Source organism: Diplotaxodon limnothrissa, linkage group LG8, assembly GCF_057381915.1.
Source record: "Diplotaxodon limnothrissa isolate DT_005_m linkage group LG8, D_limnothrissa_male_GT1.1, whole genome shotgun sequence".
NCBI classification, from domain to species: domain Eukaryota; kingdom Metazoa; phylum Chordata; class Actinopteri; order Cichliformes; family Cichlidae; genus Diplotaxodon; species Diplotaxodon limnothrissa.
The window spans coordinates 694917-759866 of NC_140603.1; the positions used below are offsets into that span (position 1 = coordinate 694917).

Sequence of the window (64950 nt, forward strand, 5' to 3'; positions counted from 1 at the left end):
CTCCCCCTCCCCTTCTAGCCCTAACCCTAAGGGAGCCCTAAAAACCTAAACTAAGAGAAAAAAGGACAAGAAAAGTCAGAAAAAAGACAGAGTATAAAAAGAAAGGATTTACAGGAAGGGGGTGCCATAAAAGTGAAAAATACAGAACAGGACGGGATGTCGAAAGAGAAGGGGGTGCCATTTAAAGAAATATAAGAAAGAATAAAGTAAAGGACACAAGAGAAATAAAGAGAAATAATAAAGAACAACAGAAAGGAAAAAAGAACAACAGAGATACAAAGAGAAAGATAAAGAGAAACAAAGAATAAAGAACAAGTATAAAGAAAAACAGAAATACAAAGAGAAAGATAAAGAGAAACAAAGAATAAAGAACAAGTATAAAGAAAAACAGAAATACAAAGAGAAAGATAAAGAAAAACAGAAAGAACAAAGAACAACAGAAAAAGATTGAAAAAGGGAGAGCTAAAGCAGAAAAAACTGAGAAGTAAAAACTAAGAAACAGAAAAAAGTTAAGAAAAACAGAAACGAAAAACAAGAGTATAAAAGGCCCAGAGTGGCGAAATTGAACACAAGAGCGGGTGGGCCAGCCTGAAGAAGGCTAAATTAAGCCGAAACGTCGCGAATGGCCCAACCCCAGTGCACTACACCCGCTTAAGGGTAATTTTTTGAACAGGGGGCACCAACACCAGTCCCAATGATGGCCCGTGCACTCAGGTTCCGGCATAGCCGGGCCTGCTCATTTCCTAACACCTAACCAGCCAGTGCCTCATGGGATTGGTGGTGCCCCTGCCCATTGCCTCTCTCCCTAACTATGGGGAGCCCCCCACCCACTACCTTTTCCTAACCCTAACCCCTTTGCCCCCCTCCCCCTCCCCTTCTAGCCCTAACCCTAAGGGAGCCCTAAAAACCTAAACTAAGAGAAAAAAGGACAAGAAAAGTCAGAAAAAAGACAGAGTATAAAAAGAAAGGATTTACAGGAAGGGGGTGCCATAAAAGTGAAAAATACAGAACAGGACGGGATGTCGAAAGAGAAGGGGGTGCCATTTAAAGAAATATAAGAAAGAATAAAGTAAAGGACACAAGAGAAATAAAGAGAAATAATAAAGAACAACAGAAAGGAAAAAAGAACAACAGAGATACAAAGAGAAAGATAAAGAGAAACAAAGAATAAAGAACAAGTATAAAGAAAAACAGAAATACAAAGAGAAAGATAAAGAGAAACAAAGAATAAAGAACAAGTATAAAGAAAAACAGAAATACAAAGAGAAAGATAAAGAAAAACAGAAAGAACAAAGAACAACAGAAAAAGATTGAAAAAGGGAGAGCTAAAGCAGAAAAAACTGAGAAGTAAAAACTAAGAAACAGAAAAAAGTTAAGAAAAACAGAAACGAAAAACAAGAGTATAAAAGGCCCAGAGTGGCGAAATTGAACACAAGAGCGGGTGGGCCAGCCTGAAGAAGGCTAAATTAAGCCGAAACGTCGCGAATGGCCCAACCCCAGTGCACTACACCCGCTTAAGGGTAATTTTTTGAACAGGGGGCACCAACACCAGTCCCAATGATGGCCCGTGCACTCAGGTTCCGGCATAGCCGGGCCTGCTCATTTCCTAACACCTAACCAGCCAGTGCCTCATGGGATTGGTGGTGCCCCTGCCCATTGCCTCTCTCCCTAACTATGGGGAGCCCCCCACCCACTACCTTTTCCTAACCCTAACCCCTTTGCCCCCCTCCCCCTCCCCTTCTAGCCCTAACCCTAAGGGAGCCCTAAAAACCTAAACTAAGAGAAAAAAGGACAAGAAAAGTCAGAAAAAAGACAGAGTATAAAAAGAAAGGATTTACAGGAAGGGGGTGCCATAAAAGTGAAAAATACAGAACAGGACGGGATGTCGAAAGAGAAGGGGGTGCCATTTAAAGAAATATAAGAAAGAATAAAGTAAAGGACACAAGAGAAATAAAGAGAAATAATAAAGAACAACAGAAAGGAAAAAAGAACAACAGAGATACAAAGAGAAAGATAAAGAGAAACAAAGAATAAAGAACAAGTATAAAGAAAAACAGAAATACAAAGAGAAAGATAAAGAGAAACAAAGAATAAAGAACAAGTATAAAGAAAAACAGAAATACAAAGAGAAAGATAAAGAAAAACAGAAAGAACAAAGAACAACAGAAAAAGATTGAAAAAGGGAGAGCTAAAGCAGAAAAAACTGAGAAGTAAAAACTAAGAAACAGAAAAAAGTTAAGAAAAACAGAAACGAAAAACAAGAGTATAAAAGGCCCAGAGTGGCGAAATTGAACACAAGAGCGGGTGGGCCAGCCTGAAGAAGGCTAAATTAAGCCGAAACGTCGCGAATGGCCCAACCCCAGTGCACTACACCCGCTTAAGGGTAATTTTTTGAACAGGGGGCACCAACACCAGTCCCAATGATGGCCCGTGCACTCAGGTTCCGGCATAGCCGGGCCTGCTCATTTCCTAACACCTAACCAGCCAGTGCCTCATGGGATTGGTGGTGCCCCTGCCCATTGCCTCTCTCCCTAACTATGGGGAGCCCCCCACCCACTACCTTTTCCTAACCCTAACCCCTTTGCCCCCCTCCCCCTCCCCTTCTAGCCCTAACCCTAAGGGAGCCCTAAAAACCTAAACTAAGAGAAAAAAGGACAAGAAAAGTCAGAAAAAAGACAGAGTATAAAAAGAAAGGATTTACAGGAAGGGGGTGCCATAAAAGTGAAAAATACAGAACAGGACGGGATGTCGAAAGAGAAGGGGGTGCCATTTAAAGAAATATAAGAAAGAATAAAGTAAAGGACACAAGAGAAATAAAGAGAAATAATAAAGAACAACAGAAAGGAAAAAAGAACAACAGAGATACAAAGAGAAAGATAAAGAGAAACAAAGAATAAAGAACAAGTATAAAGAAAAACAGAAATACAAAGAGAAAGATAAAGAGAAACAAAGAATAAAGAACAAGTATAAAGAAAAACAGAAATACAAAGAGAAAGATAAAGAAAAACAGAAAGAACAAAGAACAACAGAAAAAGATTGAAAAAGGGAGAGCTAAAGCAGAAAAAACTGAGAAGTAAAAACTAAGAAACAGAAAAAAGTTAAGAAAAACAGAAACGAAAAACAAGAGTATAAAAGGCCCAGAGTGGCGAAATTGAACACAAGAGCGGGTGGGCCAGCCTGAAGAAGGCTAAATTAAGCCGAAACGTCGCGAATGGCCCAACCCCAGTGCACTACACCCGCTTAAGGGTAATTTTTTGAACAGGGGGCACCAACACCAGTCCCAATGATGGCCCGTGCACTCAGGTTCCGGCATAGCCGGGCCTGCTCATTTCCTAACACCTAACCAGCCAGTGCCTCATGGGATTGGTGGTGCCCCTGCCCATTGCCTCTCTCCCTAACTATGGGGAGCCCCCCACCCACTACCTTTTCCTAACCCTAACCCCTTTGCCCCCCTCCCCCTCCCCTTCTAGCCCTAACCCTAAGGGAGCCCTAAAAACCTAAACTAAGAGAAAAAAGGACAAGAAAAGTCAGAAAAAAGACAGAGTATAAAAAGAAAGGATTTACAGGAAGGGGGTGCCATAAAAGTGAAAAATACAGAACAGGACGGGATGTCGAAAGAGAAGGGGGTGCCATTTAAAGAAATATAAGAAAGAATAAAGTAAAGGACACAAGAGAAATAAAGAGAAATAATAAAGAACAACAGAAAGGAAAAAAGAACAACAGAGATACAAAGAGAAAGATAAAGAGAAACAAAGAATAAAGAACAAGTATAAAGAAAAACAGAAATACAAAGAGAAAGATAAAGAGAAACAAAGAATAAAGAACAAGTATAAAGAAAAACAGAAATACAAAGAGAAAGATAAAGAAAAACAGAAAGAACAAAGAACAACAGAAAAAGATTGAAAAAGGGAGAGCTAAAGCAGAAAAAACTGAGAAGTAAAAACTAAGAAACAGAAAAAAGTTAAGAAAAACAGAAACGAAAAACAAGAGTATAAAAGGCCCAGAGTGGCGAAATTGAACACAAGAGCGGGTGGGCCAGCCTGAAGAAGGCTAAATTAAGCCGAAACGTCGCGAATGGCCCAACCCCAGTGCACTACACCCGCTTAAGGGTAATTTTTTGAACAGGGGGCACCAACACCAGTCCCAATGATGGCCCGTGCACTCAGGTTCCGGCATAGCCGGGCCTGCTCATTTCCTAACACCTAACCAGCCAGTGCCTCATGGGATTGGTGGTGCCCCTGCCCATTGCCTCTCTCCCTAACTATGGGGAGCCCCCCACCCACTACCTTTTCCTAACCCTAACCCCTTTGCCCCCCTCCCCCTCCCCTTCTAGCCCTAACCCTAAGGGAGCCCTAAAAACCTAAACTAAGAGAAAAAAGGACAAGAAAAGTCAGAAAAAAGACAGAGTATAAAAAGAAAGGATTTACAGGAAGGGGGTGCCATAAAAGTGAAAAATACAGAACAGGACGGGATGTCGAAAGAGAAGGGGGTGCCATTTAAAGAAATATAAGAAAGAATAAAGTAAAGGACACAAGAGAAATAAAGAGAAATAATAAAGAACAACAGAAAGGAAAAAAGAACAACAGAGATACAAAGAGAAAGATAAAGAGAAACAAAGAATAAAGAACAAGTATAAAGAAAAACAGAAATACAAAGAGAAAGATAAAGAGAAACAAAGAATAAAGAACAAGTATAAAGAAAAACAGAAATACAAAGAGAAAGATAAAGAAAAACAGAAAGAACAAAGAACAACAGAAAAAGATTGAAAAAGGGAGAGCTAAAGCAGAAAAAACTGAGAAGTAAAAACTAAGAAACAGAAAAAAGTTAAGAAAAACAGAAACGAAAAACAAGAGTATAAAAGGCCCAGAGTGGCGAAATTGAACACAAGAGCGGGTGGGCCAGCCTGAAGAAGGCTAAATTAAGCCGAAACGTCGCGAATGGCCCAACCCCAGTGCACTACACCCGCTTAAGGGTAATTTTTTGAACAGGGGGCACCAACACCAGTCCCAATGATGGCCCGTGCACTCAGGTTCCGGCATAGCCGGGCCTGCTCATTTCCTAACACCTAACCAGCCAGTGCCTCATGGGATTGGTGGTGCCCCTGCCCATTGCCTCTCTCCCTAACTATGGGGAGCCCCCCACCCACTACCTTTTCCTAACCCTAACCCCTTTGCCCCCCTCCCCCTCCCCTTCTAGCCCTAACCCTAAGGGAGCCCTAAAAACCTAAACTAAGAGAAAAAAGGACAAGAAAAGTCAGAAAAAAGACAGAGTATAAAAAGAAAGGATTTACAGGAAGGGGGTGCCATAAAAGTGAAAAATACAGAACAGGACGGGATGTCGAAAGAGAAGGGGGTGCCATTTAAAGAAATATAAGAAAGAATAAAGTAAAGGACACAAGAGAAATAAAGAGAAATAATAAAGAACAACAGAAAGGAAAAAAGAACAACAGAGATACAAAGAGAAAGATAAAGAGAAACAAAGAATAAAGAACAAGTATAAAGAAAAACAGAAATACAAAGAGAAAGATAAAGAGAAACAAAGAATAAAGAACAAGTATAAAGAAAAACAGAAATACAAAGAGAAAGATAAAGAAAAACAGAAAGAACAAAGAACAACAGAAAAAGATTGAAAAAGGGAGAGCTAAAGCAGAAAAAACTGAGAAGTAAAAACTAAGAAACAGAAAAAAGTTAAGAAAAACAGAAACGAAAAACAAGAGTATAAAAGGCCCAGAGTGGCGAAATTGAACACAAGAGCGGGTGGGCCAGCCTGAAGAAGGCTAAATTAAGCCGAAACGTCGCGAATGGCCCAACCCCAGTGCACTACACCCGCTTAAGGGTAATTTTTTGAACAGGGGGCACCAACACCAGTCCCAATGATGGCCCGTGCACTCAGGTTCCGGCATAGCCGGGCCTGCTCATTTCCTAACACCTAACCAGCCAGTGCCTCATGGGATTGGTGGTGCCCCTGCCCATTGCCTCTCTCCCTAACTATGGGGAGCCCCCCACCCACTACCTTTTCCTAACCCTAACCCCTTTGCCCCCCTCCCCCTCCCCTTCTAGCCCTAACCCTAAGGGAGCCCTAAAAACCTAAACTAAGAGAAAAAAGGACAAGAAAAGTCAGAAAAAAGACAGAGTATAAAAAGAAAGGATTTACAGGAAGGGGGTGCCATAAAAGTGAAAAATACAGAACAGGACGGGATGTCGAAAGAGAAGGGGGTGCCATTTAAAGAAATATAAGAAAGAATAAAGTAAAGGACACAAGAGAAATAAAGAGAAATAATAAAGAACAACAGAAAGGAAAAAAGAACAACAGAGATACAAAGAGAAAGATAAAGAGAAACAAAGAATAAAGAACAAGTATAAAGAAAAACAGAAATACAAAGAGAAAGATAAAGAGAAACAAAGAATAAAGAACAAGTATAAAGAAAAACAGAAATACAAAGAGAAAGATAAAGAAAAACAGAAAGAACAAAGAACAACAGAAAAAGATTGAAAAAGGGAGAGCTAAAGCAGAAAAAACTGAGAAGTAAAAACTAAGAAACAGAAAAAAGTTAAGAAAAACAGAAACGAAAAACAAGAGTATAAAAGGCCCAGAGTGGCGAAATTGAACACAAGAGCGGGTGGGCCAGCCTGAAGAAGGCTAAATTAAGCCGAAACGTCGCGAATGGCCCAACCCCAGTGCACTACACCCGCTTAAGGGTAATTTTTTGAACAGGGGGCACCAACACCAGTCCCAATGATGGCCCGTGCACTCAGGTTCCGGCATAGCCGGGCCTGCTCATTTCCTAACACCTAACCAGCCAGTGCCTCATGGGATTGGTGGTGCCCCTGCCCATTGCCTCTCTCCCTAACTATGGGGAGCCCCCCACCCACTACCTTTTCCTAACCCTAACCCCTTTGCCCCCCTCCCCCTCCCCTTCTAGCCCTAACCCTAAGGGAGCCCTAAAAACCTAAACTAAGAGAAAAAAGGACAAGAAAAGTCAGAAAAAAGACAGAGTATAAAAAGAAAGGATTTACAGGAAGGGGGTGCCATAAAAGTGAAAAATACAGAACAGGACGGGATGTCGAAAGAGAAGGGGGTGCCATTTAAAGAAATATAAGAAAGAATAAAGTAAAGGACACAAGAGAAATAAAGAGAAATAATAAAGAACAACAGAAAGGAAAAAAGAACAACAGAGATACAAAGAGAAAGATAAAGAGAAACAAAGAATAAAGAACAAGTATAAAGAAAAACAGAAATACAAAGAGAAAGATAAAGAGAAACAAAGAATAAAGAACAAGTATAAAGAAAAACAGAAATACAAAGAGAAAGATAAAGAAAAACAGAAAGAACAAAGAACAACAGAAAAAGATTGAAAAAGGGAGAGCTAAAGCAGAAAAAACTGAGAAGTAAAAACTAAGAAACAGAAAAAAGTTAAGAAAAACAGAAACGAAAAACAAGAGTATAAAAGGCCCAGAGTGGCGAAATTGAACACAAGAGCGGGTGGGCCAGCCTGAAGAAGGCTAAATTAAGCCGAAACGTCGCGAATGGCCCAACCCCAGTGCACTACACCCGCTTAAGGGTAATTTTTTGAACAGGGGGCACCAACACCAGTCCCAATGATGGCCCGTGCACTCAGGTTCCGGCATAGCCGGGCCTGCTCATTTCCTAACACCTAACCAGCCAGTGCCTCATGGGATTGGTGGTGCCCCTGCCCATTGCCTCTCTCCCTAACTATGGGGAGCCCCCCACCCACTACCTTTTCCTAACCCTAACCCCTTTGCCCCCCTCCCCCTCCCCTTCTAGCCCTAACCCTAAGGGAGCCCTAAAAACCTAAACTAAGAGAAAAAAGGACAAGAAAAGTCAGAAAAAAGACAGAGTATAAAAAGAAAGGATTTACAGGAAGGGGGTGCCATAAAAGTGAAAAATACAGAACAGGACGGGATGTCGAAAGAGAAGGGGGTGCCATTTAAAGAAATATAAGAAAGAATAAAGTAAAGGACACAAGAGAAATAAAGAGAAATAATAAAGAACAACAGAAAGGAAAAAAGAACAACAGAGATACAAAGAGAAAGATAAAGAGAAACAAAGAATAAAGAACAAGTATAAAGAAAAACAGAAATACAAAGAGAAAGATAAAGAGAAACAAAGAATAAAGAACAAGTATAAAGAAAAACAGAAATACAAAGAGAAAGATAAAGAAAAACAGAAAGAACAAAGAACAACAGAAAAAGATTGAAAAAGGGAGAGCTAAAGCAGAAAAAACTGAGAAGTAAAAACTAAGAAACAGAAAAAAGTTAAGAAAAACAGAAACGAAAAACAAGAGTATAAAAGGCCCAGAGTGGCGAAATTGAACACAAGAGCGGGTGGGCCAGCCTGAAGAAGGCTAAATTAAGCCGAAACGTCGCGAATGGCCCAACCCCAGTGCACTACACCCGCTTAAGGGTAATTTTTTGAACAGGGGGCACCAACACCAGTCCCAATGATGGCCCGTGCACTCAGGTTCCGGCATAGCCGGGCCTGCTCATTTCCTAACACCTAACCAGCCAGTGCCTCATGGGATTGGTGGTGCCCCTGCCCATTGCCTCTCTCCCTAACTATGGGGAGCCCCCCACCCACTACCTTTTCCTAACCCTAACCCCTTTGCCCCCCTCCCCCTCCCCTTCTAGCCCTAACCCTAAGGGAGCCCTAAAAACCTAAACTAAGAGAAAAAAGGACAAGAAAAGTCAGAAAAAAGACAGAGTATAAAAAGAAAGGATTTACAGGAAGGGGGTGCCATAAAAGTGAAAAATACAGAACAGGACGGGATGTCGAAAGAGAAGGGGGTGCCATTTAAAGAAATATAAGAAAGAATAAAGTAAAGGACACAAGAGAAATAAAGAGAAATAATAAAGAACAACAGAAAGGAAAAAAGAACAACAGAGATACAAAGAGAAAGATAAAGAGAAACAAAGAATAAAGAACAAGTATAAAGAAAAACAGAAATACAAAGAGAAAGATAAAGAGAAACAAAGAATAAAGAACAAGTATAAAGAAAAACAGAAATACAAAGAGAAAGATAAAGAAAAACAGAAAGAACAAAGAACAACAGAAAAAGATTGAAAAAGGGAGAGCTAAAGCAGAAAAAACTGAGAAGTAAAAACTAAGAAACAGAAAAAAGTTAAGAAAAACAGAAACGAAAAACAAGAGTATAAAAGGCCCAGAGTGGCGAAATTGAACACAAGAGCGGGTGGGCCAGCCTGAAGAAGGCTAAATTAAGCCGAAACGTCGCGAATGGCCCAACCCCAGTGCACTACACCCGCTTAAGGGTAATTTTTTGAACAGGGGGCACCAACACCAGTCCCAATGATGGCCCGTGCACTCAGGTTCCGGCATAGCCGGGCCTGCTCATTTCCTAACACCTAACCAGCCAGTGCCTCATGGGATTGGTGGTGCCCCTGCCCATTGCCTCTCTCCCTAACTATGGGGAGCCCCCCACCCACTACCTTTTCCTAACCCTAACCCCTTTGCCCCCCTCCCCCTCCCCTTCTAGCCCTAACCCTAAGGGAGCCCTAAAAACCTAAACTAAGAGAAAAAAGGACAAGAAAAGTCAGAAAAAAGACAGAGTATAAAAAGAAAGGATTTACAGGAAGGGGGTGCCATAAAAGTGAAAAATACAGAACAGGACGGGATGTCGAAAGAGAAGGGGGTGCCATTTAAAGAAATATAAGAAAGAATAAAGTAAAGGACACAAGAGAAATAAAGAGAAATAATAAAGAACAACAGAAAGGAAAAAAGAACAACAGAGATACAAAGAGAAAGATAAAGAGAAACAAAGAATAAAGAACAAGTATAAAGAAAAACAGAAATACAAAGAGAAAGATAAAGAGAAACAAAGAATAAAGAACAAGTATAAAGAAAAACAGAAATACAAAGAGAAAGATAAAGAAAAACAGAAAGAACAAAGAACAACAGAAAAAGATTGAAAAAGGGAGAGCTAAAGCAGAAAAAACTGAGAAGTAAAAACTAAGAAACAGAAAAAAGTTAAGAAAAACAGAAACGAAAAACAAGAGTATAAAAGGCCCAGAGTGGCGAAATTGAACACAAGAGCGGGTGGGCCAGCCTGAAGAAGGCTAAATTAAGCCGAAACGTCGCGAATGGCCCAACCCCAGTGCACTACACCCGCTTAAGGGTAATTTTTTGAACAGGGGGCACCAACACCAGTCCCAATGATGGCCCGTGCACTCAGGTTCCGGCATAGCCGGGCCTGCTCATTTCCTAACACCTAACCAGCCAGTGCCTCATGGGATTGGTGGTGCCCCTGCCCATTGCCTCTCTCCCTAACTATGGGGAGCCCCCCACCCACTACCTTTTCCTAACCCTAACCCCTTTGCCCCCCTCCCCCTCCCCTTCTAGCCCTAACCCTAAGGGAGCCCTAAAAACCTAAACTAAGAGAAAAAAGGACAAGAAAAGTCAGAAAAAAGACAGAGTATAAAAAGAAAGGATTTACAGGAAGGGGGTGCCATAAAAGTGAAAAATACAGAACAGGACGGGATGTCGAAAGAGAAGGGGGTGCCATTTAAAGAAATATAAGAAAGAATAAAGTAAAGGACACAAGAGAAATAAAGAGAAATAATAAAGAACAACAGAAAGGAAAAAAGAACAACAGAGATACAAAGAGAAAGATAAAGAGAAACAAAGAATAAAGAACAAGTATAAAGAAAAACAGAAATACAAAGAGAAAGATAAAGAGAAACAAAGAATAAAGAACAAGTATAAAGAAAAACAGAAATACAAAGAGAAAGATAAAGAAAAACAGAAAGAACAAAGAACAACAGAAAAAGATTGAAAAAGGGAGAGCTAAAGCAGAAAAAACTGAGAAGTAAAAACTAAGAAACAGAAAAAAGTTAAGAAAAACAGAAACGAAAAACAAGAGTATAAAAGGCCCAGAGTGGCGAAATTGAACACAAGAGCGGGTGGGCCAGCCTGAAGAAGGCTAAATTAAGCCGAAACGTCGCGAATGGCCCAACCCCAGTGCACTACACCCGCTTAAGGGTAATTTTTTGAACAGGGGGCACCAACACCAGTCCCAATGATGGCCCGTGCACTCAGGTTCCGGCATAGCCGGGCCTGCTCATTTCCTAACACCTAACCAGCCAGTGCCTCATGGGATTGGTGGTGCCCCTGCCCATTGCCTCTCTCCCTAACTATGGGGAGCCCCCCACCCACTACCTTTTCCTAACCCTAACCCCTTTGCCCCCCTCCCCCTCCCCTTCTAGCCCTAACCCTAAGGGAGCCCTAAAAACCTAAACTAAGAGAAAAAAGGACAAGAAAAGTCAGAAAAAAGACAGAGTATAAAAAGAAAGGATTTACAGGAAGGGGGTGCCATAAAAGTGAAAAATACAGAACAGGACGGGATGTCGAAAGAGAAGGGGGTGCCATTTAAAGAAATATAAGAAAGAATAAAGTAAAGGACACAAGAGAAATAAAGAGAAATAATAAAGAACAACAGAAAGGAAAAAAGAACAACAGAGATACAAAGAGAAAGATAAAGAGAAACAAAGAATAAAGAACAAGTATAAAGAAAAACAGAAATACAAAGAGAAAGATAAAGAGAAACAAAGAATAAAGAACAAGTATAAAGAAAAACAGAAATACAAAGAGAAAGATAAAGAAAAACAGAAAGAACAAAGAACAACAGAAAAAGATTGAAAAAGGGAGAGCTAAAGCAGAAAAAACTGAGAAGTAAAAACTAAGAAACAGAAAAAAGTTAAGAAAAACAGAAACGAAAAACAAGAGTATAAAAGGCCCAGAGTGGCGAAATTGAACACAAGAGCGGGTGGGCCAGCCTGAAGAAGGCTAAATTAAGCCGAAACGTCGCGAATGGCCCAACCCCAGTGCACTACACCCGCTTAAGGGTAATTTTTTGAACAGGGGGCACCAACACCAGTCCCAATGATGGCCCGTGCACTCAGGTTCCGGCATAGCCGGGCCTGCTCATTTCCTAACACCTAACCAGCCAGTGCCTCATGGGATTGGTGGTGCCCCTGCCCATTGCCTCTCTCCCTAACTATGGGGAGCCCCCCACCCACTACCTTTTCCTAACCCTAACCCCTTTGCCCCCCTCCCCCTCCCCTTCTAGCCCTAACCCTAAGGGAGCCCTAAAAACCTAAACTAAGAGAAAAAAGGACAAGAAAAGTCAGAAAAAAGACAGAGTATAAAAAGAAAGGATTTACAGGAAGGGGGTGCCATAAAAGTGAAAAATACAGAACAGGACGGGATGTCGAAAGAGAAGGGGGTGCCATTTAAAGAAATATAAGAAAGAATAAAGTAAAGGACACAAGAGAAATAAAGAGAAATAATAAAGAACAACAGAAAGGAAAAAAGAACAACAGAGATACAAAGAGAAAGATAAAGAGAAACAAAGAATAAAGAACAAGTATAAAGAAAAACAGAAATACAAAGAGAAAGATAAAGAGAAACAAAGAATAAAGAACAAGTATAAAGAAAAACAGAAATACAAAGAGAAAGATAAAGAAAAACAGAAAGAACAAAGAACAACAGAAAAAGATTGAAAAAGGGAGAGCTAAAGCAGAAAAAACTGAGAAGTAAAAACTAAGAAACAGAAAAAAGTTAAGAAAAACAGAAACGAAAAACAAGAGTATAAAAGGCCCAGAGTGGCGAAATTGAACACAAGAGCGGGTGGGCCAGCCTGAAGAAGGCTAAATTAAGCCGAAACGTCGCGAATGGCCCAACCCCAGTGCACTACACCCGCTTAAGGGTAATTTTTTGAACAGGGGGCACCAACACCAGTCCCAATGATGGCCCGTGCACTCAGGTTCCGGCATAGCCGGGCCTGCTCATTTCCTAACACCTAACCAGCCAGTGCCTCATGGGATTGGTGGTGCCCCTGCCCATTGCCTCTCTCCCTAACTATGGGGAGCCCCCCACCCACTACCTTTTCCTAACCCTAACCCCTTTGCCCCCCTCCCCCTCCCCTTCTAGCCCTAACCCTAAGGGAGCCCTAAAAACCTAAACTAAGAGAAAAAAGGACAAGAAAAGTCAGAAAAAAGACAGAGTATAAAAAGAAAGGATTTACAGGAAGGGGGTGCCATAAAAGTGAAAAATACAGAACAGGACGGGATGTCGAAAGAGAAGGGGGTGCCATTTAAAGAAATATAAGAAAGAATAAAGTAAAGGACACAAGAGAAATAAAGAGAAATAATAAAGAACAACAGAAAGGAAAAAAGAACAACAGAGATACAAAGAGAAAGATAAAGAGAAACAAAGAATAAAGAACAAGTATAAAGAAAAACAGAAATACAAAGAGAAAGATAAAGAGAAACAAAGAATAAAGAACAAGTATAAAGAAAAACAGAAATACAAAGAGAAAGATAAAGAAAAACAGAAAGAACAAAGAACAACAGAAAAAGATTGAAAAAGGGAGAGCTAAAGCAGAAAAAACTGAGAAGTAAAAACTAAGAAACAGAAAAAAGTTAAGAAAAACAGAAACGAAAAACAAGAGTATAAAAGGCCCAGAGTGGCGAAATTGAACACAAGAGCGGGTGGGCCAGCCTGAAGAAGGCTAAATTAAGCCGAAACGTCGCGAATGGCCCAACCCCAGTGCACTACACCCGCTTAAGGGTAATTTTTTGAACAGGGGGCACCAACACCAGTCCCAATGATGGCCCGTGCACTCAGGTTCCGGCATAGCCGGGCCTGCTCATTTCCTAACACCTAACCAGCCAGTGCCTCATGGGATTGGTGGTGCCCCTGCCCATTGCCTCTCTCCCTAACTATGGGGAGCCCCCCACCCACTACCTTTTCCTAACCCTAACCCCTTTGCCCCCCTCCCCCTCCCCTTCTAGCCCTAACCCTAAGGGAGCCCTAAAAACCTAAACTAAGAGAAAAAAGGACAAGAAAAGTCAGAAAAAAGACAGAGTATAAAAAGAAAGGATTTACAGGAAGGGGGTGCCATAAAAGTGAAAAATACAGAACAGGACGGGATGTCGAAAGAGAAGGGGGTGCCATTTAAAGAAATATAAGAAAGAATAAAGTAAAGGACACAAGAGAAATAAAGAGAAATAATAAAGAACAACAGAAAGGAAAAAAGAACAACAGAGATACAAAGAGAAAGATAAAGAGAAACAAAGAATAAAGAACAAGTATAAAGAAAAACAGAAATACAAAGAGAAAGATAAAGAGAAACAAAGAATAAAGAACAAGTATAAAGAAAAACAGAAATACAAAGAGAAAGATAAAGAAAAACAGAAAGAACAAAGAACAACAGAAAAAGATTGAAAAAGGGAGAGCTAAAGCAGAAAAAACTGAGAAGTAAAAACTAAGAAACAGAAAAAAGTTAAGAAAAACAGAAACGAAAAACAAGAGTATAAAAGGCCCAGAGTGGCGAAATTGAACACAAGAGCGGGTGGGCCAGCCTGAAGAAGGCTAAATTAAGCCGAAACGTCGCGAATGGCCCAACCCCAGTGCACTACACCCGCTTAAGGGTAATTTTTTGAACAGGGGGCACCAACACCAGTCCCAATGATGGCCCGTGCACTCAGGTTCCGGCATAGCCGGGCCTGCTCATTTCCTAACACCTAACCAGCCAGTGCCTCATGGGATTGGTGGTGCCCCTGCCCATTGCCTCTCTCCCTAACTATGGGGAGCCCCCCACCCACTACCTTTTCCTAACCCTAACCCCTTTGCCCCCCTCCCCCTCCCCTTCTAGCCCTAACCCTAAGGGAGCCCTAAAAACCTAAACTAAGAGAAAAAAGGACAAGAAAAGTCAGAAAAAAGACAGAGTATAAAAAGAAAGGATTTACAGGAAGGGGGTGCCATAAAAGTGAAAAATACAGAACAGGACGGGATGTCGAAAGAGAAGGGGGTGCCATTTAAAGAAATATAAGAAAGAATAAAGTAAAGGACACAAGAGAAATAAAGAGAAATAATAAAGAACAACAGAAAGGAAAAAAGAACAACAGAGATACAAAGAGAAAGATAAAGAGAAACAAAGAATAAAGAACAAGTATAAAGAAAAACAGAAATACAAAGAGAAAGATAAAGAGAAACAAAGAATAAAGAACAAGTATAAAGAAAAACAGAAATACAAAGAGAAAGATAAAGAAAAACAGAAAGAACAAAGAACAACAGAAAAAGATTGAAAAAGGGAGAGCTAAAGCAGAAAAAACTGAGAAGTAAAAACTAAGAAACAGAAAAAAGTTAAGAAAAACAGAAACGAAAAACAAGAGTATAAAAGGCCCAGAGTGGCGAAATTGAACACAAGAGCGGGTGGGCCAGCCTGAAGAAGGCTAAATTAAGCCGAAACGTCGCGAATGGCCCAACCCCAGTGCACTACACCCGCTTAAGGGTAATTTTTTGAACAGGGGGCACCAACACCAGTCCCAATGATGGCCCGTGCACTCAGGTTCCGGCATAGCCGGGCCTGCTCATTTCCTAACACCTAACCAGCCAGTGCCTCATGGGATTGGTGGTGCCCCTGCCCATTGCCTCTCTCCCTAACTATGGGGAGCCCCCCACCCACTACCTTTTCCTAACCCTAACCCCTTTGCCCCCCTCCCCCTCCCCTTCTAGCCCTAACCCTAAGGGAGCCCTAAAAACCTAAACTAAGAGAAAAAAGGACAAGAAAAGTCAGAAAAAAGACAGAGTATAAAAAGAAAGGATTTACAGGAAGGGGGTGCCATAAAAGTGAAAAATACAGAACAGGACGGGATGTCGAAAGAGAAGGGGGTGCCATTTAAAGAAATATAAGAAAGAATAAAGTAAAGGACACAAGAGAAATAAAGAGAAATAATAAAGAACAACAGAAAGGAAAAAAGAACAACAGAGATACAAAGAGAAAGATAAAGAGAAACAAAGAATAAAGAACAAGTATAAAGAAAAACAGAAATACAAAGAGAAAGATAAAGAGAAACAAAGAATAAAGAACAAGTATAAAGAAAAACAGAAATACAAAGAGAAAGATAAAGAAAAACAGAAAGAACAAAGAACAACAGAAAAAGATTGAAAAAGGGAGAGCTAAAGCAGAAAAAACTGAGAAGTAAAAACTAAGAAACAGAAAAAAGTTAAGAAAAACAGAAACGAAAAACAAGAGTATAAAAGGCCCAGAGTGGCGAAATTGAACACAAGAGCGGGTGGGCCAGCCTGAAGAAGGCTAAATTAAGCCGAAACGTCGCGAATGGCCCAACCCCAGTGCACTACACCCGCTTAAGGGTAATTTTTTGAACAGGGGGCACCAACACCAGTCCCAATGATGGCCCGTGCACTCAGGTTCCGGCATAGCCGGGCCTGCTCATTTCCTAACACCAACACCAGTCCCAATGATGGCCCGTGCACTCAGGTTCCGGCATAGCCGGGCCTGCTCATTTCCTAACACCTAACCAGCCAGTGCCTCATGGGATTGGTGGTGCCCCTGCCCATTGCCTCTCTCCCTAACTATGGGGAGCCCCCCACCCACTACCTTTTCCTAACCCTAACCCCTTTGCCCCCCTCCCCCTCCCCTTCTAGCCCTAACCCTAAGGGAGCCCTAAAAACCTAAACTAAGAGAAAAAAGGACAAGAAAAGTCAGAAAAAAGACAGAGTATAAAAAGAAAGGATTTACAGGAAGGGGGTGCCATAAAAGTGAAAAATACAGAACAGGACGGGATGTCGAAAGAGAAGGGGGTGCCATTTAAAGAAATATAAGAAAGAATAAAGTAAAGGACACAAGAGAAATAAAGAGAAATAATAAAGAACAACAGAAAGGAAAAAAGAACAACAGAGATACAAAGAGAAAGATAAAGAGAAACAAAGAATAAAGAACAAGTATAAAGAAAAACAGAAATACAAAGAGAAAGATAAAGAGAAACAAAGAATAAAGAACAAGTATAAAGAAAAACAGAAATACAAAGAGAAAGATAAAGAAAAACAGAAAGAACAAAGAACAACAGAAAAAGATTGAAAAAGGGAGAGCTAAAGCAGAAAAAACTGAGAAGTAAAAACTAAGAAACAGAAAAAAGTTAAGAAAAACAGAAACGAAAAACAAGAGTATAAAAGGCCCAGAGTGGCGAAATTGAACACAAGAGCGGGTGGGCCAGCCTGAAGAAGGCTAAATTAAGCCGAAACGTCGCGAATGGCCCAACCCCAGTGCACTACACCCGCTTAAGGGTAATTTTTTGAACAGGGGGCACCAACACCAGTCCCAATGATGGCCCGTGCACTCAGGTTCCGGCATAGCCGGGCCTGCTCATTTCCTAACACCTAACCCTAACCAGCCAGGTCCCGGTGGAGTGGGTGATGCCCCTGCCCATATCTCCTACCCTAATCCTAACCTATCCCCCCTCCCTCCCCCCCACCCCCCAGAAAAACAGAAAAAAAGCCTAAAAAATGGAAAAACTGAAAAACAGAAAAAGAAGCCTAAATAGAGTGGTTACTAAAGATGGGGGTGCCAAAAATATAAAGATGAAAGAAAGAGTGGACTAAGGAATAGGGGGTGCCATGAATAAAAACAAGAGAATAAAAAGGAAAAATGGAAATAGATGACAAGAGAGTCACAAAGGGTACATAGAGAAGAAAAATAGAGAAAAACTAAGTAAAAAGTACAGAGAAAGCTAAGAAGAAAGCACATGAAAGAAAAGCTCCCCAAGTAGGGTTGAGACAAACAGGAAAATAGAACTCCCCAAGCAGGGTTGAGAAAAACAGAAAAAAGCACAGAAAAAGCTAAGAAAATGCAGAAAGAAACCTAAGTAAGAAGTAACAGAGAAATAGAAGACAAGAAAGTCACAAAGAAAACCTAAGTTAAGGGAAACATATAAATAGAGGACAAGACAGTCCCTACATCATTGAGCCCAGCCTGATGAAGGCGAAACAACGCCGAAACGTCGCGACGGGCTCAATCATAAACAGCTAGCAACTATAACCCAAGATGGGTAATTTTTTGATCAGGGGGCATCAATGCCCACTCCAGTCGAGTGAGAGTGCACCAACAGGGGACCAGCAATTGCTGGGACCCTGTTTCCTTTTCCACACCCTAACCAGCCAGGTCCCGGTGGAGTGGGTGATGCCCCTGCCCATATCTCCTACCCTAATCCTAACCTATCCCCCCTCCCTCCCCCCCACCCCCCAGAAAAACAGAAAAAAAGCCTAAAAAATGGAAAAACTGAAAAACAGAAAAAGAAGCCTAAATAGAGTGGTTACTAAAGATGGGGGTGCCAAAAATATAAAGATGAAAGAAAGAGTGGACTAAGGAATAGGGGGTGCCATGAATAAAAACAAGAGAATAAAAAGGAAAAATGGAAATAGATGACAAGAGAGTCACAAAGGGTACATAGAGAAGAAAAATAGAGAAAAACTAAGTAAAAAGTACAGAGAAAGCTAAGAAGAAAGCACATGAAAGAAAAGCTCCCCAAGTAGGGTTGAGACAAACAGGAAAATAGAACTCCCCAAGCAGGGTTGAGAAAAACAGAAAAAAGCACAGAAAAAGCTAAGAAAATGCAGAAAGAAACCTAAGTAAGAAGTAACAGAGAAATAGAAGACAAGAAAGTCACAAAGAAAACCTAAGTTAAGGGAAACATATAAATAGAGGACAAGACAGTCCCTACATCATTGAGCCCAGCCTGATGAAGGCGAAACAACGCCGAAACGTCGCGACGGGCTCAATCATAAACAGCTAGCAACTATAACCCAAGATGGGTAATTTTTTGATCAGGGGGCATCAATGCCCACTCCAGTCGAGTGAGAGTGCACCAACAGGGGACCAGCAATTGCTGGGACCCTGTTTCCTTTTCCACACCCTAACCAGCCAGGTCCCGGTGGAGTGGGTGATGCCCCTGCCCATATCTCCTACCCTAATCCTAACCTATCCCCCCTCCCTCCCCCCCACCCCCCAGAAAAACAGAAAAAAAGCCTAAAAAATGGAAAAACTGAAAAACAGAAAAAGAAGCCTAAATAGAGTGGTTACTAAAGATGGGGGTGCCAAAAATATAAAGATGAAAGAAAGAGTGGACTAAGGAATAGGGGGTGCCATGAATAAAAACAAGAGAATAAAAAGGAAAAATGGAAATAGATGACAAGAGAGTCACAAAGGGTACATAGAGAAGAAAAATAGAGAAAAACTAAGTAAAAAGTACAGAGAAAGCTAAGAAGAAAGCACATGAAAGAAAAGCTCCCCAAGTAGGGTTGAGACAAACAGGAAAATAGAACTCCCCAAGCAGGGTTGAGAAAAACAGAAAAAAGCACAGAAAAAGCTAAGAAAATGCAGAAAGAAACCTAAGTAAGAAGTAACAGAGAAATAGAAGACAAGAAAGTCACAAAGAAAACCTAAGTTAAGGGAAACATATAAATAGAGGACAAGACAGTCCCTACATCATTGAGCCCAGCCTGATGAAGGCGAAACAACGCCGAAACGTCGCGACGGGCTCAATCATAAACAGCTAGCAACTATAACCCAAGATGGGTAATTTTTTGATCAGGGGGCATCAATGCCCACTCCAGTCGAGTGAGAGTGCACCAACAGGGGACCAGCAATTGCTGGGACCCTGTTTCCTTTTCCACACCCTAACCAGCCAGGTCCCGGTGGAGTGGGTGATGCCCCTGCCCATATCTCCTACCCTAATCCTAACCTATCCCCCCTCCCTCCCCCCCACCCCCCAGAAAAACAGAAAAAAAGCCTAAAAAATGGAAAAACTGAAAAACAGAAAAAGAAGCCTAAATAGAGTGGTTACTAAAGATGGGGGTGCCAAAAATATAAAGATGAAAGAAAGAGTGGACTAAGGAATAGGGGGTGCCATGAATAAAAACAAGAGAATAAAAAGGAAAAATGGAAATAGATGACAAGAGAGTCACAAAGGGTACATAGAGAAGAAAAATAGAGAAAAACTAAGTAAAAAGTACAGAGAAAGCTAAGAAGAAAGCACATGAAAGAAAAGCTCCCCAAGTAGGGTTGAGACAAACAGGAAAATAGAACTCCCCAAGCAGGGTTGAGAAAAACAGAAAAAAGCACAGAAAAAGCTAAGAAAATGCAGAAAGAAACCTAAGTAAGAAGTAACAGAGAAATAGAAGACAAGAAAGTCACAAAGAAAACCTAAGTTAAGGGAAACATATAAATAGAGGACAAGACAGTCCCTACATCATTGAGCCCAGCCTGATGAAGGCGAAACAACGCCGAAACGTCGCGACGGGCTCAATCATAAACAGCTAGCAACTATAACCCAAGATGGGTAATTTTTTGATCAGGGGGCATCAATGCCCACTCCAGTCGAGTGAGAGTGCACCAACAGGGGACCAGCAATTGCTGGGACCCTGTTTCCTTTTCCACACCCTAACCAGCCAGGTCCCGGTGGAGTGGGTGATGCCCCTGCCCATATCTCCTACCCTAATCCTAACCTATCCCCCCTCCCTCCCCCCCACCCCCCAGAAAAACAGAAAAAAAGCCTAAAAAATGGAAAAACTGAAAAACAGAAAAAGAAGCCTAAATAGAGTGGTTACTAAAGATGGGGGTGCCAAAAATATAAAGATGAAAGAAAGAGTGGACTAAGGAATAGGGGGTGCCATGAATAAAAACAAGAGAATAAAAAGGAAAAATGGAAATAGATGACAAGAGAGTCACAAAGGGTACATAGAGAAGAAAAATAGAGAAAAACTAAGTAAAAAGTACAGAGAAAGCTAAGAAGAAAGCACATGAAAGAAAAGCTCCCCAAGTAGGGTTGAGACAAACAGGAAAATAGAACTCCCCAAGCAGGGTTGAGAAAAACAGAAAAAAGCACAGAAAAAGCTAAGAAAATGCAGAAAGAAACCTAAGTAAGAAGTAACAGAGAAATAGAAGACAAGAAAGTCACAAAGAAAACCTAAGTTAAGGGAAACATATAAATAGAGGACAAGACAGTCCCTACATCATTGAGCCCAGCCTGATGAAGGCGAAACAACGCCGAAACGTCGCGACGGGCTCAATCATAAACAGCTAGCAACTATAACCCAAGATGGGTAATTTTTTGATCAGGGGGCATCAATGCCCACTCCAGTCGAGTGAGAGTGCACCAACAGGGGACCAGCAATTGCTGGGACCCTGTTTCCTTTTCCACACCCTAACCAGCCAGGTCCCGGTGGAGTGGGTGATGCCCCTGCCCATATCTCCTACCCTAATCCTAACCTATCCCCCCTCCCTCCCCCCCACCCCCCAGAAAAACAGAAAAAAAGCCTAAAAAATGGAAAAACTGAAAAACAGAAAAAGAAGCCTAAATAGAGTGGTTACTAAAGATGGGGGTGCCAAAAATATAAAGATGAAAGAAAGAGTGGACTAAGGAATAGGGGGTGCCATGAATAAAAACAAGAGAATAAAAAGGAAAAATGGAAATAGATGACAAGAGAGTCACAAAGGGTACATAGAGAAGAAAAATAGAGAAAAACTAAGTAAAAAGTACAGAGAAAGCTAAGAAGAAAGCACATGAAAGAAAAGCTCCCCAAGTAGGGTTGAGACAAACAGGAAAATAGAACTCCCCAAGCAGGGTTGAGAAAAACAGAAAAAAGCACAGAAAAAGCTAAGAAAATGCAGAAAGAAACCTAAGTAAGAAGTAACAGAGAAATAGAAGACAAGAAAGTCACAAAGAAAACCTAAGTTAAGGGAAACATATAAATAGAGGACAAGACAGTCCCTACATCATTGAGCCCAGCCTGATGAAGGCGAAACAACGCCGAAACGTCGCGACGGGCTCAATCATAAACAGCTAGCAACTATAACCCAAGATGGGTAATTTTTTGATCAGGGGGCATCAATGCCCACTCCAGTCGAGTGAGAGTGCACCAACAGGGGACCAGCAATTGCTGGGACCCTGTTTCCTTTTCCACACCCTAACCAGCCAGGTCCCGGTGGAGTGGGTGATGCCCCTGCCCATATCTCCTACCCTAATCCTAACCTATCCCCCCTCCCTCCCCCCCACCCCCCAGAAAAACAGAAAAAAAGCCTAAAAAATGGAAAAACTGAAAAACAGAAAAAGAAGCCTAAATAGAGTGGTTACTAAAGATGGGGGTGCCAAAAATATAAAGATGAAAGAAAGAGTGGACTAAGGAATAGGGGGTGCCATGAATAAAAACAAGAGAATAAAAAGGAAAAATGGAAATAGATGACAAGAGAGTCACAAAGGGTACATAGAGAAGAAAAATAGAGAAAAACTAAGTAAAAAGTACAGAGAAAGCTAAGAAGAAAGCACATGAAAGAAAAGCTCCCCAAGTAGGGTTGAGACAAACAGGAAAATAGAACTCCCCAAGCAGGGTTGAGAAAAACAGAAAAAAGCACAGAAAAAGCTAAGAAAATGCAGAAAGAAACCTAAGTAAGAAGTAACAGAGAAATAGAAGACAAGAAAGTCACAAAGAAAACCTAAGTTAAGGGAAACATATAAATAGAGGACAAGACAGTCCCTACATCATTGAGCCCAGCCTGATGAAGGCGAAACAACGCCGAAACGTCGCGACGGGCTCAATCATAAACAGCTAGCAACTATAACCCAAGATGGGTAATTTTTTGATCAGGGGGCATCAATGCCCACTCCAGTCGAGTGAGAGTGCACCAACAGGGGACCAGCAATTGCTGGGACCCTGTTTCCTTTTCCACACCCTAACCAGCCAGGTCCCGGTGGAGTGGGTGATGCCCCTGCCCATATCTCCTACCCTAATCCTAACCTATCCCCCCTCCCTCCCCCCCACCCCCCAGAAAAACAGAAAAAAAGCCTAAAAAATGGAAAAACTGAAAAACAGAAAAAGAAGCCTAAATAGAGTGGTTACTAAAGATGGGGGTGCCAAAAATATAAAGATGAAAGAAAGAGTGGACTAAGGAATAGGGGGTGCCATGAATAAAAACAAGAGAATAAAAAGGAAAAATGGAAATAGATGACAAGAGAGTCACAAAGGGTACATAGAGAAGAAAAATAGAGAAAAACTAAGTAAAAAGTACAGAGAAAGCTAAGAAGAAAGCACATGAAAGAAAAGCTCCCCAAGTAGGGTTGAGACAAACAGGAAAATAGAACTCCCCAAGCAGGGTTGAGAAAAACAGAAAAAAGCACAGAAAAAGCTAAGAAAATGCAGAAAGAAACCTAAGTAAGAAGTAACAGAGAAATAGAAGACAAGAAAGTCACAAAGAAAACCTAAGTTAAGGGAAACATATAAATAGAGGACAAGACAGTCCCTACATCATTGAGCCCAGCCTGATGAAGGCGAAACAACGCCGAAACGTCGCGACGGGCTCAATCATAAACAGCTAGCAACTATAACCCAAGATGGGTAATTTTTTGATCAGGGGGCATCAATGCCCACTCCAGTCGAGTGAGAGTGCACCAACAGGGGACCAGCAATTGCTGGGACCCTGTTTCCTTTTCCACACCCTAACCAGCCAGGTCCCGGTGGAGTGGGTGATGCCCCTGCCCATATCTCCTACCCTAATCCTAACCTATCCCCCCTCCCTCCCCCCCACCCCCCAGAAAAACAGAAAAAAAGCCTAAAAAATGGAAAAACTGAAAAACAGAAAAAGAAGCCTAAATAGAGTGGTTACTAAAGATGGGGGTGCCAAAAATATAAAGATGAAAGAAAGAGTGGACTAAGGAATAGGGGGTGCCATGAATAAAAACAAGAGAATAAAAAGGAAAAATGGAAATAGATGACAAGAGAGTCACAAAGGGTACATAGAGAAGAAAAATAGAGAAAAACTAAGTAAAAAGTACAGAGAAAGCTAAGAAGAAAGCACATGAAAGAAAAGCTCCCCAAGTAGGGTTGAGACAAACAGGAAAATAGAACTCCCCAAGCAGGGTTGAGAAAAACAGAAAAAAGCACAGAAAAAGCTAAGAAAATGCAGAAAGAAACCTAAGTAAGAAGTAACAGAGAAATAGAAGACAAGAAAGTCACAAAGAAAACCTAAGTTAAGGGAAACATATAAATAGAGGACAAGACAGTCCCTACATCATTGAGCCCAGCCTGATGAAGGCGAAACAACGCCGAAACGTCGCGACGGGCTCAATCATAAACAGCTAGCAACTATAACCCAAGATGGGTAATTTTTTGATCAGGGGGCATCAATGCCCACTCCAGTCGAGTGAGAGTGCACCAACAGGGGACCAGCAATTGCTGGGACCCTGTTTCCTTTTCCACACCCTAACCAGCCAGGTCCCGGTGGAGTGGGTGATGCCCCTGCCCATATCTCCTACCCTAATCCTAACCTATCCCCCCTCCCTCCCCCCCACCCCCCAGAAAAACAGAAAAAAAGCCTAAAAAATGGAAAAACTGAAAAACAGAAAAAGAAGCCTAAATAGAGTGGTTACTAAAGATGGGGGTGCCAAAAATATAAAGATGAAAGAAAGAGTGGACTAAGGAATAGGGGGTGCCATGAATAAAAACAAGAGAATAAAAAGGAAAAATGGAAATAGATGACAAGAGAGTCACAAAGGGTACATAGAGAAGAAAAATAGAGAAAAACTAAGTAAAAAGTACAGAGAAAGCTAAGAAGAAAGCACATGAAAGAAAAGCTCCCCAAGTAGGGTTGAGACAAACAGGAAAATAGAACTCCCCAAGCAGGGTTGAGAAAAACAGAAAAAAGCACAGAAAAAGCTAAGAAAATGCAGAAAGAAACCTAAGTAAGAAGTAACAGAGAAATAGAAGACAAGAAAGTCACAAAGAAAACCTAAGTTAAGGGAAACATATAAATAGAGGACAAGACAGTCCCTACATCATTGAGCCCAGCCTGATGAAGGCGAAACAACGCCGAAACGTCGCGACGGGCTCAATCATAAACAGCTAGCAACTATAACCCAAGATGGGTAATTTTTTGATCAGGGGGCATCAATGCCCACTCCAGTCGAGTGAGAGTGCACCAACAGGGGACCAGCAATTGCTGGGACCCTGTTTCCTTTTCCACACCCTAACCAGCCAGGTCCCGGTGGAGTGGGTGATGCCCCTGCCCATATCTCCTACCCTAATCCTAACCTATCCCCCCTCCCTCCCCCCCACCCCCCAGAAAAACAGAAAAAAAGCCTAAAAAATGGAAAAACTGAAAAACAGAAAAAGAAGCCTAAATAGAGTGGTTACTAAAGATGGGGGTGCCAAAAATATAAAGATGAAAGAAAGAGTGGACTAAGGAATAGGGGGTGCCATGAATAAAAACAAGAGAATAAAAAGGAAAAATGGAAATAGATGACAAGAGAGTCACAAAGGGTACATAGAGAAGAAAAATAGAGAAAAACTAAGTAAAAAGTACAGAGAAAGCTAAGAAGAAAGCACATGAAAGAAAAGCTCCCCAAGTAGGGTTGAGACAAACAGGAAAATAGAACTCCCCAAGCAGGGTTGAGAAAAACAGAAAAAAGCACAGAAAAAGCTAAGAAAATGCAGAAAGAAACCTAAGTAAGAAGTAACAGAGAAATAGAAGACAAGAAAGTCACAAAGAAAACCTAAGTTAAGGGAAACATATAAATAGAGGACAAGACAGTCCCTACATCATTGAGCCCAGCCTGATGAAGGCGAAACAACGCCGAAACGTCGCGACGGGCTCAATCATAAACAGCTAGCAACTATAACCCAAGATGGGTAATTTTTTGATCAGGGGGCATCAATGCCCACTCCAGTCGAGTGAGAGTGCACCAACAGGGGACCAGCAATTGCTGGGACCCTGTTTCCTTTTCCACACCCTAACCAGCCAGGTCCCGGTGGAGTGGGTGATGCCCCTGCCCATATCTCCTACCCTAATCCTAACCTATCCCCCCTCCCTCCCCCCCACCCCCCAGAAAAACAGAAAAAAAGCCTAAAAAATGGAAAAACTGAAAAACAGAAAAAGAAGCCTAAATAGAGTGGTTACTAAAGATGGGGGTGCCAAAAATATAAAGATGAAAGAAAGAGTGGACTAAGGAATAGGGGGTGCCATGAATAAAAACAAGAGAATAAAAAGGAAAAATGGAAATAGATGACAAGAGAGTCACAAAGGGTACATAGAGAAGAAAAATAGAGAAAAACTAAGTAAAAAGTACAGAGAAAGCTAAGAAGAAAGCACATGAAAGAAAAGCTCCCCAAGTAGGGTTGAGACAAACAGGAAAATAGAACTCCCCAAGCAGGGTTGAGAAAAACAGAAAAAAGCACAGAAAAAGCTAAGAAAATGCAGAAAGAAACCTAAGTAAGAAGTAACAGAGAAATAGAAGACAAGAAAGTCACAAAGAAAACCTAAGTTAAGGGAAACATATAAATAGAGGACAAGACAGTCCCTACATCATTGAGCCCAGCCTGATGAAGGCGAAACAACGCCGAAACGTCGCGACGGGCTCAATCATAAACAGCTAGCAACTATAACCCAAGATGGGTAATTTTTTGATCAGGGGGCATCAATGCCCACTCCAGTCGAGTGAGAGTGCACCAACAGGGGACCAGCAATTGCTGGGACCCTGTTTCCTTTTCCACACCCTAACCAGCCAGGTCCCGGTGGAGTGGGTGATGCCCCTGCCCATATCTCCTACCCTAATCCTAACCTATCCCCCCTCCCTCCCCCCCACCCCCCAGAAAAACAGAAAAAAAGCCTAAAAAATGGAAAAACTGAAAAACAGAAAAAGAAGCCTAAATAGAGTGGTTACTAAAGATGGGGGTGCCAAAAATATAAAGATGAAAGAAAGAGTGGACTAAGGAATAGGGGGTGCCATGAATAAAAACAAGAGAATAAAAAGGAAAAATGGAAATAGATGACAAGAGAGTCACAAAGGGTACATAGAGAAGAAAAATAGAGAAAAACTAAGTAAAAAGTACAGAGAAAGCTAAGAAGAAAGCACATGAAAGAAAAGCTCCCCAAGTAGGGTTGAGACAAACAGGAAAATAGAACTCCCCAAGCAGGGTTGAGAAAAACAGAAAAAAGCACAGAAAAAGCTAAGAAAATGCAGAAAGAAACCTAAGTAAGAAGTAACAGAGAAATAGAAGACAAGAAAGTCACAAAGAAAACCTAAGTTAAGGGAAACATATAAATAGAGGACAAGACAGTCCCTACATCATTGAGCCCAGCCTGATGAAGGCGAAACAACGCCGAAACGTCGCGACGGGCTCAATCATAAACAGCTAGCAACTATAACCCAAGATGGGTAATTTTTTGATCAGGGGGCATCAATGCCCACTCCAGTCGAGTGAGAGTGCACCAACAGGGGACCAGCAATTGCTGGGACCCTGTTTCCTTTTCCACACCCTAACCAGCCAGGTCCCGGTGGAGTGGGTGATGCCCCTGCCCATATCTCCTACCCTAATCCTAACCTATCCCCCCTCCCTCCCCCCCACCCCCCAGAAAAACAGAAAAAAAGCCTAAAAAATGGAAAAACTGAAAAACAGAAAAAGAAGCCTAAATAGAGTGGTTACTAAAGATGGGGGTGCCAAAAATATAAAGATGAAAGAAAGAGTGGACTAAGGAATAGGGGGTGCCATGAATAAAAACAAGAGAATAAAAAGGAAAAATGGAAATAGATGACAAGAGAGTCACAAAGGGTACATAGAGAAGAAAAATAGAGAAAAACTAAGTAAAAAGTACAGAGAAAGCTAAGAAGAAAGCACATGAAAGAAAAGCTCCCCAAGTAGGGTTGAGACAAACAGGAAAATAGAACTCCCCAAGCAGGGTTGAGAAAAACAGAAAAAAGCACAGAAAAAGCTAAGAAAATGCAGAAAGAAACCTAAGTAAGAAGTAACAGAGAAATAGAAGACAAGAAAGTCACAAAGAAAACCTAAGTTAAGGGAAACATATAAATAGAGGACAAGACAGTCCCTACATCATTGAGCCCAGCCTGATGAAGGCGAAACAACGCCGAAACGTCGCGACGGGCTCAATCATAAACAGCTAGCAACTATAACCCAAGATGGGTAATTTTTTGATCAGGGGGCATCAATGCCCACTCCAGTCGAGTGAGAGTGCACCAACAGGGGACCAGCAATTGCTGGGACCCTGTTTCCTTTTCCACACCCTAACCAGCCAGGTCCCGGTGGAGTGGGTGATGCCCCTGCCCATATCTCCTACCCTAATCCTAACCTATCCCCCCTCCCTCCCCCCCACCCCCCAGAAAAACAGAAAAAAAGCCTAAAAAATGGAAAAACTGAAAAACAGAAAAAGAAGCCTAAATAGAGTGGTTACTAAAGATGGGGGTGCCAAAAATATAAAGATGAAAGAAAGAGTGGACTAAGGAATAGGGGGTGCCATGAATAAAAACAAGAGAATAAAAAGGAAAAATGGAAATAGATGACAAGAGAGTCACAAAGGGTACATAGAGAAGAAAAATAGAGAAAAACTAAGTAAAAAGTACAGAGAAAGCTAAGAAGAAAGCACATGAAAGAAAAGCTCCCCAAGTAGGGTTGAGACAAACAGGAAAATAGAACTCCCCAAGCAGGGTTGAGAAAAACAGAAAAAAGCACAGAAAAAGCTAAGAAAATGCAGAAAGAAACCTAAGTAAGAAGTAACAGAGAAATAGAAGACAAGAAAGTCACAAAGAAAACCTAAGTTAAGGGAAACATATAAATAGAGGACAAGACAGTCCCTACATCATTGAGCCCAGCCTGATGAAGGCGAAACAACGCCGAAACGTCGCGACGGGCTCAATCATAAACAGCTAGCAACTATAACCCAAGATGGGTAATTTTTTGATCAGGGGGCATCAATGCCCACTCCAGTCGAGTGAGAGTGCACCAACAGGGGACCAGCAATTGCTGGGACCCTGTTTCCTTTTCCACACCCTAACCCTACCCCCTAACCCTAACCCTGCCCTAACCCTAACCCTAACCCCTAACCCTAACCCTACCCTAACCCTAACCCTAACCCCCTAACCCTACATTTTCATAAATGTTCCACAAAGCCCAAGAAAAAAAAGAAAACAATACAGAACCCTAAGATATTAACTTGATGAGTTGATTAATCGTTGCTGTCCTACATTAATCACTGCATTTAATAGCAGAGTTGTCAAATTTACATCAAGAGACTGCATCTCATGTAGAGACAGAACAGATATGGACATACCATGTATTCTTTTATCAAGTCCTCAACACATCAGCAAGGTGAATGAGAGGATAATGAGGGAGAGTCTAGATTATTATGAAATGTTTAAAAAGGATGTGCAGTGTAAATGCAAAATGATACCTGTTCAGATTAAATGAAAATGTATGCTTCAGCCATGGAATGGATGGAGCGATCTGTGGTTCTGAAAGCATACAGAAAAAAAAGAATAATGTTACTTCTCTATAAAACACATTACATAGAAAAACCAAGAAATACGTAACATGACATACCAAACAGTCTACAGACCAGCCATTAGCGACTAAGTTTGGCATAGGGTCAATTTTTTGCTGTTAAAATTAAAATTTCTTCAGAAAATGCACATTTTTCCGAGCTGCGCCTGAAAGTCAATTGAAGGAATTAGTCTTATGTCATTGATCTTATATGCTGGCTTGTTATTTCTGTCTCTAAATCATGCACATTAATAATTATCTTTTGCGCTCGGTGTACACACACATAACACACAGATATTTATATGAAGAGAGACAAACGTGCGCGCACAAACACAAGCTTGTGTCTAGAAACCGCGAGCTCACCAGAAAAATTCAAACGAAGCGGAGCACGGAGTTATACTATGAATGTTATGAACTATGAACTTATGCTAGCTAGCTTTATCCACCACCGATGCATCGTGGTAACGCTAGCTAGTTAGGCAAAAAGCCGTTTTTTACCAGTATACTAACTTGTATTCCCGACTGTGATGGTCGGTTTCTGGTAACCAGTTCTAACGTTGCGCAGGATAGCTAGCTAGCTTATAGCTAGCAGCTACAATCATGCAAAAATTAGGGGTGGCTGTCGACCCAGCTTAAATGGGGTTATTTTCTGCGATTTTGGCAATACAAATTATAAAAGCTTTTGTAACACACTTGGCTTTACTTACGTTTATTTTCAGATGAAATTAATCAAAGATGTGACATGATGTTTCCAGCAGCCATGCAGAATAAAAATGGGTCCCGGTCTATTTCTGGTGGGCGTGTTCAAGTGCAAATCACTTTGACTCAAATTAAAGATATTATCTGTTCAACATGAAAAGAAATATATGTTTTGAGAGAAATCAAAAACTTTGCGTTGCGATGTTCACAATCCTGTACTGACACTATGGGCACATTTTTAGAAATCTATTTAATTCCACAGAAAGGTTAGCCACTTTAGTGTTTCACTTGTGACCTATTTATAGCTCACTGAAGATGGTTTTAAAATGCAACAATGTTCGGAGATAGAGAGAAAAAAAAAAAAACTTTGGTGCAGGTGCAGGTGCAGTCTTTTATGTAGCTTTCTGGTGACCTTAAAAGAACCTTTACGAAGCCCGTTGACAGGCCTTTAATCGAATGATCGGTTGGTTGATTGATAACAGAAAAAAATGACACATAAGATGGACATAAAGGACTGAAAACACCAAGAGCAAAATATTGCATCGCACTCATTTATGTAGTTTATTTTTAGATTAGATAATTTTGCAAAATAACGCAGCAAAATAAATAATAAGAGCCGGGATGTGCAGACTATTTAGCACTGAAAAAACTCCGTCCATGTGAACAGAATCAGGTGTTACCTTACCTGTTGATTAAATATCAAGACTATTTAGCAATAAGCTTACTTTAAAGGCTCGTAATAGGTGAACTGTCTTGGTATAGTTGAGTCACGCAGAGTTCATGGTCCATGTTGTGTTACTTGTTGTTTGTGTGTGTGTGTGTGTGTCACCCGATGACCCCTGGCGCCGGAGCGTCTAGACTACATTAGAGATGTGTCACAGCAAAGAGCCGCACCTGCGCTCAAAGAGAGCACATACATAGAGGTGAGATGAGGATAAATGGATAGATGCGGTCCTTTTTCGAAGCTGAGCGCACAGTTGTATTTCCTGCACAATCACACACGAAGTGAGGCTGTGTTTATGCCGGTTATACCATGAATATACACCCTGCAGGCACCACTTGTTTGTCAAACTGTTTATGAAGCAAAAGTCACATTTCTGTTTATTTACAAAGCAAAAAGAAGGGGGGGAAAGAGGCGTAGGAGGGGGTGGAGCGTGCGCACTAGCATACCGGCGACGGCTGTTTCCTTTCACTAAAAGGAAAAAAATAATAAAATGTGTACTTCACGTTACGGTTGAAACTGGGGGTTTTTTTGTGTTTTTTTAATTTTTATTTTATAGAAACAATTTTTGCTCATAACCAATTGACAGGGGATTTCTTAAAATCACCCCGCAGTTCTTCAGCTGAGACACCTGAGTTAGAAAACACAAACACTGCAGCTGTCTTTGTACAAACTTGTACAAACTCTGTTTTGACCTTGTATACTGTATTTCCCCAGCCCCTCTATTTTGAAACTAAAACTATTGAACCTTAATTCAATTTCTCACTTCACATAATCGTTTCACTTTTGCCTTGAAGTGTTACTTTTAATTTAATTTAATTATTTTTTTATGACGCATGTTCTCTGGTGAGTTCAGGTACATCTGTAACTTCAAGTGGAAGAGTTGCATGTGAGTTAAAAATTTTCTATAATACCAAAAAAAAAAAAAAAAAAGACAAAATACTGACGTTTTTGTCGAATAATCTGTCTGACATGAGGGATAATATAGCATTTGCATTTTAACTAAAAGACTCGCGCACTGACACTATGGGCACATTTTTAGAAATCTATTTAATTCCACAGAAAGGTTAGCCACTTTAGTGTTTCACTTGTGACCTATGAAGTACCCCCGAAATTGTATCATATTAAACAACAACAACAACAATAACAACAACAATAAACACTCGAGGACTTTAAAGAGTTTAATTTTTTCCGAGGTTTGAGAGCGCTCACCCCGGCTCGGGGCTGCACAGATGTGATGGATGAGGGCTCCTTGCTGCAGACTGCAGCGGAGTGTTTGACAGTCAAACTTGAAACAGTCTTTGGAACTGAAACGGTCTCTGCCAACACGAACACATACCCCAAACAGTTCGGTAAATATGTACAGTTTCTCGCAGCTTCAGTTTTCAGCAGCTACCAGAACTTGCCTACCGTCTGCATCCTCCCAGCAGCCTCGCACTTCATCTGCGGGCAGTACTTGCGTGTGTGAGCGCTGTCACCGGTGGCTTCGCAGATCGGGCAAGTGTAGTTCCGGAGGACGGGGCAGAAAACTATCCCGTCGTCTGATTTGAGCTTGTGAGATAGGTACACCCTCGGAGTCTCCCCGTTCTGCTTGCATAAGCGGCAGTAGTCCGAGGATGAGGCGCTGCTGCTGGTGTCCGACGCGCTGCTGGTCGGACTGGACTGTGATGAGTTTTTGGAGGATTTCTTCCCCAGAGTGGAAGTGTGGACCTTACTCCAAGGGGGCGCTTGTCCCTTCTTTGGACGCTCGGTGTCTCGGTTATCAACCTCACGGTTGCTGCACAGTTTCTCGAACACTTGGCTCAGATTCATGTAGTCGTGCCACATGTTAAAGCTGTCCCCACCAGTGAGGATCGAGTTCTGGACCTCCAGTTGTCTCGGCATTGTGGTCATTTTTTGGCAGAAGTAAAACTGAGAGTGTGTTTGGAGCGCCTCATATTTATAGCTCACTGAAGAAGGTTTTAAAATGCAACAATGTTCGGAGATAGAGAGAAAAAAAAAAGAACTTTGGTGCAGGTGCAGGTGCAGTCTTTTATGTAGCTTTCTGGTGACCTTAAAAGAACCTTTACGAAGCCCGTTGACAGGCCTTTAATCGAATGATCGGTTGGTTGATTGATAACAGAAAAAAAGGACACATAAGATGGACATAAAGGACTGAAAACACCAAGAGCAAATATTGCATCGCACTCATTTATGTAGTTTATTTTTAGATTAGATAATTTTGCAAAATAACGCAGCAAAATAAATAATAAGAGCCGGGATGTGCAGACTATTTAGCACTGAAAAAACTCCGTCCATGTGAACAGAATCAGGTGTTACCTTACCTGTTGATTAAATATCAAGACTATTTAGCAATAAGCTTACTTTAAAGGCTCGTAATAGGTGAACTGTCTTGGTATAGTTGAGTCACGCAGAGTTCATGGTCCATGTTGTGTTACTTGTTGTTTGTGTGTGTGTGTGTGTGTCACCCGATGACCCCTGGCGCCGGAGCGTCTAGACTACATTAGAGATGTGTCACAGCAAAGAGCCGCACCTGCGCTCAAAGAGAGCACATACATAGAGGTGAGATGAGGATAAATGGATAGATGCGGTCCTTTTTCGAAGCTGAGCGCACAGTTGTATTTCCTGCACAATCACACACGAAGTGAGGCTGTGTTTATGCCGGTTATACCATGAATATACACCCTGCAGGCACCACTTGTTTGTCAAACTGTTTATGAAGCAAAAGTCACATTTCTGTTTATTCACAAAGCAAAAAGAAGGGGGGAAAGAGGCGTAGGAGGGGGTGGAGCGTGCGCACTAGCATACCGGCGACGGCTGTTTCCTTTCACTAAAAGGAAAAAAATAATAAAATGTGTACTTCACGTTACGGTTGAAACTGGGGTTTTTTTTGTTTTTTTAATTTTTATTTTATAGAAACAATTTTTGCTCATAACCAATTGACAGGGGATTTCTTAAAATCACCCCGCAGTTCTTCAGCTGAGACACCTGAGTTAGAAAACACAAACACTGCAGCTGTCTTTAACTCGCGAGGGCAGTCATGGACGCAAGACCTGCGTCTCATCACTGTGTGCGTGCTTTATTTATACTTCTCTGTGTGTCTGTGTGTGTGTGTGTGTGTGTGTGTGTACAAATACAACAGAGTTATTCTAAGAATTCAGAGCTGAGGTTCCCCTTTTTCTAAATCTGCATGTTCTTACAGTAAGAGGAAGCTGTAAGTTGTTTATCATACAAGAGTTTCATGTCAAAAGTCACGTAGATTTGCTTAGTGATAAATATTGTGTAAAGTGATAAATATTTTTTTGAAAACAAATTCTTTGAAGAAGTGTCCCTCACATCTTCCCACCTGCTTTCACTGCATAACAGCCCACCCTAGTGAGACAAGACCGAGTAAAAGAGCCTGAAAGGAGTTCAGAAGTGCCCTCAAGCACCAATTTTGCCCGCAAGCACCGCAAGATCCTTTGTTTTTCACAAAGATAACTGCTAGACTCCACGTACAGTGGTGAAGATGAAAATTTGCCACAGACCACAGCCACAGTCACGGTGTGACAAATAAAGCCAATAATTATTTCCCAGTTTGTTTGTTTTGTCAACAAATTGAGAAAATGTGTGTTTAATGAACTATTTGTACAATATAACATATATCAATAGGAGTACAAAAGGTCACAAAGGTCAAATAGTATTCTCAAGTGTAAGCTCAGTAATGGTCAAAATATTGCGTTTTTGTGACTGAAACTCATTCATGCATTTGTGTCATCACGCTTAGATTACTGTAATTCCCTGTTTACTAGCTTGGATAAATCATCTCTCTCTCGCCTCCAGACAATACAAAACGCAGCAGCCAGACTACTAACTCGCTCTACCAAGCGTGTTCACATCACTCCCATCTTATATTCTTTACATTGGCTCCCAATAGAGTTTAGAATTCGCTTTAAAATTCTTGTTTAAACATACAGAGCACTAAACGGCTCCAGATTACTTATCCAAGCTTCTTTTAAAATACACTGCTGCTCGTCATCTCCGCTCACAGACTCAGAGTCTCTTAGTTGTTCCCCGTACACGACTGAAGACAAAAGGGGACAGAGCCTTTCAGTCTGTTGCACCAAGGCTGTGGAACAGTTTACCACTACCACTACGTTTGCTTGACTCTGTGGATTCTTTTAAAAAACAGTTAAAAACTCTTCTGTTCAAACAAGCCTTTTGTTGATCTACATTTTATATTTTTTACACTAATTACATTTGATCTTTTACATTGTATATAATGTCTATTGATTTTATTGTTTATTTTAATATTTGTGTACAGCGCTTTGTGAATGTCTGTCTGTGAAAAGCGCTTAATAAATTAAGTTTACTTACTTACTTACTTACTTACTTACTGAGCCTGCAGTTCAGAAATTTAACCATTAGATGGAGTCATTGCCAAAGCAATGTCACTTTGAATTGGAGCATCACTGGGCTGACACTCACATTACAGAGGCAGACCAAAACACACACGATTAAAATAATGTATATAAACGTGGAGAGAGATAGAGGAGAAAAAAGCAACAAACTCCACATACAACATCCAAGTTGGAAAAAGCTGGGGAGTAGTCAGTGGTATCACATGTCCCCCCAAAGTCTGTTTTCAAGCATATCTAAATAGGCTTGTGACAGGGCCATTCTGTGTCATTCTGATCAATCCTGCAGTGCTGACTCAGTTGGCAGATGTGTGGTTGTTCTCACTATGCTACTCCCACAGGCCTCCCCTCTCCTCTTCCTCGTTGCCATTCCCTGATGAGTTGCATCCACAGGAATCTTGATCAGAGCGCCAGGGATTGGTCTTTTGAAGCTCTCAGGGTCCCCCTGTGATTTTACTTAGTTCTTCTTTCCCTGCTCTTCCTTTGGTTAATATGTTGAGGTTTGACACATCTCCAGCCCTTCTTGTTTTTGTGCTTGAAGTAGTCCAGGGAGGCACAGAGTCCTCGTGGAAACTTTTGATGTCCATCTCAGAGTGATGACATTGTACAAAGCTTTCCTTTCGTCTTGTTTTCTATAGGGTCATGCTGCTTATGCACAATGCAACCACCAAAAGGCAGCACTTGGCTGGATCTATATAAATTGCTAGAAAAACAGCAATAGTGCTCACCTCTACATGCTTCATGTTGTAAGTTGACAGTCCATGTTGATGCTGAATAGTGGCCTTAATGTGTAGATTATATAATTACTTAACTGAAATGTCCACTACAGGTTTATGTAGTTAGAGTTGGCAATCTTTCTTACAGAACATTTACTATGACTGATGTTAGTAGTCCTGTGTTTGTCCGTTATATGTCGTATGTAGCACCAGGGTCTCAGAGGAACGCTGTCTCACTTCACTCTGTACTGTAACACTATACATGGTTGAAATTAAAATAAAAGCCACTTGAATTGCCTTGTTACCTGAGATTACAGTTTACAGTTAAGCAACATATTCATTTGTAATTTATGGACCTTTTTTTTTATACAGTAGTGATCATGTTTTGAATGTTGATTCCAAGACAGCTTTTGTCTGTTTGGCTTTTTGTAATTTTAATTGTCTTTCCAATTTGCCAGAACACTTCTCCACAATCACTGTCCACATATACATACATACGTTCATAAGAACACAACTCTGAAGCCAAGCTGAGGTACGGGAGTCACTGAATGGCTGGTTTATTTTATTGAACGTTGAAAACATTTTTGTAAAGTTGTCCTCAAATGACAAGTCATCTTCTCTGCTGGAATAGGAGACATCCTGGAAGAGGTGATACGCCAGTCTGACATCTTCCACCCAAATGTCATCTCCAAACTACTTGGACTTGTCTGTGAGTAGATACACCACAAACTATAATATGACATCCACAGCAGGCATTTAACTAAAATTTAACTTGATCTGTTCGCACAAGAGCACTAAGTAAATATCAGATAATGTTTCTTACCGTTCTGCAGCATTACTGTATTCTTCCTATCCTTGGACAGAGTGTGATCAGGTTTGTATCCACAGCCCTGCCTTGCCATCTTCTGGCAATTTTCATCAAACCTCTTTTTGTGGTGTGGGCGAACAAAGTGGTAGAGGCCTGTGACACAAGGCAGCAATAGCAATCAACTACAAACTGTTTTAGCAATATTCCACTAACACACTGTTATATTGGTGCGAAATTATGACTTTGACATTGTTATTAGTATTGTGTAAATGTCTGATAATGAATACAGGTATATTCAGTTTTTTAAAAGTAACATTGGTTGAGGGGTTCCTAAGCTATTGTGAAAAACTGGGCAAACTACAAAGAACGCAATGATCCTATCCACAGTACATAGTTTCATTACGTATACATATTATGGTAGAGAAATCAATTTAAGAAAAGAGTGGAAATTCATATTGACCAACTATGATCTGCACTGTATCCAAACATGCCAGTTCATCCAAGTTGAGGTGGGCAAGCCATGGTCAACATGTATGAAGGCTGAAATTAAATATGGTGATGTTGATGGGACAATTTAGGAAATCACTGACTGCAAGAGATTTTTACCCAGTTATTAAAAACAATCCATGTTAACAATTATCCTGGTTTGTAGTGCCGACGTGGGAAATTTTTCTATTTTGTTTTACTATTGTGATAGGTATGAATGTGCAATTACAATAAAGAGTTCTCTCTCTATCTTGAATTAAAGCTCATTTCATCTTTACCATTTGGACAAAACACAACTTTTACAATTTTGTACTGTGCATGACCAAGTTGAAAATCAAAATCCCTGCTTGTTTCAATAAGTCAATGCATTCTGCACATATTTCAACTATTTTGCTGGCGTGAGATTTTAAATAAACAAATTAATATTAAAAAAATAATAATTTAAAATATTTCATTCAATTCGAAAGAGTTGAAAAAAAGATAATGACTTTAATGGATTTGTAAATAAGTGAATTGGTTAGACACATTTTACCTAGAGAGTAATATGAACTACTCGTAAATCTAGAAAACGTGTTCCGAGTTCAGACCTGTGCAAAGCAGGTATACTTCATAGATGTAGGTGAGAGAGCGTACTCTCATGCCTCCAGTGAGTATATTGTCATTCTTAAAGTCTCAGTGTTAACCAAGTGAGGTATTTTTGCAGCTATTAATTTATGACAGCAGAAGATTTACCATGTAGGAGATTCTGAGTATTAGTGTCTTTGCCTAAAAATGCGGTTTCAGTCAGCAGGTGATTCAGGTCATCAGTCTTTTTGTAGGTGTGCAGCGCCCGTATGATGCGGTGACAGCAGACCTCACTCAGGGACTTCTTCATGTCCGCCAGGAATGTCTTAGCCCTGCTGGGTTTACGTTCTTGAGACAAATCCTCAGGGACACCCAGCTTCTTCAATGACATTAGAAGAAACAAAATCTGAGCAGCATAAACTTTTTTACCACTATTTTACAAGTACAGAAATCAATCAAAAACTAAGTATACTTCCAGCTCTCAAGACTGTCTTCCACGTGCTTACATCTCTCACTACAATTCACAATGTTGTCTGAGAACATCACAGTCCATGGAGACTACTGCCTGACCTCATCTGTCAACCATTAGTACTGCAAACAAAAGTGGCCCAGATCAGATCCCCATCTGTCATTCCTACTGCACACCTACTCATGTATCTGGCTCTTACTCTGACTTATTTCTGCAGTACCATATTTCCTTTCTTGGCATGCTACCATGTGAGGTCCAAAAAGACACAATGCGAATACTTCTGACCTTCTCTATATACCAGATTAGGCTTAACATTATGAACCCTAACAGCTGAAGTGAAGAAGATTGATTCTCTCTTCATCATGGTACCTGTCTTGGTTTATATTAATTTCCAGTTTGCAATGGTCAGTATCTATCAAAAGTGGTTCAAGAAAGAAAGTGTGTGAACCAGCGACAGGGTCATGGGTGGCCAAGGCTCACTAATGAGTAAAAACTGGCCTATGTGTACTAATCAAAAAAAGCGACTGTGGCTAAAACTGCTAAAAAAGTCTTGGTTGATTCTGATAGAAATCTGTCAGAATACAGAGTGGATCACATATAAGTATGGGGCTACATAGCTTCAGACCAGTCAGGGTGATCATGCTAAGCCCTGTCCACTGCCAATAATAGGTAATTAGAATTGAATTATTTTTTTGGGTCATATTAATGACCCTCTCAAATGCCTTTTTGTGTGGCATGGTGCAGCTAGAGAACCATAAACAGATGCAGCATGTGAGCACACTTTCAATGGAGCCACAGTAGAAGATGATCATTACTTGGATGTTACTTTGAGATGTAAATTTTGCATAAACATTGTTGCAGATCATGCACACCCTTTCATGGAAATAGTATTCCATGATGGCTAAGCAAGATAATGTAAAATACGTTCAAAAATGTTTTGAGGAACACAACTCTGGCTGCAAACATATTGGTGCCAGATAACCCAGACGACCTTCAGAGGTCTTTTGGACTGTTTCGGAAAGTAAGGACAACCAACACAATATTAGGAAAATGGTTATAACGTTATACCATACTGGCATACTTCTCTGTTAACACTCAATGCAAAAAACAAATCTAGTTTTCGTGCCTTAGCATACCTGAAACACATTGGTATATATGCACCAAGAATATATATCTTCCTTAGCTGCTGGTATATCTCATCTACTTTATCCTGCTGTAGTTACTATAGTTCTGCACATCCTAAATAACTGTACCAATATCCTTCTTCTCTGAGCGATACTCTCACTTTCCAAGACTATGTTAAACAATCTGGTTAAATTTTCACTGCTCTCCCTCCTATACATCTCCATACCTCCACAGGTATGTCATTTGTACCAACTGCCTTTCCAATTTTCATCCTCTTCAAAATCTATAGTAATCCCCCCTCACACATACACACAGACACACACACACACAATTACTCACACACTTTGTCTGTTACTCATGATGTGAATTAGTACTTCTTACACTGTGACAATGTCAGAAAATGATCTACCTTTTGCTCTCGCATGTCCTCTTCAATGGTATTGCTGGCTTGCTCCAAAGCATCCAGCAAGTTGAGTGGTCTCCTGTTATTGTGCAGCACCTCATACTGATTAAGGAAATTGGCCATGTCATTGGCTCCATTCTTCTCATCTGATCACAAAAAAATAATCAAGGACTCACATTGGGGCAGCTGTACATTTTAAAACTAATATTTGCATTTCTGTAGGTTTCGGTTTAACTGGCTTTTAGTCACTTCAATTTATACCATTTATTATTGAACTCATTGTTTCTAATGTAGTTTTTCTCCATTTAAACTCAATGAATTGTAAAGACATTCTAGTGAAATATATCTGGTATAGCAAAAGCACACCTTGATCTTTAATATGCTAAAACGAAACATAGCAAAACATCAAACCACATCCATTGTACTAACTGAGTCTCCTCCTCTTCAAGCTGGGAAGGTATGTGTCCAACACCTTGGCCTTCTGGGTGTGAGAAGTTTGCAAGTAGCGGCGAGAAGTGGAACTGGAGGACTGAGTGTCTCGTGAACACTCAGTCTCGTGGTTGTGTGCTGGAGCCTTCTTCCCAACCACAGGCCTCTTAAATGTTTAATGCACACACTGTCAGTAGAAGCTGACCAACTGACCTGCAAACAACTTTCATAAAAGCGTCTACACATTTTACTGCACATGCAATGATATGATATGTTAGCCGATATTTATTATTAAAAGAATCCGACAACAAAGGTTGGCACGGTGTTACAAAAACCCATAACTCTAACTTTATTATAAAAAAACTGGCAGAAAAAACTAGAAATCAAAGTTCATTAAAAGTATATTTTGGCGAGATAAATAGTGCCATAGACATTAATGAAAATACTCAAGGTAAATATTCACATTTTTAACTACTCTGGATTTTTTTTGTTTTAAATCACAACTCAAGTTTCCTATCTTTTCAGAGCTTAAAAAACCTACCCACAAATCCGGATTACCAACAGTACTATTAGCTGGTTCCTTAACAAAACTGAATAATGAAAGAATTTGCAGCATTGTATGAACTGTGCAGGTGCGACTACCCACCATTTTTTGTGCAGTCCTGAAGAACTGAGAGACATCACGGACGACATTGCCAAAGGTGTCATAGAGGCGCACATAAGACCTCACCCATGATGGAAGCATGGCCCGGGTATCAGCATTTTTAAATCTGTTGGGAAACTTTTCATTTTAGTTTAAGAATACTTTTTTACATTTTCAATTAATAAGGTGAACTAAGCACTTAATTGAGAATTTTTTAAATGTGAAGCTTCGGAGACACTGTCTGGTATAGTGGAGAATGTTCCCTCTTGTATGATGTTACTTAATTAAGTAAACGTGGTCTATATCTGACCTCTGATCACACAAGAAGATCGCTCCATAGTCTTCCTTGTGACGAATCACTCTACCAATGGCCTGATTCACAGCTCTGAAAGCCTGCTGTCTGTACCAGTCTTGCCCTGATAAGTACTGTTCACACACATACACACACACACACACACACACACACAAAAACACACACAGAAATCCAACTACCGTTATACGACCAAGCAATCCTTTAGTGTACCTCAATAGTTAATTTTGTTGATTTTCTTTCACCTTTTGCCCTACAGAATTCTTTTGATTCATCTCATCCAAAAATTGCATTTTCAGGACAACGCGAGGGTCTTTTTTTGGAGGGAAAGGAAGGCCAGTAATGATGACACCCCGACCAAACATGTCTGCAAAATCCAGACCCTCGCTCGCCTAAGACAAGAAGATATAATTACATAGCAGCTTTGAGAGAAAGTTTTTGTGTAACCCTACATTAAAATGAAAGAGAATCCTAACTCCATATCTACGTTTTCTTAAATGTTTATCCAATTAGTCACAGCCATCATAGAAAAAGAGGTAGGTTGCAAAATGGAAAAACAGCATAAAACGGTTAACAAAGAGAGATATTCATGTCACAAAAATGAACAGTCATTCCCAAAACATTGTATGGTAATACACTTGTAAACAAAAGAAAAAAAATTGCCTGATGTTGACACAAGAGGACAAGGGTACCAAAGATATGACATGTCCTTTGAATATCATATACAATTGTGATCAGAAGTTTATGAACACTCATCATGGGTATGAATGTCATGATTATTTTGGGCTTCTAATGATTTCTTTCAACTGCTCTTTTTCCAGGTTGAAATGGTTTTACAGCATTCATCTATTATGACTTGAACATTATTGGATGCACTACTTTAAATTAATTGAGATTTTATATTAATCGCACAGGGTCAAAGGCATATAATAAACTCAAATATCAACAGACATCCACTTAAATCTTTCATAAGGTCTTTGTCTTTCAAATTGATGAGGTCAAGGCCATTAAACTCATCAGTGATTGTGATTTATTACAGCTGGAAGTTTCTCTTTGCAAGCATAAAAAGGACAAATATTCAGAACAACATGAAAGTCCAAGGAACTCAGTTTATGTAAATTGGGAAGGTCTCTTGGAACCATTCTGAACTGCAATTCCAAGATCATTAGTTCAAACAACTTCAATTAAATACAAGATATTCAAATGACTCACTACTTTACCATGCTCTGAAGGGGGGGACTCTAGGATATCAACAACTACAACATTTGCAGGTGTCCACATAGATAAGCCAAATGATTTCTGGAGAACAGTTTTTTGGACCGAGAAAAACAATGATCGAGTTGTTGTCCACAATTACAAGGTGTGTTTGGACGAGTAAAAGTGAGGGCTTAACACCTAACAACACTGCACCAACTATCAAGTATGGTACAGATGGATGATTTGTACGAACATTCATGATCATGATGATTGTATGTAAACTTCTGATCACAACTGTATACCCACACTATACAGCAAAAGTTGGAGCTGAAACATGACAACAGAAAACATTGTAGGACTTTTGCAGAGTCCATGGACAGCCTCCTCACCTTCCCTCGACACACACCAAAGAAGGCTCCTCCTTTGGATCGGGGATCATTGACTTTGGTGTAATAACCATCAATGACCTAGGAATAGACAGAAAGAAGCTCAATTTCTTTCAAATCTTTAGATTTTTATAACTATAAAAAGCTTAGGATATTTCTTCAGATGTGAAATGTTTAAAGAGGGGTTCACAGCCGAGTGATAAGACACCTAAAATATAAATAAATACTAACTTCATTAAAGGTGCCCTTCTCTGTAGGTTCAACAAACATGGGCTTTAACTTCTCAATGCGGTTTGCATGTCCAGTAGCCTGGTGATAACACATATACACACGCAGGAAATTACTTTATACAGTAACATCTTAGATTGTTATAAATGATTAAATTGACTGTGGAGTACCTCACTTAAAAAGAAAGAAAGAAAGAAATGAGTTCATACTGGTTAAAAGGCTTTTTACTTTTAATTATTACATTTATATTTTGATATCTTTACTATTTTTTAAAATATGCACACTGTACCCTTACGCACCCTGATGGCTCCCCGCCCCACCAGCTTATCGTTGTGGAGGGGTTTGTATGTCCCAGGTATCCCAGAGGCTAAATTGTGAGGGGGCTATTTGCCCCGTGGTAGGGTCACCCATGGCAAACTGGTCCTGGTTGAGGGGCCACACAAAGAGCGATTTAAAAGGCCCCTGGTAATAGAACGTCAAAGGAACAGTTCCTACTACCCGGGACAGGGTTACCAGGGAGAATGCTGGACAGACCACGTGAACGTAAGGGTATAGTTAGAAGTCCACAAAACTTTGAGAAGTTTTGTGGACTTTGAGAAGGGTGTCTGGCCCATTGCTCCGGGCCATTCGATCCGTATACGACTGTTGCAAAAGCTCGTCTGCATGGCCCATCATCCACTGGAAACAATAGCAGAGTTGTCTGTATATTAAATTTCCATTAAATGTATTTCTAATTTGCTAGACAATACAAAATATAATTCATGGAGAAAGAGAACACAAAACATAAAAGTGACTAGAAAAGCTAAAAAAAAAAAAAAAAAAAACCCAAACCCTTATGGTTTTCCACAGGTGATTCTGCTGAATTACACTTACCCTCCAGAATTCCAATGTTTTTTCCATTGAAGGAAAGGAAGGGAAAAATACTAAGAGTCCATGAGGAACCAGACGACTCAGGTTGGCTGAGAAAAGAACACAGGTTACAAAACTGTATCACAATCAAAACCAAGGTAACAATTAAGTTTAAAATCCAGGCATCTGTGAAAATAGAATTTATGAAATTTAACAGAGTTAAAAGTTAGCAGAGAGTTAGCTTGCTAGTTTCCACCTAAACATAGTACGCCATGTTCTGATCGAGAGATTTCTAAAAAAAAAACATTACAACATACAGCCGAAGGATGGACGCTAACTTTTTTTTTTTAAAATGGGCTTGTTCAGATTGAATAGAACAAGATAAAAGCCTTAAAATGTGTTAAAAACACAACAGCCTCAATAAATGCAGAGTAGTTTGGGCCCGGAAACTGGGTTCAGGTACGTCATCACTTAATGAAAAAGATAATAAGCAATATGAAATAACCATGAAGATCAGAGCATTAAGTTAACAGTGTTGCTGATGTCAGTAAGAAAAAAAAATCTCCTTAGAAACAGCAAAACCAAACAATTTCAATACTGTATATTGTGATCTTACCAACAGTGTTGCCTAAAGATGCCATGTTTTCAGGAACAAACCTGTGACAGAAATTTAAAGTTTGAGTTTAGCAATCAAGTAAAAACTTCACAGTCAGAACCAATGTAGGTATATATTAGTTCTGTCAGCGTTCACACGTTAATCTGGCGTTAACAGGCTTAAACGCGTTAAGGCAGTCCTCACAATTAACATGAAAAATATTTTAACGCACTCAATCCATCTGGAGTGCAGAATATAAAACAGTATGATTGGTGGGGTGTTCTTTCTAATACTTATCTTGCAATACAAAGTGCATAGAAAAGACTGTTTTCTTGAATTAGTATTATATAAAAATTAACTAAAGTCTTACATACACATAAAAGGATTTAACTTGACTTTATAATAAATCAAAACATGAGAAAAAAATATCGTTACACAACGATAATTGACTCCAGAAGTCAGAAAAACTAGCAAATAAATGAGCAAATTATAAGTTTTGCCATGCACCTTAATTTGTATTTAGGCATATGGCAAAACATATTTCATTTCAAACAACTGCAAATTTCCAAAGTGACCTGTTAGAAAGTAATCATATGCTAAAAAAAGAATACTGACCTTCGATCAAACGCTGAACTTAAGGGCACTCCATCTGGGCCTTGTGCAATGACGCCCACAAAGATCTGGTCGCGCTCAATCACATGGCTGTTCTCCAGACATACTGGGAATTCTCTGTAAGAGGAGGAGCAGAAACTCACTGTGATCAAGTTTTAGGTTTACCCCGCTGTCCATGCAGCAAACAAAAGTTTAGTAGTAATGCTACTTCATATGATACTTCATGATGAATTTCTATTCAGTGAAGGACAGAAAAATTGGAGGTTACAACATTTTCAAAAAGCATTACACTTACAGAAAACCATATATGTTAGATGTATTAGACAGAATTTTTTGAAAATGTAAAGATAAAATGCCGCAAATTCATCGGCATGTGTCATACTGACTAACTCCACTCTCAAGAATCCTGCCCATATTTACAAGCTGCTACACTCGTCACTTTAAATAACATCAAGGTCAATTGGCATTCTCTTTCGAGGATGCCAATGTTCACATTTTGGACAGAGAGGACAGATGGTTTGAAAGAGGAGTGAAAGAAGCCATCTATGTCCACTGTGAGCGACCATCTTTGAACAGAGGCGGGGTTTACGACACCAACTCTCTGCCATCTATAATCCAGTTTTGAGATCCTTCCCAGACGCCTTAACGCCCACTCACATCCTGGGCCATCTGACCTCAGGAATTCGCATGATAAGGTGGGGCCAGGTTTCACAATGAACACACCCGAAACTCTGGCTGATTGGGACCCACACCCAGTTTCCCACCTTGGCTCAGGCGACTAGAGGATCATCAGGGGGTCCTTTTGTCCCTCTGTGGGGGGAAACTCCCACTAGGTTTATATCTGGGACTCTCCACCATTTGACCTTAGAACTGAAGAAGCTTCTCGGATGAGAGGTGAAACGTCTTCAAGCAACTTAAAGAAGTCCAGACGCTTTCCTTTGCAAGCTCCTTTGACCATCAAGGTCAATTTAACTCTTTCAACTGTAACTTGTAAATTTAAATTGTTATTGATCCTTTTACTTTAGTCATAAAGTGTGTATTTGTTTCTTACTCTTCTTATATTTATTGTTAGTCATTTGCACTGCATGGAATTGGAGCCTCATCGTCTTGTCTCGCTATATACTACACTGTATATAGCAGAGATGACAATGCCTTTGGATGCTAACAAATTGTTAGAGGATTACATAGATCTGTGTATTGTCAGAATCATTCTGATTTATTCATAGACCATGTCAAACAAGTTCTCCTGGCTATAAAATGAATCATTAACTTTTATGTTGAGCATCGTTCAATTGCTAGAAAAATCAAATAATGAACAGAAGATTTAAATTATGAGATAGTGAACAGTTTCTACATCAAACAGCAGTTCACTGTAGAAAGGGTTTAATTCTTCTGTTCAATGTTCAGACTAAACAGGTATAAAGGTGATTGTTTTTTTTTATTTTTTTTTATTTTAAAGTAGTTGCTACTCAAGCTGGTGTGGGAAAAATGTAATTGTGCAGCAGGGCAGTCAGAGTGACAGCTAACTTACATTCTCATCTCAGATGTGAAAGAAGACAGGGGCGATAGGGTACCACTTGTCAGAATGATGCAGCGAATGCCTTGATTCACCAGATCTTGCATACTGAAGGCCGGAGAGAAGCACCAGTAACTCAGAATATTTCCTGCAATTTCCAGAGAAACACATCACATTTACCTGTAGTACGAATCTTTCATACACTAATAACGATTGAAACTATAACTTTTAACAGGGTTCACACTCTAGCGGAAATATATAAATGGTATTAATAAAATTCATTCTGTCAATGTGGATCCATGTAACACAACAATGCATCAGGTTGTGCACCGTTACCTTGCTTTTTTGATGAACCTGAAGCCCACATATCAACACTATGTTTTTTTGAGTGAATGCTGGTGTCCCGATGGATATGAACCTGAGCCGAACAAATGACAGAAGCTCATAATTAGTTATTTAATTTCCAAGATTTCTTTTTAAATTTAATATACCGGAACAATGGTGATAGTTGTGGCAAAGATATGCTACTTTTAGCTGGTTCCAATATGAACACGAATTGTATCCCCCCCCCCCCCAAAAAAAAAAAAAAAAAAAAAAATTCCATTGACTTAATGAACACACCTTGAAATGAGCCGTGTTGGTTTCCATCTGGTGTAGTTTCTCCTTTTCTGACGGTTCACCACAAAATACCAGCTAAAATAACAAAACAAAGGGGAACCTTCAAACATGCCACAAGGTGATTAAATAACTACTCTTTATACAACGAAGAGTAATGAATTCTATAATTTTATTGACTGTCCTCAATCAAATCTGTTAGGCCACACAAATAATATGGGACCAATGCATATTAATTTTCACTCAAAAAGACAAAAATCCCCCCCCCCAAAAAAAGTTTAATATTGACCAAATTCTTTAATAGCCATACAAAGTGTACCTGTATGATATCAGAAAGCTTCTGGAGTCCACTAGTATTGAGAAATATTCCTGGCTCTGAGGAGAAACATGCATCAAACAGGTCATTTGTTAATTAGTTGCACTGATCGGTATAATAAAACTAGCCAATGTTACAAATGATAAATGATGTGATAATGTGTCTAAGCCAAAATATGATGCCTTACGTTGTGCCAGGTATCCAATGATGTGCTCCAGAGCTTCATAGACTGCTGTCTTGCTGCTGAAGGTCAGATTAGCTTTTTCGAACACCTCATAGATGAAGCTAAGACACAACATAGAGACATGCAGTGCTTATTAGGTTTATTATAACAGTTAAGATTCAGAATCATTCTCTCAGCAGCTTTAAGTGAGAACCCGCACTACGGTTAAGGTACTAACTACAGAGACATTCTATGACCACACTTTATTTGTTCTACCATGCTGTCACCTACATTCCAGGTTTGGTAATGCCTTGATCACTTGGATCATAGGCATCAATGGCAGCTTCCAGATCCAGTAGTATCTCTGTTAAAGCAGAAAATAAGTTTTGAAAATTAACTCTTGTCACAAACCAACAGGACGACTGACTCCGCAATACTTTAATAAATACTTACGTTTGATTTTTGCAATGGTGGACAAACCTAATTTGAAACCTAAAACAAAAAAAGAAAATATTAAAAGACGTGCAGCTGACAATCCTTTACTTGCTTTACAAAACAACAAAAAATTATTACTATTAATAATTTAATAAGGCCAAGGCTAAACTAAGGCTAATAAAGTTAGTGAAGACTTAAAAGGTAGAAGTAAATCCAAACTTATACAAGTATACAAGTAGCCCAAAATGCCATGAAATTTATACATAACTATACTATATTCCATGGAAAACTCTTTTAGAAACATGTATATAACCTGAGAAATTGAGACAAGTAGGTTTTCTTACCAGAAGCGGAGGTTTCTCCATGAAAGTCTACATTCACAGAGTCTCTGTGGCTGATTTCTTTAGACTGCTCCACAAGCAGCCTGTCCACAGCATTAATGGCTGAGGCTACATCGTAGGGAGTGAGATCAAATGATGTTGATTCTTCACATGTCTTTTCCTGCAAATAAAAGAAGTAAAATTTCCCGGAGGGATTAATAAAGTTTTATCTAATCTAATATAATATAAACATTGCTACCCCAAATTGAAAGGTCTGCAAACGTTCTCTTCATGTTTGAAAATGGAATATGTATCAGCCTATAAATAATAGTGATCGCACCACATTGTGTTTTATTTATTACAAATTGTTTGTAAAGCTTAAGTAACTGGAAATTTTAATACATTTCACTTCAACTATTATGGCATGATGATGACATTAGTACTTTAGTATGCCCAAGAGTACATTTCATACAGGAGTTTGAATTTATGTTTTTTAGGTTCTTTAATTAATAAAAGAAAATATTTGTTCATGTTTAAATACTGTACACTGAGCATTTTGTGAAATTGTAGATCTACTGTAATCAATCACTTGTAATGCACAGTAATGACATGGGATTTATTAAAAAATGCATTTTTTTGTGAAGCTATGCTGTTCAATATCTGGCTTGCAAAAGGATAGTTCATTAATGTGAATTTGTGCATGTACTTGTATTTCTCTACACTAAAACAAAAGGAAAATCTGGAAGCATTTGTTTTAATATGTGCTTAGGGTTTGAGCAGCCCAGCGGTCTTTATTTAGGCTCTATGTGGCATACAAGTTAAAATGAATTTGAAAGCCTTAGTAGTGGGTCACTTCTGGTCTTCGAAGCTTTAATTTAGTTTACTTAGTGAATACATTTAACAAAGGAAAGATATAACCATACCACATTGTGAGCCTCGTCAAAGATAACCACAGCTCCATTCAGGTCGATACTGAGTGCCTTACGGCTCTGTGGAATGGAAAGACGGAGAGAGCGAGAGAGTGGCAGTTGAATATTAGGATTCATGGAAATTGGAAATGACAGTGCCAATCATAACACTAAAGTCTCTTTCAATGCTGAATTATGGTCACATATATCATCCTGAGATGTAATGAGGATGGATGACTGAGCTCACCTTTGGATCTAGCAGGTAGTTGTATGGCATAAAAATGACATCTGCTTCTTGTTTCAGTGAACGAGAGAGGTAGTAAGGACAGACTCTGTGGAAAAATGTGCAAATCCGAAATCAAATACATGAACTTCAAACAAAAACAGACCCATCCTGATAGCTGGGTCTAAGTGTAGCCAGGCCTATATAACATCTTACATCCTGCTACTGTGTGTTGGATAGTCTCCGGGGAGCCATTGCACACTCTGCAGTTTCGGTCCTGTGCGCTATGGTTGACTCCTGGCTTTATTGAAGTGGTGCTTAGGGCCTATTGTTGTGGTGCCACAATCAGAGCCTCTGTGCTGTCCTTTAAGCCAGCCTTTGCAAGTTGCCATGTCAATGGTGCGTGTGCTAGAGGGATTGTGCATGACAATTCCTTATCATGTATTTGAGTCACCCAAGCAGCTCATCTCGGGTGGCCCATCTTGCTAGTGTCTTCATGGATGCTGAGGGTTTCATCCTGAACTCACTAATCACCTTGCCTCTTTCTATTGGTTGGGGTGCTGGAGTTTGGGTGAAGATCTCTATAAACTGTGAGGACACCGTATGTCCTGATATCAGTAGCCTATATAAGGTGTCAGTGGCCATTTTATTATTTCGGCTATGGTACACCCAGGTACTTTTAGATTGTTGATTTGACCACTCTTATTTATTTTTGTTTTCGACCTCTGATGGATTTCTTTGGGTTTTTTCAGCATTATGATGTTTCTCCTTCAATTGTATTGATATGACTTTGGTCCTTGTATTGAAAGTTTTAGTGAACTGATACAAAATACAAATTCAACACTTTGATCAACTCTAGATCTTTTTTCTGCTTAATTTGTCATGAAATGATGAAAGACCAGTCCTTACCTGGCCATGAAACTGTCTATCAGTCAGTTATCCAACTACTTTTAAACTGCTAAAAATAGAGGACGATGCATTAAAAATGGCTGCAATTCCTAAACGGTTAACACCAAATATCTGTTAAGCCCCATTCATTTTGCAAGTCACTTAACCCACTCCACCCACTATAATGAAATGCCTCTATTTTGTAACATATTTATTGGGTCACCTCACTGTTCCAATCAAGAGTTCAGCTTAACTTTAAGTTGTGACCCATCTATAGATTACCTACAGGGGTTTCACACTGGCTACAGTTTTAAAGGGTTTTGCTGGACAGCGCTAAATAGCATCTTATACTGAAGTAAAGAGGATACTACTAATCAAGTGACTGATTAATAAAATACTATTTGATTCATTAGCTACTATTAAGACAATACTTTGGTGTCACACAGAGACATACCCACCTGCCAATGCTGATTATTTCTTACCAAAGTAAGAAAGTGCAGAACAGAGACTTATTAGTGAAACAGAAATTTACAAAAAAAAAGAACACATCAATTACACACCTCTGCTTGTTGCCAAATTGGACCAAATCCTCCACATCAAGGATAGAACTAACAAAGTCTCTATCAGTGCTCTTTTCTAGAAGAAAAAAAGAAGATCAAGCTTAAGATTGAGTATTTATAAGATAAATTGCTATAAATCACTGATGGAATAGAATAGAATAGATTAAACCTTTATATTCCCAGAAATTAGAAATTTGGGATGGTTACACAGCTCTTATAGCAAGACAGATATAAACACAAGTAGTCCTTTATACACAAGAAACCAAATTCATATGTGCAGATAAAAATTTACAGAGAGATGTATAAAAATGACACGTGTCAAGTTTCCTGTTTTCTATCAAATGGGGGATTTTTATATAAGTTATAGAACGGCGTCATAACAAGTTATTATAATTTGCTATCCTCGAAGTAACAAATGCATGGACCACATTCTCAACATAACAATTTTCATTCAAATTTTTACAGCCACTAAAAGCAGGCAGTAGACATTTCATTAATATCCACATTTTGGACATTCCTGGACTTCAAACTTCCTCACAGTAGTACGTGAGGCCAAGGTTGTGCGATACATAGAAAGTTATTAGTGTTGAATAATATAATATTTGAATGATATATGTAGTCTGTACAACACAAACAAAAAAGGTAAATTACATGCTTTTCTAGACTATTATGCTACACGGATATAGTCACTCTGTTAGACCATTACCTTCAAGTTTTTTGTAGTAGACACATGACCTGGTGGAAACTTTTCCTCTGCACATATGAACCTGAAAAACAAAAAAATTGATTCCACAATAAGACAAAAATCACTAACTATCTACCCATAACCCGTTACTTATCATTTTTTTTCCACCAGCTAGCTCATTGGCTCATTTTTAATAGTACACATACAGACATTAGAAAGGATAGCGTCACATATGTCTTTTATGCTTTATTCCACACACAGTTAGGTATTGCAAGTTATATGTAGACTGGCACACCCAGGCACCATAAATCACTGGAGAAGAGGAGACCCGTCTCTGACCTTTGGGACTGAGAGGGCCTGCGGGGGGAGGCCTTGGAAGGTGAATCTTCATGTGACTGTTACGTGAAAAACACGGTTGAGACACTCTTGTTGCAGATGTAATAACTATTTTTTGACATGCTGGTGAGGTCTTGTAAGATGCCCAAACCACCTCAACTGGCTCGTTTGAATGTGGAGGAGTAGCCTACTTTAAACTCTGAGAAAATTTACCCTGGATAGGTTTCCCTGTTTGACACTGAACAAGTATAACAAGTTGGTAGAGGCACTATTGGCACGCAGTAGAAAGACAACTACTAGCAAATGGCCTGAGCCCACCAAAATTAGAAAATTGTCATGATGTAATGTTGTAAATATTTAAAATGTAGAAGCAGTAGACACCTATTGCAGCATAACTAAGGGAGGATTCAGGGTCACTTGATCCAGCCCTCACTATACGCTTTAGAAAAGAGGAAGGTTTTAAGCATGATCATAGTCTCCGTCTCCTGAATCCAAACTGGAAGCTGGTTCCACAGAAGAGGGGCCTGAAAACTGAAGGCTCTGCCTCCCATTCTACTTTTAAATACTGTAGGAACAACAAGTAGGCCTGCAGAGCGAGAGCGAAGTGCTCTAATAGGGTGATATGGTACTACAAGGTCATTAAGATAAGATGGGGCCTGATTATTTAAGACCTTGTATGTGAGGAGCAGGATTTGGAATTCATGTAAAGGGGCTGGTGTGGTGGCCGTTGGTTTCATTGAGCTGCTTCCACAAAAATGAGGAATTCATCTTGCTCTCAGATATAATAAAGCTCCACCGTCTTGAACTAGAGCGGGCGATAGTAGTGCTTGTGTTCCTGAGATCTAATGCACACTGAAGGCACCACACCAACCAGAACCTGCAGCAGGTGGAGAACTGATTTTATAATGCTACTGTTGGCGGCTGACCAGAACAAGGATGAAGTTACTGTTTCGAGTGGAAGTCCAATAGAATACAGTTGGCACAACTGATTTTTGTTCTTTGTGAATGTAGTCAAACTTTAAGTAGATTTTCCTCCTTTTTTTCAGCAGTGAGCTTGAAGAAATTCACTGTTTTGTGTTTAAAACAATTCATTAGACATAGCAGTTAAAACATCCCATTATATTTATATCTCTAATATTGCCTTTATAACTTACTTTGACGTGGTTGCTCTTCTGACACATGACGTCCTGGTTAATACACAACTGCTCTCTTGAGCCCATCACACACACCTTTGGGCTGAATCGAAAGAGACATGGGAGAACTGGTTTACCACAAATAGCCAAAAAAACCAGAACAGACAAAAGGTGCTGCACTCAGTAAGACTTCAAAATGATTATAGCTTATGTAATAACCCTTTAAAGCACCAGTAGTATTTGGTTAATTGGGACTTGTGTGTTGCTTTTTGAGATCTTTTAGCCTGTTAAACTTTGTCAGATACATTCTGTTATTAGGTTTCAGTTATCAGGCCTGAGTGTTTTTTTGTGAAACTGAACTCATTACACAACAAAACAAAATAAAAACGGTAGCTATTGTACCATTCCAGGATCAAATTCAGCTATACTAAAATGTATACTGTAAACCTGGTAATTAAAATTTGTATCTCCCTAGTATATACTAACAGTAGGGGTTTGGTGTCCTCATTACACCATGATCACAAAACCTATTAGAAATGTTGTTTTATATTGTGAATAGCTGTCATTCAGACAATCATGCATGATCAAAAAGTTAGAAATGCTTACCTGTATGAAGTGTTCTTTAACTCATTAATAACCTGTGTAAGCTGAGAATGTGTCCTCGTTGCATATATGATCTTGGGGACATCAGTGTAGTAGGCTTGACAACAATAAGAAAAGACAATTAGGGCTTTATACGTTGCTGAAAAAAATTAACTGAACACTTTTTAACATAGTATACCATCAAGTCAAACTTCTGGGATATTGGGCCTCATTTACTAACAGTGTATATGCGCAAATCTGTCTTTGAAGAAATTTGAGAATTTATGCAATGATCCAAAAGAACACAGACAATACAGTTTGAACAGATTAAACAGCTGAGCAATAAATATGCAAAAGTTGCAACATGATGTATATTCTAAACTTCTATATCAGCCTTCTGTCCAGATTGACATTTCTACAACAGCTGTTTTCCCAAAGCGAGAGACTGAGCACCTGCCACAGCTATTAGCTGTGCTACCACCTCATGGAGCCCCTGAACACCAAGCTGAGCAGCCTCCTACATCTCAACCATTCTTTGTACGATTTGAATGCATAGCTGAAACATGGGGATGACAACCCATCTTGACAGGGAATGGAAGAAGGACATCCTACCAAATATTGACTTACAACCTTGTTAGAGTAGTACAAATGCTGTCTTGAAATATGTAGAATATTTCCATGTATGTTTGGAAACATTACATGTTTGAGTGAATCGTTAAATCCTATTTTCCTAACAAAATATAAAGTGGTTTGAGTGCTCAAAACGAGTAGAAAAGCACTATAGAAGAAGCAGTCAATTTACCATTTATCAAAATATAAAGAAATCAGTGCTAGCTCATTTTCTATTGCATAGCGATGTAAGCACACAGCATGTCTTCGTAGCTTATATCCTTTGCGTTTTTGTATATGTATCTGTTATTCTTCTTTGACAAGTAAAATTACAAATGACTCTTGATTTGCAGATGATACAAACATACATGGTTTGTCACCGTCAGCTGTCCCCCAGGAAGACATAGGTGTGTTTGGAAACATCTCCTGGCCCAGCCTCTCTGCCATCATACAGGTAGACATGGTGTCCTTGAAGTTCTCCCTCCAGGCCAGGGTGGCACACAGCAGGCACAAAGTCTTACCTGTGCCTGTTGGGCTCTCCAGAACCCCATTGACTTTCTGAAATAACCAGACAGGTAAAGATATACATCAAATAAAATAAAATAAAAAACAAACGGAGAAAACCCAAAAACACAAATTGTGATGGTAACAACATTAAAATATTAGAGACTTCCAGGTATTAGACTACGCTTTTATGAGCAAAGATTTGGCATTGTGGAGAAAGATCTCCCTTTTAGCAGAAAGAAATATCTAGCAGATCAGGTTCATAAAAGGGCAGATATCTGCACAGATCAGTTAAAAGGTAAGGTGAAAAATAAATAAATAAATAAAACAGCACAGCGTGTGTCAAGATCCATTAGGTGACAATTGTGTACAAGTTTGATCAAACTCTGACCAGCACTGTAGAAGTAGAAATTCTTGTGACTTGTGGCTGATATGTGGATATACACCTTGCAATTGCATAAACTGATCAGACCTTTGGCCAGATGTGTAGTGTGGTGAGAAGTAGAAAAAAACTATCAGAGAGAGTACACAACCACATGTTTAGTGCAAAACTGTCTCGGGAGCCTAACATAAGGATGGTTCAGGTTCAGTAAGCTTTCACTGCCAGAGCAAATATTTTATGATTGAAAAACATTGTAATCATTCATACACATGAAAAGGCAGATTTTTAAATCAGTTCTTGATTAAACATCGGGGGTATTTGAGCTGTTTGTCAGCTGTCAAGAGCCAGGGTAAACCCAAGACAAGTCAGCAGAGTGCTATTTATTGTATTACATAGAAACTGTAAAGAAATTCTAAGGACAGGTCAATGACATGAAGCCTCTTTTGTCATATGTTTTTTTCCCCATTATTATCATTATATTATGTGAAGCTACATTTTGGACAAGCAGACGTCAGACGGCTTGTCTTTCGGCAAATGGTAAGCATGGTGGCTTCATGGGGCTTTGGAGCGTGATGTCACGGGAGGGGGTGTGACTGCCGAAGTGCCATTTTAGCAGGCCAAACAAAGGGCTGAAGGAGCGAAAGCATCAGCAATGGCTCGCACTTAATGTGTTGTTGGTTGTTAAATCGCACGATCGGGAAGGGAATAAGCTGGAAAATCGGCTCTATTTTTATTATTTCCCCACCTGGAAGCATCATGAGGGAGCTCGTGTATCAGATGTTACCAAAAGAAGTCATCTAGCCTGGATAGCAGCTGTGAGACGAGCTGATACTTGCAAGAAATGTGTCAACTCCAAAGCCCAGCAGCCATGACTACTCGGTATTGCCCCCATTTCCATCAACAGACATACACATGACAGTCGATTCTTACCTCCTGAAGACATTCGATTACTTTGTTCATGTATGCCTTCTGAGATTCATACGGAGAAAAGGGGAAATTCACTGTCACTCCCCTAAGAGTCAGCGAAGGCATCCTGTCCTCTGACGATTTGTAGAAAGCAGTTCCCAATCGCGCCCAGTTTTGTCAACGCCTACGTAAGGACGATCGCTATTGGCTGTCCAAGAAGTCGCGAGATAACTAATCCCATAATTTACTTAATTGGTCCTGCCTGAGCATTTGTAACAGACACTGTAGGAAAGGGAAATAACATTGTGGAAGACACATAAAGTGAGTTAAAAAAACAACCTAAAAGCGTTTAGAATACATTTTGCAGCGGAAGTATGGCGTCCCGCTTGCCCTTCACAATAAGAGCATTATAGCGGATTATAATGGGGGACGCTTTTATTTTGTATAACTACCGGAAGTAGTTCCTGTGTACTGACGCTAGCTGGGTAGCTAGCGCCGCGTCGCTTAAAAAGCAGCCGGGCTTGTCTTAAACTTAAGAGGCTGACACTCGCTAAACCACCCGATCGCTCGCCAAGCGACTGTTTCACACTGGACTTATTTTTCGTTAATATGGGCCGATAATTCCTTTATTCTAGTGGTATGCCGGGAGTGGTGCGGCCTATTCGGATTAACGTAATGATGACACTATCAACGGCGCGCGTCAGTCCGCCCCTCCTCCAGTTTGAAATTGACCTTAGAAGACACCGTAGCGTATGCTGGACCCGCATGCATCTGTCCACCTCTCCTACGTTTTGAAATTGAGATTTGAACGTCATTTTCTGAAGTATTCGGAACAACAGTGTAAGGTTTGACAAGGTAAGTGTATCTCTCTCTCTCCGGTTTAAAATTTAGCTTTGAAAGTGATTTTTTAATGTGTCTGGGTGATTCTTTGTCGTGGTCATGTTCGGCAGATGCTAACGCTAGTTAGCGGGTATTCAGCCGAGGTCTACAAAATGATGGTATCTACAAATGAGGTATCTACAAAATGATGGTGTGGTTAGCACTTGGACGTCACTTTATTCCAGAGGTATCGTTTGTAATTAAAACTTGTAAGAAGCGAAGTGATTTTTTTTCTTTGTATGTGTATCTTGGCGATCGCGATTTTTTTCATGTGACTGGGTGATTCTTTGTCTGTCGTGGTCATGTTCGGCACCTAAAGCTATTTAGTGGATATTAAGCGTCTCCCGGTTTGAAAGTGATTTATTTATGCGTATGTCTCTCTGCCTGGATTGGAATTTATGCGTGTTTGGGTGATTTCTTTGTCTCGTGGTGAAGCTGGATGCTAAAGCTAGTTAGCGGGTATTCAGCCGCGGTCTACAAAATGATGGTATCTACAAATGAGGTATTTTAATGAATATTTTAATGCAAGTTTCCTGTTTTATTGTGAAGGTCCGCGTCGTATGTGAGTGTGATCAGTTTACGTTTCCCCTGTCCCGTCAGCCCAGATTCCTCCCAGCTGTGTTGCCCTCCTGTCTCTCAACCCCTGATTACTGGTGTGTGTATTTAAGCCCTGTGTGTTCTCCTGCCTGTTGCCGGTTCGTCTGTGTTCCTCCGTGTCAGTCTGTGTAACTCCGTGTCAGTCTGTTACCCTGTGTTCCACGGAGTCCTGTTCCTCGTCTGCGTCTCTCTGCTATTCATCATCCGTTGTCATATGCTCCCAGGTCTGTTATTTTAGTTCTCCCAGTTTAGGTGTCTTTAGTTGTTTGTTATGCCCCACTGTTTGTTTGCTTCTACACCTCTGTAAATAAAACCACCGGTATCTCATCCACTGCCTGCATCTTGGGTCCTCCTTCTAAATCCACACGGCTCGCCTCGGCAGCCGTGACAGGTTGAACATGTAAAACTTGCATGTGCCATTCTCCTCATTTTTAAACTTTAAAACTTGTTTTAAAACTTTTTTTTCTTTAAGTTTTTTTGGGGGGGTGGGATGGAAGCAAAGTTTGTGTGTGGATGTATTGTTGTTGTTCTTTGTTTGTTTTCTCATACTATCAAAATAAACTAAATTGATATGCAGTTTTTCTCTCTCACTTTCTGCCTCTCACTCTTTGTATTTACAGTGCAAACAAGATGGAGAGAAACATTGTCTACTGCCTGCTTTGTAAAAAGCCGCAACAGTCCATTCGCACACACCTGAGCAGAGTGTGCCTGAAAGACTGCACACCACAGGAATGTGAGGAAGAAGCTTCCAGAGCCATTGCTTCACAGAAGCTGTTTTCTAATGAAGGTAGAGTCTGGAACTTCTCAGAGCTCCAGGAGTACTGCAAGGATGAAGAATCTTGCATTAAACTCTGCACTCGCCTTCAAACACGTGGATTTATCATCACGAACAGTCCCCAAGCGTTTTCGACAGTTGTGCCAACAGCGAGGTATGATGACCTTATTGCCACTTCCACATATTGGATGACACATACAAACTTTCAATAATGTCTTACCTCTGTCACATTTGCAATAGGTCTGATAAGAAGGAAATTCTTGCCGTGGCCAAGAAGGATATTGAATATTTCCACGCAAGACTTTCAGGCGGTGATTGCATCCCCACATATGCAATGACTACCTTCAGACAGTACTGCGAGGCCATCCTGATTTTACAACATGGACTGACAGGAAATGCTGTTCAAGAACTTTGTGTAAGTGCGCCACCAACAACCAAAGTGCACGATAAGTGAAATGACAGCTGATGTAAGTCTGTATTTCTTTAAGCTCCAACACCTTTTTTTTTACATACACAGGTAGAGGACTGGATGGCGCGGAAAGCAGTAGCTGATGGTGTTGAGCTGAGTGGTAACTTGAAGATAACCAGCCAGGAAGAACAAGTAAGTCATTCATTCTCAGCAGCGACTCTCTTCTTGCTCTATAGGCACCTTGTGAATTGATTTTATGAGATATTTAACATTGATTCCTTTTTTTCTCTGCAGTTGTTGGACTGCTATTTTAGGAACATCCGTCCAGTGTCCTTGCAAAATCAAATTGCTGGCAGCGATGACAGGGGCAAGTTCTTCCTAGGAGAATGTGGGGTCCCACTGTCCAACCCATCATTAGATGTAAAACGCCTGAAAGCGAGGTGAGTGCTTGACCTAACTGGATCAATAGCATATTAAGAAAGATTTGTTTCTTTGATCTGACAGAGAAACCCTAACCCTGGACTCATAACAGTCAGCCACATATGTTGCTGTATGTCAGAGATGTTCGCCCCTTGTATTTTGGTTTTTTCATCTCTCTTGGCTCTAATTAATTTGCATGCATTAAAAACCACAGATACCTGAGCACTGAACCTGGGGATGCTATGGCTGAGTCAGCATCAAGCTCAGTAGAAGCCTCTTCTGTTCCATTGCTTTGTTTGTTTTGTATGTATTTCAGAATGAAAATACTTTTACCCACCTCAGCCTGCACGTGTGCAGATGGCTTTGGACAAGGAGAAATGGCACACCAACAAGCCCACTGTCAATGCCATCTTGCAGGCCTGGGTTGCTCCGCAGCCCAGTATGCAAGACAACCAGTCCCTCATGACACTTAAAAAGTTAACGGCTACAACAACGGGGAAAAATTGTTTAAAAAGAAGCCTTGCGGTGGATCCGATTCCTCCCACCCAAATGTTATTTAGGTGAAAATAAAACTGCCACCGGACACGTTTGCTTGAGGAATCCATCAGACCAGACCACCTCCATTTTATGAACCCACAGAACCCTCCCCATCCAGCTCTCCCCTCCTCACCCCTCCTCCTCTCCCATCCTCTGTGTGGAAAAAACCATGTTTCAGAACTGTCGGATGTTTATGGACGGGGAATCCAAAGAGTTGCCTTGGTATGTGCAAATACCTTTTACGTAGCCCATCTCAAATTACGTTAAAAAAAATAAAGAAGGCAATTTCAGAATACCTGTCTCCAGCTATCCCTCCTAGGTCAACAAAGGCACCCATCTTCCACCATGAGCAACAGGAAGGCCTAACCCAGAAGAAGCCTAACATGAAAAAACAACATGATCTGTTACCTTGTACAGACTGGTGGAGATCGGAGATTTTAACGAGGAGTGGCCAGAGACAAACGGTATGTAAAATCCACCCTGAATGAAAGAGCTGAACCTCGGAGGAATAGAGTACAATCGGATGATCCACACTTTTTTTATTAAAGTTTGCAAAATTTACAGACTTATTAAAGCGGTTGATCATCAGAAAAATGTTTCAGAAGACCGTTATCATCAATCTCTGAATAAAAATAACCACAAATTTAGTAACTTTGATTAAACCAGCTATCTCAATAGAAGGACACAGACTCTAATTGAGGAGATGCTAAAAACTCAGCTCAGAGATCAATTTTTATCCTTCATGACTATTATAACCAAAGCATAGAGTATGAGTTTAAAATTTGTTTTCAGTTTTCTAGAGAGGCCCCTTTGAGATGGCAGCATCCTGGGAGAAACGGAACCTGGGCCGCCGTCTCCAGCCCAAGTCGTTGGACCAGAACCAGGCGGTGGTTATAGCCGAGCTAGCAGACTGGAATCCAGCTACCACACCAGCAGTGACACACCCAGTAAACCAGAACAACAGCCACAGGTGAGCAGGGAAACGACACAGCTGAATAACCGTGTCAACCCCTCACTGAAACAATACAGCTTTGAGTTACACTCACAAACCTACACAGATTGAAACCTTGTGTGCAGACCTGCCTCCAAACAAGAATAACAGAGGACTCCTCCTCTTATTGTCTTCCTTCCTCACCATCCTCACCAGAACGACAGGTCTGCACTCCAACGAGAGACCCCAACACACAGAGGAAACTGCAGGATTGGAATCTTCATGTGAAGAAAATATCTGTGATCATCGGTGACTCCTATGTGCACAGACTCCTCCGTCCTATAAAGCAGAGGGGTACAGATCGACAGATTTCCATGAGCGAAATGTTGCCACCCGGTGAGGCCCAGTTGGAGAAAGCACCCTGTGGAAAATCTGGTTTTATAACTTTGGACTGAATACCAGTGATGGAGCTGAAAATGGGACTAAAGGCAGAGCAGTCAGCAATCTTTCTAAGGCCCTTATCTGTAAAGAACAAGCCACAATGTTGGATCTTAACAACTTTATTACAGGTTTAGATGAACAGATTCCTGCACTTCCTACTGTGATATTCGGCACAGAAGGACAACATTCACTCGACTAGTAGAGCAGCAATGTGTATGTTAGAACAGTGGAACCAGTGTGTAAATGAGCCATCCCCATAAGCCTTGAAAAGTGGGAGGAGTGATTCACCTTTCTTAAGTTCCAATGCTCAGTAGGTCCTTTGGACAGAAATAAGTTCTTCTTCTTTCAATAATTGTTTATTCTGTTCATTATAGAATCAGCTAGGCTCCAGTGGTCAGGAGAAGCTTCTGCTATATGAAGCTGTTACAGTGCTTTTTGTTACACTGAACGAGAGTAGTTTTTCTTGTTGCTTGTTTGATCTACTTCCATTTAAAAGATTATAATTACTGAAGTGAATGTGTTTTCAGATAGTTTACAGTGCCACTGAAGCTCCACTCAACCAAGTGTGCCTCAACAGTCTGAAATGAAAAGATTTTTCTTGCTTTTTTATAAAACAATATAATATAAAATAATATAATATAATATAAAACAATAATTTTGGATGTTTCTTTCGGCTCTTGAGGTGCCCTCATTGAGTGGGGTTTGCCCAGTATCCTCGAGGGTATGTGAGGAGCCTTCCATAGTTGGGTTGTTTGGTTTTTACCCCAGCAGCCATTCATCTCCATCTCAACAGTTCATGACCAACATGCCGTGGCTGCCCCCTGTACCTGTTGAGTACCTGTACCCTCATCCACTGGAGCCTGGACCTCCAGCTGATTGCAGCCACTTCAGTGCAAGGAGGAGATGCTTGCTTTTTGTGTGACTGTCTGTCACCCTTCCCTTTCTACCCTAACCCATTTTCCACTCCAGCTTCTACCCGACCCGGTTCAGACCCCTCCTCAGTCAGGGAGGGGTCTGAACAGACTGTCGCAGGATTCTCATTAATACAGGAAAGAAGGGATTTGAAGACGAGATGAGGACTTTTAGCAATTCCCTCCCCCAACCAAATCCTAACCTTAACCCACCATCCAGTCCTGTGCCCCTTCTCTCCTCATACCGGTACCCACAGTTCAGACCCCACCTCAGGCCCCTTACTGCCTGAGGAGGGGTCTGAAGTATTTTCCAGCCTTATAAAGAAAGGGAAGGCTGAAGTGGCAGACTGTCATGCAAAAAGCGAGCATCTCCTCCTTGCACTGCTTACAGTCAAATGACAAAATATATGAACTCTTTTTAAACAGGAAAAAGGAAGAAATTGTACACCAGAGGGGGCAAGAAGGAGAAAACTTGAATATAAACTCAAAAGAAAAACCGCTGTTCCTTCCCTCCCCCAGAAGGCAGTAGAATATCATCATGTTAAATGCCACTTTGGGGGGGGGGGGGGGGTAAAATTACTTGACAAATATGTTTCTCTTTTTTGTTATTTCGTCCCTCTTTGTTACAGCTACAGGAGGACAATAAACAGAAGAAGGAGAGCGGCACCAAAGAGGCGAAAAAACGAAAGAGCGCACCACCTCCTCCCCCAGAAGGCAATAGAATATCATCATGTTAAATGCCACTTTTTTTTGGGGGGGGGGGCTTTTTTTCCCATTCAGATTGCATGGTTTAACATGCTATGCTTTGTTGAAGTTCTTTGTGTTTCAATAAACTCCCTGTATTTACACAGTACTGCATTGACTTATATTTTCCCAGTAACAGCGGATTACCATGGAGCGTACAGTTTTCAGTTGAGGTTGTAGAAGTCTGGCAAAGCAAAAATAAAAATAATAATAAAAAAAGCTGTTTAGATCCACAGCTCAAAAAACTCCTACGAGGGCAGGAGGATGCCACCTTTACACAACATGACAGTCAACCTCTACCACGGACGCGGAGTCAGGACCCGCTGTTCACTTTCAGTCCAAAAGTCTGGAACAGCAAAATCAGTGACTTCAACTTGGTGGGGAAAATGTGTCACGGTCCCCGTGTCTCTCTGGTTCGCTCACGCTGGCTACAGGTTTTGTTGTTCTTGTTGTTCGTTTTTGTTTTCTTTGTCTCTCCTCCTCCTCTCTGCCTGGGTGGAGATCCTTACGGGCTCTCGCTCTTGGCCCACGCACCTGTGTGATTGTGTCCACCTGCTGCTGATCTGGCTGATTTCCCCAGCTAATATTCAAGGAAGTGGCACAGAGCAGCTCACCGCTGGAACGTTGAACCTCCTGAGTTCGTTCATTATGAGAAGTGTTTGTAAAATTTGCCACAGACGTCCATGTGATCAACAACAGACACACGTGATTCCCCTTCGTGGTCTAAACCAATCAGTAAATGTCCGTGGTCCAGCTGGAAGTGGAGGTGGATATAGACAGGTGAGTAGCTTGAATGAAGCGATATCGATTCATTAAATCCTGAATTGAATGAATATAAATGTGTTTTACCAGAAACGCCAGAATCTCAGGTTAAAGCTCACAAAACTATTTCAACAACAACCAGCAAATGAGAGCAGGAAACGCATTCCACACGAAGACGCAAACAGAGCGGACCGACGCATCAGAATTAGCTTAGTCGGCGTGGGGGCTAATATCATCCTTAATTCCTTCTTACTTTTGCTGTTTTGCTTCCAACACGATAAAACCCACAGTTCACGCACAGCTCGCTGTGCGTGAACTGTGAGAGAAACTTCAAGAAAAGTTTCCCATCTCAAACATGTGTTTTCTGCATTACTCATTCGCTTATTACCCATCAGTCTACCGTTGTTTACAGCGCTGGCGGCCGCTGTCTTTTCTTTCCTTTGTAAATGACGTCGGATAAGAAAGCTTAATTTCTGCTGTTTAATACTGAAGAAATGTAAACTTTTTCAAATTAGGTATAATTGCAGAATATTTTTAAGGTTATCTGCTATAAAATCCATGCCAGGAAAATCTCCTTTATGTTTTTTATTTTATTTTATTCTCAGTTACTTTGACACAACGGCATGTGCTGTGATGGTCACATCTCTGATAAAGTTTAGTGTCAGTACTGATAAATGATCAGAATTATAAGATCTCTCACTTTCTGAGTAAAAATTGCACCAAATCGAATCTGGACCTTGTGAATCGGAATCAAGTGGATTATAGAAATCAGTGATGATACACAGGCCTTGTGAATATCCTAGGACCGACAGAAGTGGATATAACTGACCGTGGGCAATGAGAAAAGATGAAAAGAACGATTGATAACTTTTTTGTCAAGTTAAGGCCTGATCGATCTGAAATTCATAGCCAGTGCTCTGACAGGGAGCCATCAATCTTTGAACGCTGATTTGGGTGCGCCCAACTTTTTTTAATAGTGTGCATAAGAAAAAGCCAGAAGAGGGAGCACCTCTGGTTCAATCCCAGTTGCAAAGCAGCTGACCAGCTTCTCTGTGTGTGTATGTGTCTCTCTCTCTTTTACACAAAAAACACATGTCAATGCGCTTGCAAAAACTTTAATATGCAAAGCACAGGACGTCCCGGCTGGTCGCCCTCCGGTGGACCACAGATGCAATTGCAGCAGAGGGAGCCCCTCTTGTTAAATCCCAGTTGCACTGCAGACCTCACAGTGTGTGTGTGTGTGTGTGTGTGTGTGTGTGTGTGTGTGTTGACAGAGACAGAGAGAGAGGGAGAGATACAAAGGAATGTAATTCAAATTTTGCACTTCAGACCTTACTGTGTGTGTGTGTGTGTGTGTGTGTGTGTGTGTGTGACAGAGAGAGAGAGAGAGAGACAGAGAGAGAGACACTTGCTGTGGATTTAAAAATTTTAAAAAACACACAGAAAACCCAAAGAGAAAAAGAGGCACACAAGTCGATTTGTACCGCATTGAGTTGCAAAGCAGCTGACCAGCTTGTGTGTGTGTGTGTGTGTGTGTGTGTGTGTGTGTGTGTGCGCTTTGGTTTGTGTGTGTGTGTGTGTGTGTGTGTGTGTGTGTGTGTGTGTGTGTGACAGAGAGAGAGAGAGAGAGAGAGTGACACTTGCTGTGTATTTAAGAAACAAACGCTCA

The 64950-nt window shown here is 40.5% G+C and overlaps 3 protein-coding genes across 3 annotated transcripts; 1 reads left to right on the forward strand and 2 right to left on the reverse strand.

Annotated features, from left to right (window-relative positions):
* Positions 1-31789: 31789 nt before the first annotated feature.
* On the reverse strand, positions 31790-32470 carry LOC146626077 (nanos homolog 2-like). The gene has a single exon (XM_085360301.1). The coding sequence runs from the start codon at positions 32468-32470 to the stop codon at positions 31970-31972; it is 501 nt and encodes a 166-aa protein (XP_085216427.1). The 3' UTR covers positions 31790-31969.
* Positions 32471-34521: 2051 nt separating this feature from the next.
* Positions 34522-56001, reverse strand: LOC146626078 (regulator of telomere elongation helicase 1-like). Its single transcript, XM_085361758.1, has 29 exons — positions 55900-56001; positions 54452-54641; positions 53499-53592; positions 52914-52995; positions 51445-51505; positions 50739-50814; positions 49315-49399; positions 49083-49148; positions 48184-48340; positions 47858-47896; positions 47696-47768; positions 47429-47526; positions 47245-47300; positions 46932-47003; positions 46647-46728; positions 46326-46458; positions 44798-44911; positions 44204-44244; positions 43612-43697; positions 42742-42819; positions 42514-42591; positions 41173-41319; positions 40928-41043; positions 40621-40744; positions 39975-40140; positions 39552-39691; positions 37717-37927; positions 36514-36651; positions 34522-34640 (listed from the first exon to the last, which is right to left on the reverse strand). Exons 1-29 carry the CDS (start codon positions 55999-56001, stop codon positions 34522-34524), a joined length of 3024 nt encoding a protein of 1007 aa, XP_085217884.1.
* Positions 56002-57981: 1980 nt separating this feature from the next.
* LOC146626079 (uncharacterized) lies at positions 57982-60336 on the forward strand. The gene is made up of 7 exons (XM_085360302.1): positions 57982-58280; positions 58367-58541; positions 58644-58727; positions 58830-58975; positions 59170-59714; positions 59799-59956; positions 60285-60336. The coding sequence occupies exons 1-5, from the start codon at positions 57982-57984 to the stop codon at positions 59426-59428; spliced, it is 963 nt and encodes a 320-aa protein (XP_085216428.1). The 3' UTR covers positions 59429-59714; positions 59799-59956; positions 60285-60336.
* Positions 60337-64950: the final 4614 nt, after the last annotated feature.

What these genes read in the sequence shown, in the direction of transcription:
- LOC146626077 (XM_085360301.1), bottom strand. Translation starts at nt 32,470, where the DNA reads ATGACCACAATGCCGAGACAACTGGAGGTCCAGAACTCGATCCTCACT.
- LOC146626078 (XM_085361758.1), bottom strand. Translation starts at nt 56,001, where the DNA reads ATGCCTTCGCTGACTCTTAGGGGAGTGACAGTGAATTTCCCCTTTTCT. An exon ending in GGCATTACCAAACCTGGAAT is followed by an intron (nt 47,527 to 47,695) that starts GTAGGTGACAGC and finishes GTTGTGTCTTAG; the next exon opens with CTTCATCTATGAGGTGTTCG. An exon ending in TCAGGACTGCACAAAAAATG is followed by an intron (nt 40,141 to 40,620) that starts GTGGGTAGTCGC and finishes TAAACATTTAAG; the next exon opens with AGGCCTGTGGTTGGGAAGAA.
- LOC146626079 (XM_085360302.1), top strand. Translation starts at nt 57,982, where the DNA reads ATGGAGAGAAACATTGTCTACTGCCTGCTTTGTAAAAAGCCGCAACAG. An exon ending in ATGCTGTTCAAGAACTTTGT is followed by an intron (nt 58,542 to 58,643) that starts GTAAGTGCGCCA and finishes TTACATACACAG; the next exon opens with GTAGAGGACTGGATGGCGCG. An exon ending in GTAAAACGCCTGAAAGCGAG is followed by an intron (nt 58,976 to 59,169) that starts GTGAGTGCTTGA and finishes TAAAAACCACAG; the next exon opens with ATACCTGAGCACTGAACCTG.